The sequence below is a fragment of the Gopherus evgoodei genome, chromosome 2 (genome assembly GCF_007399415.2).
Source record: "Gopherus evgoodei ecotype Sinaloan lineage chromosome 2, rGopEvg1_v1.p, whole genome shotgun sequence".
NCBI lineage: Eukaryota > Metazoa > Chordata > Testudines > Testudinidae > Gopherus > Gopherus evgoodei.
Genome location: NC_044323.1, coordinates 4,392,108 through 4,464,048, shown reverse-complemented (window position 1 = coordinate 4,464,048; position 71,941 = coordinate 4,392,108). Strand labels below are relative to the sequence as shown.

General features: G+C 47.1%; 1 protein-coding gene across 1 annotated transcript; it reads right to left on the bottom strand.

Annotated features, from left to right (window-relative positions):
* Positions 1-22,647: 22,647 nt before the first annotated feature.
* Positions 22,648-67,127, bottom strand: MYL3 (myosin light chain 3). Its single transcript, XM_030549840.1, has 7 exons — positions 66,857-67,127; positions 48,269-48,296; positions 36,240-36,389; positions 33,032-33,205; positions 27,396-27,473; positions 26,940-26,975; positions 22,648-23,483 (listed from the first exon to the last, which is right to left on the bottom strand). Exons 1-6 carry the CDS (start codon positions 66,986-66,988, stop codon positions 26,947-26,949), a joined length of 591 nt encoding a protein of 196 aa, XP_030405700.1. The 5' UTR covers positions 66,989-67,127; the 3' UTR covers positions 22,648-23,483; positions 26,940-26,946.
* Between the last annotated feature and the right edge of the window lie 4,814 nt (positions 67,128-71,941).

Genomic DNA, 71,941 nt, shown 5'->3' with positions numbered 1-71,941 from the left:
TGGATCATGCTTCAAATAAACAGGAGACAGACCCCTGCCCCAAACTGCATGCATTGTAAAGAGAAAAAAAAAAAGAAAGCAATGTTAACAGTCCCATATTATAGATTACAAGCTAAATATGAGTCAACAGTGCAATACTGGTGCAAAAAAAGCAAACATCATTCTGGGATGAATTAGCAGGAATGTTGTAAGCAAGACACAAGAAGTAATTCTGCTCTATTCCGTGCTGATTAGGCTTCAGTTGAGTATTGTGTCCAGTTCTGGGTGCCACATTTCAGGAAAGATGTGGACAAATTGGAGAAAGTCCAGAGAAGAGCAACAAAAATGATTAAAGTTCTAGAAAACATGACCTATGAGGGAAGATAGAAAAAACTGGGTTTGTTTAGTCTGGAAAAGAAAAGACTGAGAGGGGACATAGCAATTTTCAAGTACATAAAAGGTTGTTACAAGGAGGAGGGAGAAAAAATGGGTTTAAATTGCAGCCAGGGAGGTGTAGGTTGGACATTAGGGAAAAGTTCCTAACTGTCAGGGTGTTTAAGCACTGGAATAAATTGCCTAGGGAGGCTGTGGAATCTCCATCGCTCAAGATTTTTAAGAGCAGATTAGACAAACACCTGTCAGGGATGCTCTAGATAATATTTAGCCCTGCCTTGAGTGCAGGGACTGGACTAGACGACCTCTCAAGGTCCCATTCCAGTCCTATAATTCTATATATGGGAAACTGAGGCACAGGGAAATCAAGGCCACACAGAACGTCTGTGCCAGAGCTAATAACTGAACCTGGATCTTCTGAGTCCCAGCCCAATGCCTTAGCTTCAAAATAATCCTCCCTTTCTTGGATGCTAGTAATGACAATGAAGAAACTGACTGAGTGAGGCTGTCACTAAGGGCCCATTCCTGCTACATGCTGAGTGGCTATAGAGAGTTAGTTGAGCATCTTGAGTGATCTGAGGACACTTGGCACTGCTCAGGAGGTTCTCTGTGCTTTGCAGACCCCCATAACGTTTTATTTCTGCAAAGCAACATTCACCCCTGTGCAGAGCCCCATCACAAGGTTCATGCATCACTTAAGCTCTACGTAAGGCCCACATAGTCCTTGTGGTTGGCCTCTGCTTAATTGCACCCGAAACAGTGCAGAGTCTGCTCATTTGAGAAGCTGCTGAGTCGTCACCGGAGACACAAACCCCAAATGAGTTGTGTTTTCTCGCCCTTTTTTGATGTTCCTGGTTTCTGAGGGTTCATGTGAGTGAAGGATATTTGCTGAGTGAGCTGAAGACCAGGCCTGTGGACTGCGCAAAGACCCCCCGAGACAACATTTGTCCACCCTTAGGAAAATATTTAGCTTGTCTGTCCTTTCCCATCCTCTCATCCCTTCATCTCACTGCTTTGTAAGCCCTGGTAAAATGCACAGGCTATGACTTCTCCGGGAAGCTAGGACTGGGTGAGGAAACTGCCGCTCCGGGAAGCAAATCCACCCAGAACGGGCAAACTGATCCATGTTTAGCGTCGGTGTGGGGGCTTGGGTGTAGCCCAAAGCTGTTTTCTTGGATAGAGTCGCTCTGTCACTAGATGCTTTCGGTCTCTCTGAGGTTTCCTTCTTCCGTATGGTAGCTGGCCCTTCCTTGATATTCTAGCTCCTTTCCCACATGGGAAAACAATTCTTTGTGAATCCAGAGACAGAGGGAGAAAAAGAGAAAAATAGCTTTCCATAAAAAATAACCTCTCTCTCCACTAAATCTCCGGAGAACTCTTCCAAAGACAGTGCTCGGAGATAGGCTGGCTTTTATGAATAGCCAGAGGCTTTAAAAAAAGCTTCCAAAGCAAAACTAGCGATCCCAGGTCCCCCCCTTGCATTACGCACATCCTTCATTGAAGAAGAGAGAGACAGCTGGATTCTGCCTGACACTGGAGATGGTATTTCCTTTTCATCGCCCAGTGTCCCAGTCAGAGTGCAACTGGGGACCCAGCCCGTGTTGTGGCTTTGCTGAAACACTGTGGCTCAGCTGGGTTCCTGCCACAGCCTGGAGTGCTACAGATGCCACTTCTTCCACTGACATTGTCGCTTCCTTCACACGCCCCCTGCTTACAGAGTGACACACATTCACAGAAGTACATGGGCATATTTGCCCTTTAAATACACCCAGACGCATGTATTCAGACACACTTGGAGACAGACACCTATGTGCACACCTGGACTCAGACACACACATGTGCATAATCATACATATTGCCCACAGACACCAAAATACACCTGTTATGTATAAGCGCACATCTGCAGAGAGATACATGCACTGCTAGACCCAGCTGCATGCAAAAACATATGTAATTATACATACGCTCACTCAGGTAAACACAGTACCCAAACACAGAGAAACACCTGCACACACCTACTTGAAACACACATACATGTGCATATGGAAGGGAGTAGATTTGTTCATGAGTAGCTGAGGTGTTTCTAAATTGTAGTATCATAGATTCTGACAAGAAAGGGGATTCCCTAGAAAGGAGGAGGGAGATGTCCCCAAGAAGCTGGGAGTTCTTCTGACTCCAGCCTTCAAGTCCACCTTGATTCTAACTTCCCCAAGCTGAACTGGAAGGAGGTCCAGAGCTGAGCAAAATTTTTCAGCTGAAACTTGTCACAGGGAGAGAGAAGGAGTGCTAAAAATGTAGATTCAACAGCACAAAAATGTCTGGCAAATTCACGTCAGTTTCATTGAATTGTTTGTGTCCAAAAAAGACAACACAAACTTCTGAAAAAGTCAAACTGTTTCATTTGGACATTTTTGAAAGGAAATGGTTTTTGTTTCAAAAATTACTTCAGTTTTATTTTTAAAAAATCAAAAACATTAACCAGTGGTTCAAACAAAAACAAAACATATGCTTCCAGGTCCAAGAAATGTCTCATTTCACCTTCAGAGATTTTTTTTTTTTTTGCTTTTTGATTTACTGAAAAATTTGAATATTTTTGTTTTTCACTCAAAATTATTTTCTTTCCCAGTTTTTCAGAATTTCCAGCAAATTGATAAATCTGGTATTTGCACAGCTCTAATCATGAATTGTGCAGCCTGATCAGTTACAGGATAGCAGCCTACTATTGCAGGCAGCTACTGGAGTTACTCTTTTAGCTCACTGTGACATACCAGGGTACGATCCAGATCAGTGAAGGGTTGTATCACCCGTGCCCTGTAAACTGGGGTGCCTTGCAATGTTATAGGATCCAACTTGGACTTCTCAACGTCAGCCACCAGCATGCAGATAACTCTCAGATGTGTTTGTGTAACTGCAGCCTGCCAGTCACACCTTGACTTTCACCAGCCTTTGTTATACTGCAGAGTGACCCCAACATACTCCTAGTCCCAGACTTTCCCCCAGAAATGTGTGTCCTTCACTACCCAGCCCTCTCCTCGACAGTCCAAATATATTAAGTCTTTTATTCCTTTAATGGAATAATATACAGTTTAATCCCTTATATAGAGTTACCCGGAAACTTCAATTTACACACACTGGATTAGATAAAACAAAAAACAAATCTGTTAACAACAAAGAGAGAGATTTGAAGTGAGTACAAATAATGAGGCATAAAAGTCAGAAATGGTTACAAGAAAAATAAACTTGAAATGCTTTCCAGTGCCTAACTTAACAAACTATGCTAGATTCAAGCAAAGTTTCTCATGACATGCTTCCAGCAAGATTACTGACCAAACTCCTGCAGAGTCCAACGGCTGTGTCCTTTGTCTTCTCAGGCGCAGAGAATGCCATGGGCAGGGAGAGAGAGAGAGAGGTGTCCCTTGAGTATTTGCCCCTCCTTTTTATAGTTTCATTCCCAATCTTGAAAAACATTTCCAGCTGAGAACCAAGAGAAAGTCTATGTGGAAGGATGTTCCCTGCTGGGTTTTTTCACCTGTTTGAGCTTTCTTTGTTTTCCCTTCTTGCTTGATGACTCTGTTTAGTGCTTCTATGCAAATTTAGCAGTGCACACATTCCTTTGTTTGGGATAGATCTCTTTGCCAACTTCTGCCTGGGCAGGGCTGTGGGGTTTGGAACATGTGTTAATAATGTCATACAGGGGGGATCTTATAAGTTCGTGTATAATTTTGTCACATATATTTTATCAGGACAATACTGACCAGCAAATTATGAGTTTCCAGATGATACCTTACAAAGCCTACCTTGTATAAAGATTGTTATAATAGTGTTTAGGGTGTATTCCATTACACTCACATGTAAGAGGTCTCTCCTGATCTGCTAGAGTGCCGGGTGTGAACCCAGCTGATGGGCTTTCTGAGGGGCTAAGGAGTTGTTATACCAAAATCTCACAGCTTCTTCTTTGACAGCAAGCAGCCCCTGAATCTTTATCCACTGCTCCATCCATTGCCTTTTCTCTCCACTTCCTTTGGTTATTGAGTTCTCAATGGCTCATTGAAGTCATCCTGGGCACAGAGTTGTGTGTGGCTGCTTCATATAAAACAGTGTCTTAAATTAGATTCGGTGAGTTTCCACAGCAAGCTGCTTCATTTTCCCATTCAAAGAACTTCTATTAAATTTTCAGTTGGTGGCTGTATTTTAATCCCAGCCCTAAGAGCAGCATGGAGTTGTCAACACACCTAAGACACACCCAAAGCCACCCACAATTACATACATTTCACACTCAATATAACCTTCACTGAGAGAGTATTTGTGAATTATTCCAAAAATATAAGTGTGACCCTAAGAGCCCCTGAATGGCAACTGGCAAAGGGTTCTCCATTCTACAACAGCAACTCCTATCAGATCAGACAAACTCACTACACTTAACACACTGCTTTCCTGGTATTTATCCAGAAGGGGTTGTGAGAGACATCTAATAAAAGGTTATGTCACACTGAGCCTCATGATCAAAGTGAGATGTATGTACGGGTGATATGTAAGGAGTAGCACAATATATTTTGCAGGCTGCATCCCAGGCAGAGTTGGCAAGCAGGTTTTGCCAGACAAAATCATAAATCTGCATCCACCTCCCTGCCAAGGTTCATATGTCAATTATTCATCGTAAACCAATGCCAGGGGATCCCGTTTTGCACAGGGAGTCAACACGAGGTTGTGAAGACAATTTGGAGCCAACACATTAGGAAAGGAACCCAGAGGGTTAGCGTGTCTATAGGACAAAAGATTGAATTTGGGGAAAAATAAACAGAAGCAAAAGGACATGTTGTTATCCCTTACTGAGATAGCAAAAAGGACAGCGCTTTTTGTATTCATGGAAGACAGATCCCAGCCAGGTTGGATGGTGATGCTGGGAGATTGCTGTAGAGGAGAAATGACTTTGGACAGGGATTTTAGCCTGCTGAATTTAAGGTTAGACTCTAAGAAGTATGTTATCCTTTTTGTTTTATATGTGTAAGCAGGGTCTGAATGAGCTCTCCCATGACATCTAGTGAGGAGCTGTGGAAGAGGACTTCAGGAGCTTATCTCATTTGCATGGGCACACCCACCCTGCCTAGGTGCTCAGCATGTTGGGCGTGCTTGCCCAAATTATCACTTTTGGCTGGTGTTGGATCCCCTGTCCCCTTGTTATTGGGACAGGAGTAATAAAGGGTTATTATCCTTGTTGTGGATCAAGGGCAGCAGAACTGTGCTTGGCATAGCCTGATTGAGAGACTCACCCTCAACTAAATGGCACTCCCTAGGCAGGGGACATGGGTTCCAATGACCTGGTGGAGGGGGCAGAAAGGGTGGGTCGTGTCGTGTCGTGTCGTGTCATGTCGTGTCGTGTCGTGTCGTGTCGTGTCAGGCCCCTTGTTGCTGTCATCTTATTTAAAAAAGAAACTAGTTAAGACTCAGTTGAGAGTTTTGTCATATACACTTGAACCAAAATCACTGATGCCTACGTCTAGGCATTAGACCTGTATTGGGACAGTGTCTCTGATGCAAGAGATTGCCCAGTGTACACTAGCACTGAGGCTCCCCCACTAACAGCTGAAATCACTGAAAGCTGTGTTAAGTGATGGGACTTGAAGACATCCTAGTGAAAGGATGGCCTGTGGAGAAGAATGGCAAGTGAGCGCCTGGACAGCAGAGTGAGCAAAGTGTCTTCTTACCTCCCATCCACCCAGGGTGGGAGGTGAACTTGGCAGATGCACCTCTAGACCTGCACTGACAATTGTGAGTGAGGTATGGAGAAGGGACAGGCAAATTGAAGGTACTTTTGGTTGCTGGACTTAAGAACCTGAGGAAAAGGACACTGCCCAATCTACTCTGGGGTTGGTCTTTTGCTCATGGTTTATGTTATGGACCCTGGTTGTGGCATTTTTGCAGCTTAGTGCCAGGTGACTTCCCTCCTTTTATTAAAAGTGTCTTTGCTACACTCAGACTGTGCTTGCCAGAGGGGAAGTATTGCCTCTCAGAGGCAGCCAGGGGAAGGTTAGTAAATGTCTCAGGTCACTGGGTGGGGGCTTGAGCTGGCTTTTGTGTCGTCTTGTTGAAAAGGAACCCCTGGATACTGAACCGGGCCCTTGTTGTTGCCGACTGACTGGCATAAGGGTCAAATATGTAACCATTTCTCTTTCCATTATCCTTATTCAGAGATTGTCTCCACTCACCGCACTGCACCGGTGCAGCTTAGTGAATCATAGAATCGTAAAGCCATAGGACTGGAAGGGACCTCAAGAGGTCATCTAGTCCAGTGGTTCTCAATCTTTTTCTTTCTAAGCCCTCCTCCCCCCCATGCTATAAAAACTCCATGGCCCACCTATGCCATGACTACTGTTTTTCTGCATATAAAAGCCAGGGTCGGCGGTAGAGGGGTGGCAAGCAAGGCAATTGCCTGGGGTCCCACACCACAGAGGGCCCCACAAAGCTAAGTTGCTCAGGCTTCAGCTTCCACCCCAGGTGGTGGGGCTTGGGGCAGAGGGGCTTCGGCTTTCTGCCCTGGGCCCTAGTGTGTCTAATGTCTAATGCTTGGCAGACCCCCTAAAACCTGCTCACGGACCCCTAGGGGCCCTTGGACCCCTGTTGGAGAACTGCTGATCTAGTCCAGTCCCCCGCTTTCATGGCAAAACTAAATATTATAGATGCTACTTACACCAATGGCATCTACACTACAGAACCGAGCTCTTCCTGATTAAACTGGTTGGACTGCACTGGTTCAAGTCTGAACAGATTCATCGATCCCAAGGCCAGAAGGGACCATTGTGATTCTCTAGGCTGACCTCTTGCATAACACAGGCCAGAGAACTGCCCCAACACAATTCCTAGAGCAGAGCTTTTAGAGAAACATACAATCTCAATTTAAAAATTGCCAGTGGTGAAGAATCCACCATGATCCTTGGCAATTTGTTAATTACCATCACCTAATTACAGAATGGGATCCTGGTTCTTGACTGAGGGTCCCAGATTTTACTGTAATACATGTAATAGCAATAAAAATATACCACACCTAACACAATGAGGGCTTGGGCCATAACTGAGGCTCCCAGGTGCTACCATAATACACCTAATAGCAATAAAAATGTACAGCACCTATCACAATGGGGGTCTGGGCCACCACTGGGGCTCTTGGTTTCTACCATAACACAAAAATTAAATAATAATAATAATAATAATTAATAATAGTTCATTAATAATGTCTGCTCACTCCTGTTTTCTCTTCACTCCAAACATGGTTCATTGTACTATAAATTCATTCTGCTGGACTGTTTGTTCCTAGTAAACTCAGAGTAAATTTCATCTGTCCTATTAGCATGTCTCTGAAGCAGGGTAACTGGGCCCTCAAATGAAATCAGACCCAGCATGCGTGTCCCAGTCCAGGTACATGCTGATTTTGTATAACAAGGAGGGCGGGGCTGCCCTTGAGCGTTCTGAATGAGAGACAGCCCAACTGCAACTGGAGTCCAGAGTCCTGAAAGGAATGAAAAAGGAAACTGAGGCAGACACAACATTTGTGCCAAGACCTGCTGCAGGGTGGCATCCCAGTAAAACAGGGACATGTTAGCATGGATGGAAGGTGTTCTACAGGCACAGTGTTGCCATTGTTTATTACAGTAGCATCTAGAGGCCTCAACTGAGAGCAGATCAGTTCTTACTGCCATTCCTACAGCAGTTCCTTAGAGACTGGCACCCTGGGTGCTAATGCCCCTCTGCCCCCCACCCAGCTGCCGTGCCCTATCCTGCCCCCAACCCCAAGGGCTGGCACATGTACTTCTGCCCCTCTGCAAGCCACGTGTCTCCGACGGGACCAGTGGCATCTGGAAGATGTGGCCAGGCGTGCCAGGGAGCACTATCCAGTACATGATCTTGGAAAAGTTGTTGCTAGAGTACTAGGCACTAGGTATTTATATAACTATATCCCAGCTAGTGCAGATATATCCCCATCTAGGACAAGATAAGACAGTTTGACAAAACAATGAATATGGATGTTTTGCCCAAGACATCAGGAACAAGGGGAGGTAACAAACAAATGTCACAATATTCGTAAGGCGGGGTGTAAATTGTGTATGTTAGTTTGTTTTAGCCTCTAAATGTTGGGGTTCTTCATTTTTTGTTTGGCCCAGGGGGCAGCAGAAGGTCCCGCCTCCATCTGACCTGTTTCTGGCCACAGGGCACTCATGTGTGAGCATATCTGTAACCATGGAGCCAGGGTGCCGGGACTGATGCCAATAAACCTGGCCGGGTGCCTTTGTCACTGAACCGTGCCTGTGGTCTTTCTTTATAAGTAACATCAAAGCCTGGTGAATGAACGTGCTGCACTATCTACTCATAATGTTGAAGCTTCAAGGACAGAAGGCTGGAGCAGCCTAAACTGTGTTATTGAGGTAATATTCCAACCTTCAGTACTTGACAACACCGGATAGTATTATCGAGACCTGCTAACCCAGCTAGCTGCGTAGGGCAGAACACTGAAGGAACACACAAGCATGCAAGCCCGCTAACAACAGCTCTCACACAAACAAGCTGGAAAGATGTCCAAGGGTACATTGACACTGCATTGTAAACCATAGGTGCTGAGTTTCTAATCTGCTGGGGTGGGAGTGCTCCCCTCTGGCTCCACCTAGGCCCTCCCCTACTCCTCCCCTTCCCCCACTCCCACCCTGCTTCTTCCCACCCCCACCCCACCCCTTCCCTGCCCAGTTCCACCCCCTCCCCCAAGTGCACTGCGTCCTCTCTCCTGCCCCCTCCCCCACAGCGTCTTCTGATACCATGAAACAGCTGATCTGCAGCAGGCAGGAGGCGCTGGGGGGAGGGGGAGGAGCTGCTGCGGGGCTGCTCAGAACCCACCATTTTTTCCCTGTGGGTGCTTCAGCCCAGGAGCATCCACAGAGTTGGTGCCTACATTGTAAACCCAGGTTTGTGGGATGCCGGTTTGCGGATTCAGTGTTTCCAAGCCTGTGACTGAGCATCCTCATTGTATTGTAAACCTGGGTTTACAATTACTTGACCCAGGTCCCACAGCTGGGCTAACATATCCATACTGCACTGCACAGATCTTCCGGCTTGGGTCTGTGGCTTAAGCTGAATTTACATGGCAAAATGACAGAGCTTGGACCCAAGTCACAGGGGGACTTGGGCTCTGACCTTCCCCCTACCCCTCCCCAGCAAGGTCCCAGGACCTGGGTCATGAGTGTTTGCTGTCCCTTGTCACACTAATTTGTGTGTGGACATAAGTGAGGCTTAGGCTCAAACCTGAGTCAAAGCCTGGGCTTAGTGTGTAGTGTAGACATATTGTAGAAGGCCAGCCGTGCATCCCCCTAGGCCAGGACACCTGCTCCATAAGGCAAGTCCAAGCCATTTTAACCACCATCATTTTTGCACTTCTCATGGTTTATACAGGCCTGAGCAGCCCAGAGAGTACTGTGTACCTGCCTCACTTGGCATCATTGTGAGATTTCATTGGAAGCTTGCAGGGGATTGGTGCGGAGAGCAGCAGCACAACTGAAACAAATGGCATGGCCAGGTAGATAGACACTGGGCCTCAGGAGACCCTGGTTCAATTTACGGCTCTGCTACTGAGTGACCTTGGGCACTTGTCTCCCTGTGCATCAGTTTCCCCAGCTGTAAAATGATTTTGATCAGCTTAGTAAAGCGCTTTGAGATCTGTTGATGAAAAGCACTATGTAAGAGTAATTGTAGGCTATTATTATATCTCCAGCCACATGATCTGGCAAGATGTCCCTGTTATTTACCCAGTAGGTCATGTATTAGACAGTAGCGGTGTATGGTGGAAATCCAGTTAGACTTTCCCCAATAGGCCACTGTTTTGAAAGCAGTTGATTGGCCTGATCTTGTCAGGTGAAATGTTCAGGGAAGGGTGGAAATGACAGGAGATAGGAGGCAGAGGGGTGGGTGGACCTACTCTCAGCTTGGTATTTTCTTTCATCCCATCTCTTATTCCACCAACAACCTCTTCATTTCATTGGGCCAAATAAAATGCCATTCCACTCTTCAGTATCCCATTGTCACACCCAGGTCTTTTCAAAGCCTTGCAAGGCCAATTGTGTAGGAACGTCTGTCATGCTTGACTTATGAGCTGTAACATGTTCTGGACGTGTCTATACGAGATGGTTACTGCAGTTAAACTTAAGGTGTGATTGTAAACTGATTTAGTTATAGCAGTGGAAAAAGCTGTGTGAACCTCATATTTTGGTTTAAACCAGAATTATTTCTATTTAGCTTAAATCCATCAGAAACAGCTTTAAGCTAAACCCAAATAAGCCACTCATCAACCAAAATCAGGGCATCCACACTAGTTTAATGAAATCTGTTTTAAACCAGTTTAACTTCTCTGTGTAGACAAGACCTATAAATAATTACATAAGGAAAAAAGTAGGTGAAAATAATATTATTTAGTATGAACATAAGAATGGCAATACGGGTCAGACCAAAGGTGCATCTAGCCCTGTATCCTGGCTTTTGCAAAGTCAAGCTCTCACAATTTAGGAAATGCTCAAATTAAGGTTGCCTGTATATAACCTTAACTTTCTCCCCCTTGTGGATCTACTTTATGATATAGTATTAGACGTGATCACATACTATTTGTTTCATGATGGTTTGCAGGGGTTAGCCCTGAGACCAGAAAGATGCCTTTTGCTGTCCCTGCTCTGATTTAGCTGAGTTCAAAGTTGTCTTCAAACAGTTCCAGGAGGCTGGCGGAAGGGTATTCCTAAATGATGAAGGTAAGATTTCCAAAACTACCATACAAGTCAACGAGTATTGTCAATCACCTCAACAGGGGCAAGATTGGGTCCTTTATGGCAATAAATAGAGCTGTGCTAACCACCAGCAGATGGTGAAATGAGCTGTTAGGAGACAGAGCCTATTCTGTGTCAGAAGTCAATATAACTATATTTAGCTCTTGATAACAGCTGCACATTGAGACCTGGGCGAAAGTACGAGACCCCTCAGAAGAATACTTGGGGGGGAAGGGAAAGTCTTGGGGGGTGAATTTATTGCTGTGGATAGTTGAGGCAGCAGCCAAATGCCCGTATTTCAGTCATTATCAGCTCTACCCACCTGCATCAGACAGCTGGGTAGATTAAGCTCTAGGTTTTGTTCCTGCTGGCAGGGATTGTGCATAGGGTTTTTTTTTTGGTTTTTGTATTTTTTTTTTTGCTGGATGGGCAGGTGTTCTTGTCATAAAACACATGAAGATTGGCAGGAGAAAGGCAGGACAAAGTGTCACATGCCTGAGCCGTGAACAATGTGCTCCAAAAAGCTAAAATTATCAGCGGGAACAACTGATGACGCCGCCCCCACCGCCGCGCAGAGAGACAGACAGTAAGGCTGTGATGGAGGGGCAGGGAAGCTGGGCTCAGCATACATTCATGGCTTCTAAGGCAGCTGGACAGAGTGAGGCAGGTTTTCTAGGTTTGGGGGAGGGGGGCACAGAGCCAGTCCCCATTTACTCAACAGCCGTAAGAGCTGAAGAGGTTGGTGGAAAGCCACCAAAGCTGAAAACTGGGAAGACGGGATAATTAGCTAGTTAGGAGGAGGAGGAGGGAAGCCAGAGTCCAAACTGCAAACTCCCTATTTGTCCTTTAACAAGAAATTGCTAAAATCCCCAGTGAAATCATCTAGGGCAGCAGTTCTCAACCAGGGGTCCTGGGTGGGGGCGGGGGGGGGGCGTAAGCAGGTTTCATGGGGCCCATCAAGCAGGGCTGGCATTAGACTCACTGGGGCCCAGGGCAGAAAGCCAAAGCCCCACTGCATGGGGCTGAGGCCCAGGGCCCCAAGTCCCGTCACCCAGGGCTGAGGCCAAAGACCTGAGCAACTTAGCTTTGTGGGGTGGCATGGGGCCCTGGGGAATTGCCCTGCTTGCTACCCCCTAACGCCTGCCCTTTTCTATGCAGAAAAACGGTTGTGGCACAGGTGGTCCATGGAGTTGTTATAGCATGTTGGGTGGAGGGTGTGGGGGGGGTTCAGAAAGAAAAAGGTTTGAACCATAAGAATGGCGCTACTGGGACAATGCCAGGTACCCCAGAGGGAGTAAACAGAACAGGGAATCATCGAGTGACCATCCCCCTGTTGCCCATTCCCAGCTTCTAATAAATAGGGACTAGTCCTCCAGGAACTTACCTAGTTCTTTTTGAACTCTGTTATAGCCTGGCCTTCACAACATCCTCTGCCAAAGAGTTCCACAAACTGACTGTGCGTTGTGTGAAAAAATACTTCCTTTTTTTTGTTTGTTTTAAATCTGCTGCCTATTAGTTTCATTTGGTGACCCCTAGTTCTTCTGTTATGAGAAGGAGTAGATAACACTTCCTGATTTACTTTCTCCACACCAGTCATGATTTTATAGACCTCTGTCATATCCTTCCTTAGTCATCTCTTTTCCAACCTGAAAAGTCCCAGTCTTATTAATCTCTCCTCATACGGAAGCCGTTCCATACCCCTCATCATTTTTGTTGCCCTTTTCTCAACCTAGATGTGGTTGCTTTGCCTTGTCATAAGCAAAAGCAAACGGTTTGTGTCTTTTGGCTATAAACAGGGTGGGTTCTGTTTTGTGTTGGAGGTTCATTTCTTGGCATGGACCAGTAGCCAGTGCACTGGAGAAGGAGCCAGGATACCTGGACTCTGTTCCTTGGTCTGTCAGTGACTTGCTGCAAAGCCTTGAGCAAGTCCCTTGAGCATCCTCATCCCACCCTGTCTAGTTAAAGTGGCAGCTCTTTGGGGCTGCAACTCTCTCTTGCTGGGGATACGTCTCTGCTTCCAGCTCGGGGTGTAATTCCCAGCTCGAGAAGATATGCCTGAGCTAGCTCTGATTCAGCAAGGGCGTAGCTCAGATGGTGGGAGAGTCAGTTAGCTGCTTGCGCCGTGGCTACGCTTTGTGTTTAGCCCGCTAGCTCAATCCGTGGTATCACTGGTATCTCTTCTAAAGCTGGGACTCACAGCTCCAGGTGTGGATGTACCCTGGGAGTGTGTACAGTGCCCGGCACAAGGGGCCCCTAATCTTAGTAAAGTCATCTAGGATGCTTGCCATAATAATATTGTACCTTTATGACTGTCAGACAAACCCCTGGCCACCAAAGCTGTGGCAGTTGTCGGTATGTGACATGCTGCAGTCTCTCAGAACTTTAGGGAAGCTGGGAGAGGATGCAGCGCTTTCAGCTTCTAACTCAGCGGTTCTCAAAGGCCGTCTGCTGCTTGTGTAAGGAAAGCCCCTCGTGGGCCAGGCTGGTTTGTTTACCTGCAGAACCTGCAGATCGCGGCTCTTACTGGCTGCAGTTCGCTACTCCAGGCCAATGGGGGCTGCAGAAAGTGACGCGGGACAAGGGATGCGCTGGCCGCCCTTCCCGCAGTCCCTATTGACCTGGAGTGGAGAACTGCAGCCAATGGGAGCTGTGATTGGCCGAACCTGCGGATGCGGCAGGTAAACAAACCAGTCCGCCAGGGGCTTTCCCTGAACAAGCGGCGGACGGGCTTTGAGAAGCACTGTTCTAAATGACAGGCCCCTGTCACCTGAACAAAAGGAAACTGCCAGATGCTGTGGGCATAGAGCTCCAATGGAAGCATATAGAGTCCACTATGAATAGGGCCCTATCTAATTCATGGCAGTGAAATTTGGTCACCCCGATGAAATCTGGTCTTTTGTGTGCTTTTACCCTGTACTATACAGATTTCACAGGGAGATCACGCTTCTCAAATTGGGGGTCCTGACCCAAAAGGGAGTTGCTGGGGGGGCACAAGGCTATTTTAAGGGGGTGGCAGTATTGCCACCCTTACTTCTGCACTGCTGCTGGCGGCCGATCTGCCTTCAGAGCTGGGCTCCCGGCCAGCAGCAGCCGCTCTCCTGCTGCTCAGCTCTGAAGGCAGCGCCGCCGTCAGCAGCAGCGGCGCAGAAGTAAGGGTAGCAGTACTGCAATCCCCCCTACAATAACCTTGCCACCCCCTACCCTGCCCCACAACTCCATTATGGGTCAGGCCCCCTGCAATTACAACACCATGAAATTTCAGATTTAAATAGTTGAATTCTATGACCATGACATTGACGAAAATGGACTGTAAATTTGGGAAGGCCCTAACTATGGATGTGTATATACACTCCAGATCTGATCCTTATGTGGTGTAAAATAGCATAACCTCACGGAGCTATGGTGATTTACACCTGCTGGGACTGACCTTATGCGTAGCTGTATATTTTGAGCTTGGCAAAAAAGACAACACAGTACAACCTTGGTTATTTGAATCTTGAATCCCCCACACATGTCCTGTTATCCACCATAGGGTCACATCTTCTCACAATTGCTATTAATACAGAAATGTCTCTGGATAACCGGAAGCCTCCACTCTCCAGGCATAGCCAGGGCCCCAGTGCTAGCTGGACAAGCAGGATGCTGCAGCGTATTGAAAGTGTCACAGAAAAACTAGAATGAATGCTTTCTGTTACAAAACCAAAAAGATTTGTGCTTATGAACTAGCTGTTCCTGGATTCTCGCTCTCTTCACCACAGTAAACACTACCCCTAGAGAGTTATGACTCATTTAACACGTAACAGACAGGAGAAGTAAAGACACAGATTGCATATTTGTGCAACTGCTGCTGAACGGGGCTAAAGGAACTGGGATCCAGTCAGGAGAGCATTTAGTTTGGAACTGAACTTTCTTTTCTCCTCACCAGGAGGCGTAAGCACACACAAAGGAGCTGTTCGAAAACCAGGAAAGCTATTCTGTGAAAAACTTCAGAATTTCGCAGTTGTTTCCATTTGCAGAGTTCAATATGGGCCCATTTCCATCTTTTTTCCTTGCATTTTGTAGATCTCTTTATATACATTGTAACTGAATTTGGATAATAATAACACCTAGCTCTTATCTAGCACTTTTCATCAATAGAGCTGAAAGCACTTTACAAAGGAAGTCAGTATCTTTAGCTCCATTTTACAACTGGGGAAACTGAGGCACAGAGCACGGAAGTGACTTGCGCAAGGTCACCTGGTAGTCCAGGGGGAGATCTGGGAATAGAATCCAGATCTCCTGAGTTCCAATCCCACTGCTCTATCCACTAGGCCACGCTCCAAATCATTACCAAAAGTTTTTGTACGCCATGATTACCGTTATTACACGAAACACAATTGTGTCACTGTTGCTTTGTTCTTCCCATTGTATCCGTCATTTGTTTATTGGCTTCACCTGCTGTTTCTCATCATGTGCTTAGATTGTAAGCTTCTGGGAGTGGGAACTGTCTTTTTTATTAGGTGTGTACAGCACCTAGCACAATTCTGCCCTGATCCCTGATTGGGGCCTCTAGCCACTACTACTAGGCAGATAAATAATAATGTGTGTTGTGTCTTTTGCTCTTTACCCGACACACTTAATATAAAGGAGCCGCACTAGGCACAGCGGGATCCAGATAACTATGGACAACATGCCAGGCCTAGCGCCGTATTTACACTGCTGCTCTGGCGTCTTTCTAAACATTGAACAAAGCGCCACTCAAGAGCCCACAATCTATTTAAAGGGATACTACCCTATGGCTATACACTACAAGGGTCATGTTTCATGAGCAATACTTGACACAGGAGTTGCAGGAAAGAGATTTTTATTAAGCATGGTGAGAAGCCATTGTTGCACACTGAGGCTCTAAAGTGGGTTAACAGCGAGGCTTCTGCTTGCGTTCTTGAGGCCAGAAGGTCTGTCTACATTGCAGTGTTAGCCCAGGGTTAGCGGAACTTGAGTTACCAGACCCCGGGTTTGTTAATCTAGGGCTTGAGCGTCTACACTCGTTTGTAACCCCAGGTTAGGAATTGTTGACCCCTGGGCCCCAACCTGGGTCTCCAGTGTCTACACTGCATTATGCCGGTCTGAGTCCAACTCTCATATCCCAGACTTCCTAACACCCTCCCAAAATGTGGCCACCAGCCCTTTGTTCGTGATGCAACATAGGAAAACTTGACTGTCCATCACACTTGACTGTGCAGAGCACAAAGAAAGTCAGCCCAGGGGATTGTGGGATAGTTCTGGCAGACGCCCAGAGCACGAATCCAGTGGGGCTGTGTCTACACTGCAAAGCAATAGGGCTTGAACTCTGGGTCCTGCTTTGACTCAGGCTTGGACCCTCCACCCTTGTAGGGTTCTGGGTTGAAGCCCTGGGTTAGTATGATTTGTGTGTAGACAAAAGAGGGGGTTAGGCTTAGTCTTGAGCCTGAGTTCAAAACCATGGATTACATTGCAATGTTGACATACACTCAGTGTCACACCAAACTAGGTCCCTCCTGAAACCTGACCCTCTTTCTCCAATTCCACTCATCATAATACAGTAGTAGATAAATATGAGTTATAATGATTCTTTATTAAAGCAGTACTGAAGTTACATCCCAGAAGCCTGCCCTTCCCGCGTGGTTCTTATCATTCCTATTATGGCATTTGGGGCTCCATTGTGTGAAGTGCTGTAAAACACAGAGCAAAGAAGCCAGTTCTGGCAGCAGAGGACTCAGGAACAGACCCTGAAAGGTATTTTGGCCCCTAACTCCTTTTTATTTCAGTGGGAGTTAGGTGTCTAAGTACCTTTGAGGACCTGGCCTTATCATTTCAGCATAAGATGAGAGACAAGAAGTAAATGCACCAAACTGATGAGGATGCACAAGGGAAACAGTTATGAACGAGACCCTGAGAAAATCATGGATTTTTTTCCCCCAAATGCACAGCAGTGTCCTGGCTAATAGTTTGAATGTCACGGGCTAGGCACGGGCCTTGAGTTCTCCCTGTTCCCTGAACGACTGTGATTTTTTTGCAACAGCAGGGAGGTGGAAGCGGGCATCCCAACTTCTGCTGAGGCTGCAGCTGCTCCTGGAGGGTTAGTGGTCCCAAGCAGGAGTGGCGCGGGAGTGTGGAGTGCTGGTTCTATCTCAGGGGGCAGAGGGCGGGTCTCACCGATGGCCAGGGTGACGAATACCACCAGCAAGAACCAGCTGAGTGTGTAGATGTGTCACATGGTGCCAACCACCCCACCCCAGCCCAAGTAGGGGATCTAGGCCGCTCCACACTCAGTTCCAGGCCAGGCTGCCTCTGCTGCTTCCTGTCCGGCCAGTTGGGGGTGGTGCTGACAATGTGGCGAGCGGGAGGACCGGCCCAGCTCGGGGGAGACACTCCAGTGCTGGCTGGTGAGGAGCTGAGACGGGGACCCATCTGGCTACCCCAGTCCCTGTGCTGGGGTAGGCTCCCCCCACCCCCCACCCCCACAGCTGCTTGTGTTCCAAGCTGCAGCAGTGCTGGGTACTGCTGGCTGCAGCGGTGGGATGGATCCTGGTCTCTTAGCTTCTTGCCAGCTGATTCTGTGGTATCTAGGGTGACCAGATGTCCCAATTTTGTAGGGACAGTCCCGATTTTTGGACCTTTCTCTTATATAGACTCCTGTTACCCCCCACCTCCTGTCCCAATTTTTCACATTTCCTGTCTGGTGGTATCAGCAGCTCCCATCTCTTTTCCCTGTCAGCCAGCCTGGAAGCAGCAGTCCAGGCCACAGCTGAGCATGGAGAAAGTTGGGCCCCGATCCCTACCCTGGCCTGGCTGGTGCCACATGGCTCATCTATGCAACGAACTGACTTATGCTGCCTATGCAGAGGGCGATTGTCATTTTAGCCATCAGTGAGACCCACTTCCTGCCCTAAGGATAGGACAAGCAGAGGTGGGATAGCGCCCGCCTCCCCACCCCTCTCCAGGAAGGAATCAGCTTGCTAACTCCCCACGAGCAGCCCCAGAATCACAATATCAGGCTAATTTCACGATTTCCACCTGGTCCATGAAATCGCATTTTCTCAGGCCCATAGTTCGGAGCAAGGGAAGCCGAGTGAGCCCTGAAAACCAGCCGCCTACCCATCAGCAAGTGGTTCATAGGCAGCATGGCAAGGCGAGTTATCAGGCAAGATGCACAGAGTGTGTCCCAGCAGGTTGGTTACATCCTGAAGCAGCATCTGCAGAAAGAGCTGTCATACTGAAAACTGCTGCCAACTGGACACTGTAATTCCAGCAAACATACTGGTGGTCAATGGGCTCAAACTGCCCAAACACCTCATGTCTGGTGCTAGAAAAATCAGCAGCGAAGGCGGCGGCCCAGACAGTCAGTCCATTAGCAGCTTAACCACAGCAGATGTAAAGCCACCAACTCTACTCCCAAATCTCCCAGCAAGCCAGATGCTCCTGCTATAAAAAGATCTGTGAGAAACTTGGCAAGTCTCCTGGCCCCATTTTAAAAAAAAAAGCAACATTCTCCAGATAGGATGTTGTTTTCTTAAGGCGGGGGGGAGGATATTGTTTGTTTACTCTTGTCAACTTATGAGTGAATCTTGTGCTCATAAAAGCCAAACGCTGTAACAGCACGTCCTGAGACAAGCCGAGCACGGACTGAACACTAGGCAAACTTCCAGCCCTCTCCCACACACGGCTCGGCCAAGTCGCCTCAGCACAGCACCTCCTGCTATTCCAGTTCCATTCCCACAAATAGCTCTGCTGATGCACATCACCTGGAACAGCGCCTGCTGTTTCGGTCTCGCCCCTCACCCTGTTCTGCCAATTCACCTCCTTCCTTCCCCACCTCACGCCCTCCGTCAGTCCCGCCCAAGGGCCCTGTGACTGCCCCCCTCCCGAGATCCCTCTCGTGGCCCAGTGCGGCCCTGCAGCATCCTGCCTCAGTTCCCTCCATAGCACCACAAAGGCTTATGGGTGGGACTTTTTGGTGCCTAGAAAATTACAGGGATGTGAGGTGGGGTGGTGCCTAAGCTAGTCAAGGGGAAAAGCCCACCAGTGGAGGAGGGCCAAGCCCCATCCCACTCTCGGAGCTCAGCACCTAAGTCTGGACCGCCAGGAGGTGCCTAGGTCTGCTTGTGATCCACAAACCAGGGGGAAGATGGGCATTCAGGGGCTGAGCCAGTCGGTGTGCCCAGAGGGCTCACCCTGCCAGGTCCTTCAGGAGACTTCACACAAAGCAGCTGGGGTTGGAGGACCATTTCCCTTATAACCTGTAGCCCAATGGTTAGGATACTTGAGTAGGGCGTTTGCCACATCCCCCAGGTCAAGTCCCACTGCTACCTGATGGGGAACTGGGATTTGAACAGGGCCGCGTTATTTCTCGAGTGAGTCCCTAACTGCCAGGTTCTAGAGTCATTCTGACTCCTTCTTGGGCCCAATTAATATTTAATTATTCAGTTACTTAATTAAAATGGACCAGCTTCAGTAGGAGAGACTGGGGGAGTCTCCATGGGAGAATATCACAGGGTTTAGAGCACTTAATGCTGAGGTAGTAGATCCCAGTTCAAATCCCCCCGAGGTGGAGAGGGGACTTGAATGGGGGAGTACCAAACACTGGGCTAAAGGTTATAAGGGACCTCTTCCCCTTCCCCCTGTCCAGCTGTTTTGTGTTGAACCTGCTTGAGGGGCCCGATCCAGTAGGTAGCCTATGAGCACACCTTCTGGGTCGGGCCCCGCATGCAGCGTAGATGGCCAAGCGCCCATCTTCCCAGGGTTGTGAATATCTCCAGGGCTCAGGCGGGAGCGGGGCTCCTCAAGAGAGGCAGCAGTGCACAAAACCAGAGACAGACACATCGGCGCCTAGGTAACATTCGCTGCAAACACTTAGGCGCCAAGTGAGGTGAGATGCCTACAGCATTCGGCAGGAGTTTTGTGGCACCTAAAACTGGGCCTCGGGAATGTAAACTTGAGATTTAAGTGCCTAAGTCTAGGGTGTAGTAGCCTATGTACCTTTGTGGGTCCCACGCTAGGTGCCCAATACCAACAACCCATCTTGGGGTCTGGTTTAGTCACCTAAAATTCAAAATAGACACAGAAGGCCCTCTCCTGAGCAGCCGCTCCCAGGCCTGTCTCCCCAGAGTCTGTCCCTGCACTTTATAGCTGCAGGACTCCCAGATTTTTCCACCTGGAGTCTGCCACAGGCTTACAGCAGCCAAGGGACCCTCCCAAACCCTTCCGCCAGCCAAGGGTCTCCTGAAAGACCCTCCAGAGCAGAGCAACTGTGGCCACAGCTTCTTTTCTCTCTCTATTTTCTGGCCCCTTCTGGCTCTGAAGAGATACCAGCTGTTCCCTAGCACAGCAGTTTTCAACCTTTTTCCTCATGACCCAGCTGAAGAAAATTGTTGGTGCCCATGACCCAACATAATTGTATCTTTTGACTAGAGTTTTCATAAAATCATAATATTGAAAACATTCCAGCTTACCCCGCTTTACATAACACTAGACACTAGCCCTAGTAAGCCAATGGTAAGGAGTGTGGGAGGTGGTCCAGGGTAGGGTGCTGGAGTGAGGGCTCTGTCTGGGGCTGAGGGCTCTAGGGTGGGGCCAGGGATGAGGGGTTCAGGATGCAGGAAGGGGCTCAGGGCTGGGGCAGAGGGTTGGGATGCGGGCGGGGAGGAGGGATCTGGCTGGGGGTGTGGGCTCTGGGATGGAACCAGGGATGAGGAGTTTGGGGTGCAGGCGGGCTGCCCCAGGGCTAGGGCCAGAGGACTCCCCCCAGCCTTCTCTGCAAGTGAACACGGCTCCTAACAAGCGATGCTTCATGGTTGTCCAGTCCTGGGCTCTCACCCAGTTCTGCCAATGACCCTCGGTCCTTTCCTGCAGTGTTACCCATCCTCATGGTTTTATTGAGAGACTCCTGATGTTTGCAGTTTTCTTAAATTCCCAACTCCTGGAGTCAGATGAGTGTGTCTGGGCACTAGGGTAGGAGACCAAAGTTTGGAATTCAGTATAGTTTTGTAATCTGCACCTTGAACTTAGCACCCTGTGGTGAGGAGAAATCCTGGGGCCAGAGGCAGCCTGATTCCTGCATGAAAAGGACGCCTGCCAGCAGCGATCATTAGCCCCTCTGCAGTAACTGAGAAGTCCAGAGTCCCCTCTGAACCTGAGGCTCATTCACAGAATTATGAGTCACCATCTTTTAGTTAGCTAGTGAACTGTGAACTGCGTCCTCAAGCCAGGGGGTCAGGGCTTGGGAATTTTATTACCTGTTGCCCATTAAACCTGCAGAGGGTCTTACCACTGTATCCCACTTGTGAGTCTTTGGGGTTGTACTGAGCCCAGTCAGCCACATCGCTAACTGCTGCACAGAAGATATCGTGGTCACAAGTCATCGAGGGCCCCTACAAAATGTGTGTACCAATGGGATACTAATTTTCATTACCAGGTCACATGACTTTGTCAGATCACATGACATTATCGGGTCACATTATCAGGTTATATCAGGTCACATGACTGGGAAACTTCACGGGTATTATCAACGTGGGCATCAGTGACCCTGAGAATAAAGTTCTACCCTGTTAGATTATAGTTCTCTCCTGTTTAATACAATGACTTTGTCTGTATTTGCATTAATTCTTGGAAGTCTCCAACTCTCTGGAAAGTAAGTCAGGGTCACCCTGTGGCGAGAATTTTCCTCCCAAGCTGCCCTGCTGACCCTGCCAGGAAGGAGCAAGGAGAGGAGGGAAGCACTGCCAAATAAATTCCTGTGGAAAGAGAATAAAGAAGTTACACACTGAGGAGTGGGTGGCAGGATCCAGAAGAACCCAGGCCTGGCCATCACAACCTGTAAGCAGATTGGCATTTAAGAAGGTAACTGGGTGGATAGAGGGTACTACACACGCAGCTTCGTCAGTGCCGCCAAGGTTCTATCGCTTGCATGGGTAGCAAGTATTTGCAAAATGTTTTATATAGAACAGTGCATAGCAAATTTCATTGTTACCTAAATCATTTTGGGGGCTTGTCTAGAAGGCATTGAAGTGACGTTTTGTCTCACCTTGAAGAAAATGGCTGAGTTTTATCTATTCAGTTGGACCTAACCAGAATCTCAGCTCCGGATTCAGATCCAAGTTTGCAGCTTGAAACTGTACAGACAGTCTCAATGGATCCATAGGTTTTAAGGCCAGAAGGAAGCACTTGTGATCATGGACTCTGCATTCCTGCATAATACTGGCCACAGAAATTCACCCAGGGATTTCTGCAGCAGAGGGAAGTAAGCTCTGAAATGTACGAACACAGAATCCAAACGTCCTGCCATCAGATTTGGAATGCACCTCAAACCACCACAGTACAGAAGGGTTGGAGCCATGATTTTGTTGTGCCCCTCACAGAAATGAGAAATTCAGACCCCAATCTGCAGTTCAGACTTTTGGCTTTAGCTATGGCCCCTCTCTAATACACATGCACACAATGCAGCAAACAAGGAACAAAGACCCCCACACATGAGAAAAGATGCTTTAATGAGAAAAGCTACAGTAACAAGAGGCACCTGTATCAGAACATTCTCCAATCTGAACTGGGTTAGATGTTTCACTTACTCCATCATTCAGGCGGTTGAACTGGAAGAGCCCTTTATGGACAAGGTGGATTTTGTGACACCTTTTAACTGACACAAAATCAAGTTAAAATGCCCACACTTCATGCCAAAAAAGGTGCTTTATTCATGTTGAAAATAAACTTGTGCCTTCTACATCCCAGAAGGTGATGCATTATGTTGCATTTGATGGTGCATTGGTGGGTATTACGCATCCCTCACCCACATTTCCTCAAGGACCAATATACCCCCAGAAAATATTTCCTGCACACCAGAGAGATCTTTACACTAATCAGTATTAATTCCACCTATTCCACCCCACTTGTGAGCTACCTTTGAAGCCTCAAATTCCTCTGGATGCAACAAATGCAAAGAGATGGATCCAGTTGTGTTAGAGGGGAAAAAAAACTCTGCTAAATTTCAGATCTTCCAGTTCTTTTTGGTATGAAATAAGTGAAATATCCTTTTCCCAAGCCTATATGTATCAAGTCACTGTTTTCTCTCTTGTATCAGAGAGCAATGAGACTGCCAAGGTACTCATAATTCAGACCCCACTTTCTTCTGATCACCACATTTTTGTAAAGGCCACCCATCCTCCCATGGGAAAAAAAAATTATCCAAATAACCTCAGGGCTGGGACATTTTGTAGCTTTGTAACAGGAATCTGGGCTGGAAAATGAAGAGACATTCCTGTTATGTCGAAATCCAATCAGCATCGGGGGTTCGTCGGAATCTGTCTTGTCCTAAAAACAAAGTTATTTTTAAGCACGAGGGGAAAAAAAAACTCAGCAAAAGGCAAAGCCCCAACCAGCTCTATATTCTCTTGGCTCTGCACTCGGATTCTCAATAATGAAACATCAAATTGATTCTCACTCTAGTGTTATTATTTAAATTGCAGGAAGGGCCAGAGACTGGGTCCCACTGTTGTAGGTGCTGTACAAAGTGAAAGACAATCCCTGCCCTGAAGAGCTTAGGGTCTTAAATAAAAACACAGAAAAGGGAATAGAAGAACAAAGAGGCAAAGTGACTTTCCCAAGGACATGTGGCAATTCAGTGGCAGAGCCAGGAACAGTGAGTTATAGCCCAGTGTCCTATCCTCTATACCATACTACCTCCCTATGTCTTTTCATGTATTGCACTCATTACTCTTATCTGACTATAGTTTCCGTCCCACAGAGAGGAAACAGCATCACCTTTGCCTTGTACCTTTTCTGAGTTATTAGCGTAAGAAGTGAAAAGATCAGCAAATCTGAGAATGCTTCCCTACGGCCAGGCTGAATGTGAAGCAACAAGAGCTGGCTGAAAGCCAGAAAAGCACTTGGCTCAGAGATCTAACAAAATAAACCGAGGATTCACTAGCAGAGGATGTAACAAATTATACTGTATTATCAAGAGTTTGCAGAAGCCAGTTGGAGAGTAAGTGGAGGGACCAGTCTGTGGTTGAGAATAAAGATGCCAACAGGCAAACTAATTGTGATAACTAATGACCATAAACAAGAAGAACCACAGATCACTTAAGCTGCTACATTTGGCTTCAGATGCATGCTTCCCTCGGTGTTTGGGATGTTCAAGCCTGATGCTTTGGTTTGACCCATTAATCAGAGCCATGCTCCTAATTCAGATTCAGATCTAAATCGCCACAAAATTCAGATGGATTCATATCCAGGGGTTGGAGTTGGCTTGTTATACGGTTAGAGGTCTGTTATCAGTTTGGGCTCCAGATCTGAGTTTTCCCAAAGCTGCGATGGGGGGGCACACATTCGATTTGGGACTATCTCTAAATAATAATCATGAATTATGTTAGCTGTGGACATGGTCCATTCTGGATGTGGGCTGGAGGGGATTTAAACGTGCTAGGCATTAGATAAAACGGTGTGTACATAGGGATGAGAGAGAAAAGCCTGAAAGAAAGAGAACTGGACCGTGACAAGAAAACAGCAGCTGTTTAAAGCCAATTCACATTTTGGTGGCAAATTATATTTTGGAACCAAAGTACTGGAGACCTGAACTTGACTCTGACTCAAATGAACTCACTCCTTTGGGCCTCAGAGAAACACAAAACCAAAAAGCTACATTTTGCTGTCCTATCACCGTGGGCTGTGACAGTGTCAGATCTCACAAGCTAAGCAAAGCTGGGCCTAGTCAGTGCATGGGTAGAAAAATAAACCAAAGCTGAAGAGAAAGGAACTGGTCCAAATGAAGCCAATCTCTTTCCTGGCCTATCAGATCCTTTGCAAAATAAATGGGGTGGTTGGTTCTTAGGTCAAACTTTTCCCATGGGCTATCAAGATATAAATACGGGGATAAGACACACAGAAATGTTTTCCAGGAAGGGATAAGAAAACCATGGGTAGCAAATACTGGAAATGAAGTTCAGCCAGTTTGGAATGACGAGACTTGGGTTTGAGATACTTAAGCTGTATTGTGGTTTGGAGAACGCATTACTGAAAGGGAGGCCAAAGGTACTGCCTGGAACAACCCAGGGCTTCATCTGGAAAACTGAGAGAGCTGCCCATAAAGGAGGAGAATCAGTATTATGAGTGGCCAGTAATAGAAAATCTGGGTTTAGAACCATAAGCTTGAGTTACTTCTTTCTATTTAGACAACCATTTTTGTTTACCCGTGACTTCCTCCCAAATCAGTTTCTTCTCGTCTTCCCTACAGTGAAAGACTATGACAGCAAAGCAGGGGTGAAAGTAAAATTGAGCTGTCACTGGTACGGGGCCAGCTCTGAACCCCTACCCTGGAAAAGGTGTGGGGCCTCGGGCAGAAGGGGTGGAGCTGGGTCAGCATCCCATCTGTGCTGTCTGGTCCATGCTGACCGGGACTTCAGCAGCGATTTAAAGGGCCCGGGGCTCCAGCCGCCACTGCTGCTACTGCAGGGTCCTTTGCCAGAGCAGAGCTTTAACATCACTGCCCCTTTTATGCCCCTCATCGCTGCCTCTTTTGTTCCCCCCCATTGACAATGCTGCTGGTAGGGACCCAGCAGGGCCGCCCATTGGGGACGCCAAAAAGGCAGTGATGTTAAAGTGCTGTCATAGCAGTGCTTTAAAGTCAGTGGTACGGGCCAGTACTGGTGGCTACTTTTTCCTGGTACGCCGTACTGACCCATACCGGCTTACTTTCACCCCTGCAGCAAATCCTTTAAATTACACAGCTTTATTTTCAAAAGTGATCAGTGATTTTTAGGGTCTTCAGTTTTCAGGCATCCAGCTTGGGACACCTCTAAGGGGCCTGATTTTCAGAAAGTGCTGAGCGCCTATCTTCTGAAAGTGAGGCCCTTTTAGGGTATCTTACATTGGACTACCAAAAATGTAAGCACCCTAAATCACTAGAGTTTTCAGAAGGTAGGTCACAGGTTCATTGTACTTTAGATCCAGTGCAGTGTGAAAAATTATGTGTAACTCCCTTGAATGGCAGTTCTCGTCTGAGTTCCTCCTACAGCCCACTGAAAATGTTCATCCCCAGTGACTGATCATTTGCATTTCACACAATGATGGGTTTTCCAAGCCCAGCTCAGAGACATAGATTGATTCCATGGTTCCTGCATCCACCCTTCACCCTCTTCTCAAAGGCCTACATTATGGCAGCTAGCAAGAGATAAGCCAAAAGTAAGGGTGAGTTTCATTTTACTCTCCCTAAAATTGGTGGGGTGGGTGATCAGACGATAGGTTCTGAATTGGGCCTCTTGTTATCAGGGTACTGGGGATGTATTATTTCCAGCCTCTTGTGCAATAAACTATCGATTTAAGAGTTGAAAATCTAGCCCTGAAAGATTTTGTCTCTGAAATGCCCTCACATCCAAAAGTGCTGTTTTCCAGAACAGAGATGGAAGAGCAAATTGGAAATACAACCCTGAACAAAACTGAAATGAAAACATAGCTTCAGATTTCATAATGACCATTCACAAGGGTATTTGCCTTGTGGTCTCCTGAAAATGATCTGAAGGGGATAAATATCCCCTGTATATAATCTGAACAGTAGATACCAACTCACAGTGGAGGGCTAGCTGGTCAGGCAATTCTCCTCAGCATCCAGGGCATCTTAGACTGTGGCTTTGGAAACAAGGTCTTTGGAGAAAAAGGCTGAGTTCCAGCTACATGTGACCTCACACCCCCTAGATGAGGAGGAGGCTGAAAAGCCAACAGGGAAAACTGAACAAAGGATGGGATTGAGGGATGAAGAAGGAAGAGGCTCACCGAGTATTCAGTTGGTCATGATGTGCTTCACAAAAGCTGGAATGAATAGAAAGAGATAATTTAGCATCTATTTCCTTCACATCAGGAGCATTCTGCATCTGTTCAGCACTGTTATTTAATTCCATTCCCCTCTCATCGTTTTGCATAATGAATGCAATGTAGCTTTGTAAATAAGCCCCCAGGTGCCATGGTGACAGATCCTTAAAATAATATCTACAGTATGTTCTACTGGTCTCTCTAGCCCATATCTGAGTGGCCAGCCCCAGCTGCTTCTGTGGAAGGGACAAGGAATCTCATTGTGAACGATGGACTTGAACTGGATCATAGCACCCAAACTTTGGGGAAGGTCAGATCCAAATCATAGCTTTGCGGTTGAGGCCCATCATTGAGCCAAACTTTCGCAGGCTTATTGACACCAAGCCTTGTGAGATGAATCCAACCCTAACCACTTCATACCTTCATAGTTGATACAACCATTGGCATCTTCCTGGCCAGCCATTAGCTTATCGACCTCCTCTTCGCTCAACCTCTCACCTGGATAGAAAAAAACAAATTCCTGCTAAACGTTTAGGAGTGTTGGCCCTGCTTTGAGCAGGGGGTTGGACTAGATGACCTCCTGAGGTCCCTTCCAACCCTGATATTCTATGATTCTATGGTTTTATGTGTCCGAACCATCGCTTGGATTGGGTAGTGGTCACCATCCAAAAACTGCCTACACACTAATAGCACCTTCTTACTCATCTTAGCAGCTATCTGTCTGTTTGTCTGTCTTCAAGTCATAGCTGCTGACTTGGTGTGGAGAAATCAAACTTTTCAATTCTCCCATACAGGTGTGTGTCAATAACCTAGTCCCAGATTTGGACCTTAGCGTCCAAAATATGGGGGTTAGCATGAAAACCTCCAAGCTTAGTTACCAGCTTGGACCTGGTACTGCTGCCACCACCCAAAAAATTAGAGTGTTTTGGGGCACTCTGGTCCCCACAAAAACCTTCCCTGGGGACCCCAAGACCCAAATCCCTTGAGTCTCACAACAAAGGGAAATAAACCTTTTCCCTCCCCCCCCCCAGGTGTTCCTGGAGAGATACACAGAAGCAAACTCCGTGAATCTAAACAGAGGGATTCCACCGTCCCCGTTCCCAGCCTGGAGAACAGAATTACCGAGAGTCAATCTCTCTTCCCCCCTCACCCAGAGGGAATGCAAAGTCAGGCTAGTACATCTAACACACACAGGTCTCCCCTGACTTCTTCCTCCCACCAATTCCCTGGTGAGCTGCAGACTCAATTCCCTGGAGTTCCTCACTAAAGAAAAAACTCCAACAGGTCTTAAAAAAAAGCTTTATATAACAAAGAAAGAAAAATACATAAAACTGGTCTCTCTGTATTAAGGTGACAAATACAGGGTCAATTACTTAAAAGAATATTGAATAAACAGCCTTATTCAAAAAGAATTCAAAGCACTCCAGCAACTATAGACATGTAAATACAAAAGAAAAACAATAACCCTTATTGTTTTTATGATCTCTGTACTCACAACTTGGAAACAGAAAATTAGAAAGCAGGAAATAGAAATCACTTCTCAAAGCTGAGAGAGATTCAGGCAGAACACAAAGAACTCAGACACAAACTTCCCTCCACCCAGAGTTGAAAAAAGTCTGATTTCCTGATTGGTCCTCTGGTCAGGTGTTTCAGGATACTTTTTTTTTCAGGTGAAAGAGACATTAACCCTTAGCTATCTGTTTATGACAGTGTGGGAGAAAGAACAGGAGTACTTGTGGCACTTTAGAGACTAACAAATTTATTTGTGGGAGAATCAGATTCTGTGCTACCTCGCATACCTTCTTCATTTCACACTGAAGATGGAAGGAGCAAAAAGAACCCAGATGAAATAAAGTGTTGTTAACGTGCATTTTTAATACTTGAGACGTGCTCAGGTGCTATGGTGATAGATGCCACATAAGGAAAGAGAAAAGGAGAGAGAGATAGACAGATCCCAATGTTGAATGTTAAAAATCCACTTTAGGGCTTGCAAACGGAGGAAATTTGATCTAAAAGCCAGTGACTCTGAACAAATGTGGAAATCCTCACCATATCATTTTCACATTATCGCTTTTCTAAGTATAAGTATACTTTAGGGGCAAAATCTTAAAGTCCTGAGGTCCAGATTTTTAGATGTGTTTAGGCACCTCACCTCCACTAAAATTAATGAAATCAATTAAAATCAATGGAATTTTGGCATCAATGGGACCTTTTCCCTCAGTTATCACTCAAGGAAAACTCATAGTAACGTCACTTCAGTTTAGCTTTGACTTTTAGATCCAGAAGGGATCCAAGATGTAACCCAGGACCTCTGGTCTTTCAGGGTCTGCTACCACTCCCACTGAAATCAATGGCACTACACTTATTGATTGAAATGGTGCTCTTGGGAGCAAAGGATGGAGCCATCTGGAGTGTTAACAGAGACTAATTGACAGAAATAATGTATTTTAGATAGTACTAAATATGATTATGATTTACAATGTTGCTCCCTCTGGCAATTTAATTGTGAGTATAGTTTTCTTAAAGCTCCAACTCCAGGAGTTCTGTGATTAAGTGAGAATCTCAGCTCTCATTTTTTTCTAAAAAAGTGAGTTTCTAGTTGTAGAGAAAACCCTAAGAACATGATCCTGTTTAACCCAATTGTTCTGAGACCAGAAGACAAATAAAAAGAACCTAGTTTCTTTTTTAAAAAATCTCACTTTTTTAAACTGATCTCATGATTTTTGAATACTTCAGGTTAGCAACACTGTGATTAATATTTTTATAGTAGTACCTAGGAATTGCTTAAGGATGTAGCCGCATTGTGCGAGATGTTGTACAAAGAGTAAGAGAGAGTCCTGGCCCCAATAGTCTAAATAGGCAAGACACATTCAGGATAGGGGACAAGGAGCATAACACACAAGCAGGGGTGATCATTTGTGATGGTTGGCAAATGTCATGTTAGTGCCACAGTTTTTCTTTTGAGTTCTGCTCTGTTAGGAGGGGATCAGAGAATGGAAAGGCAAGGGGAGGGAGAAGACTTAAAGAAGGAGGGCGGGGCAGGGCAGAAGAGGGAGGAGAGAGAGAGGAGGGGAGAACAGAGGGCAGTTGGAGTGAGGCTGAAGTGAAGATATTGTGGGAGAAGGGTTGGGGAGAACAGTCAGTCAGCACAGGACAGAATCTGTCCAGAGCCCAACCTGTAGGAAGCATCCAGATGACATCAGCAGTGCCTGGCCAATCCCTGCTACAGTTTCTGCAGGGGCTGCGACTCTGCCTGGCCCTGTCCACAGACCAGGAGGCCAGAGCATGGGTCCTATTGCCTCCATCAGTGGCTGGGAGTTCTCCCCTGCACTGTGCTGGTTCTGTGGGTGGTCCCCGCTGGGCCCCATCTCCCCTGACCTCCCCCAGTGCTGCAGAGCCTGCACAATCTCTCCTGCACCTTGGTTTGGATTGAACTTTCCTGCCTAAGTGACCACAACATGAACTGAGCATTTAGCCCGTTCCCCACCTCCCTGCCCCCAGCCTGCCATAGTCTCTGCCCCTGAGCCCATTCCTGGCTTGTCTGCTTGTCTCCCCCTCGGCTTCCCTGCACCTTAGCACATCCCATTTGAAACTGAAGACTGGTGCAGTGTCTGCTTTAAAATCTGAATTTTTCATGACGGCCCCATCACAACTGCACTGGACCAATCTGGATTTCAGTGCTGGTGTAAATGAGAGCAGAGTCAGGCCCAAGGACTAGTTACATGAAGAAGGGAGTTTCTTCCTCTCTCTGGGCCCCTGTTTCTTCTCCTAGCATATGTCTGTCTAGTCTCTTTAGAGTGTAAGCTCTTTGGGGGCAGGGATTGTCTCTCTTTATATGAATGGGGCCTCAGTCTTTATTGGGACCTTTAAAGCAACCTCATAGTAGCAGTATATAATAACCACAGGCCCACAATGAGCTAACAATTTTATCCTGCTTCGCATACCTGTTGCAATGAAACTTCAAAGTCGGACGCTGACAGAGCGGCTACATGTCTCCTACTGCTGTGCAGAACAGGCCAAGTTTTCAGCTGGTATAAACTGCTGGAGCTCCATCGAAGCCAAGGAAGTGACACCAGTTTTCACTGGCTGAAGATTTGACCCTGCTCAAAAGTCCTTTGAAGTCAATGCAAATCTTTCCAGTGATTTTCATGGGGTTTGCTTAAGTGTCTTATTCAGCACCGTATGTGACTGCCAGGAAAGTATGTTGCAATTAAAGTGTCCTATTAACTGCTTAATGGCGAATTAAAAAGCTTTCCCCTTGACATATAGAGCCAAATACATGCAAAAAGCCACTTCAGATCTGCTAATCAGTAACAAGATACGTGTGCAGATTTTAAAACTTTGGTGTCAACCTATTTTTCAGCTGGAAAGTGAAATTGTCAGGTAGCTTTAGCCAAAAATATAGATGGCATTTAAAATAAAATATACTGGGCTGGCTTCCCCACTGTGTTAATCCAATTTTACACCATTGATTTTGAGTGCATTGGGCCAGCTGGTAGAAATCTATGTCATTCCACTGAACCCAGATTTACACCAGCTGGGGCTCTTAGAAGTCCTAATCTAAATTAAAATGTACTGACTTTTTTTGCTAACTCAATGATTTTCCTTTGGATTGAAATATTCCCCACTGGGGCTTGAAAGCCAGGCAAGACAGTGTTGTGCTGGGGCAGGAGAACCAGAAAGGGGAAATGTCTAGCTAAATTGACAAAACTGAGCAAACTAGTTTCTTTGTCCAAGAAGCTTTGAATGGACGCAGCTCCCCTGACCTCACTGGCATTGGGACCACTTGCTTTGGCACTGAATTTGGTCTAGGGTGACCAGATATCAAGTGTGAAAAATCAGGACGGTGTGTGTGTGTGGGGGGGGTGGTGCTGGTGGTGGTAATAGGTGCCTATATAAGACAAAGCACTGGATATTGGGACTGTCCCTATACAATCGGGACTCTAGTCACACTAATTTGGACCCCAAAGTAAACAAACAGCATAAATGGTGAAAAGGGAACTTGACATTTAAAATTCTGTTTTAATCTTGTCTCACAGAGTCATAGACTCATAGACTTTAGGGTCAGAAGGAACCAATATGATCATCTAGTCTGACCTCCTGCACCAAGCAGGCCACAGAACCCTACCCATCCACTTCTATAACAAACCCCTAACCTATGTCCGAGTTATTGAAGTCTTCAAATTGTGGTTTGAAGACCTCAAGCTGCAGAGAATCCACCAGCAAGTGACCCATTTCCCACGCTGCAGAGGAAGGCAAAAAACCTCTAGGGCCTCTGCCAATCTGGCCTGAAGGAAAATTCCTTCCTGACCCCAAATATGGCGATCAGCTAAACCCTGAGCATGTGGGCAAGACTCATCAGCCAGCACTCAGGAAAGAATTCTCTGCAGTAACTCAGATCCCATCCCATCCAACATCCCATCACAGACCACTGGGCATACCTTTCTGCTGATAATCAAAGATCAATTGCCAAAATTAAGCTATCCCATCATACCATCCCTTCCATAAACTTATCAAGCTTAGTCTTAAAGCCAGATATGTCTTTTGCCCCCTCTACTCCCCTTGGAAGGCTGTTCCAGAACTTCACTCCTCTAATGGTTAGGAACCTTGTCAAGTGTCATTAGCAGAGATAGACCTAAAATGGAATGCCTTCATCATAAGTCTATGCAACTAAAGAAAGACAGCAAAGACACAGATGAGTTTTTCACAGTTTACAAAGAAAGTGTCTGCCAGAGCTGGGCAATTCTTTGGCCATATAAATTAACAGTTATCAGGGGGAACAGAATGATAGAACTAGAAAGAGAGAACTCAGAACTCAGAGAGAGAGAAAACCTGTGAACATTTGAGCTGAAAGACAATGACCTTGAGTTGGAATCATTTTAGGACTTCTTATAACCCCTGACACTAGACGGTGACATAATCATCCCAGATGCTTAAGTGCACCTGCCTTTCTGTCCAGCAGAGAGCAATGATGCAGATTCACACCAGTCTGTATGTTACCAGCTGGGTTGAAAAGACCTCAAAGTTGAAATTATATGAAGAAAGTTTCTTCTTACCCAGAGTGGCCAAAACATGGCGGAGCTCAGCACCCATGACTGTTCCGTTCCCCTCCTTGTCGAACACCCGCAGGCCTTCCACAAAGTCCTCATAGGTGCCAGTGTCTTTGGTCTTGGAGATATGCTGGAGCATGGGCAGGAAGGTCTCGAAGTCAATCATTTTGCTGTTCATTTCTGTAAGAGCACAAGTTCAAAAGAAAGATGCAAGGGATTCTGGGGAGACAGTGGGGCTCAGGGACATTCAGAAGGTGAGCAACACCTTGCAGGACATGTGTGCCAGGGAGCTTGGCAAACTGTCAGCTAAATGGAAGGGCAGGAACATGGGACCACGATAATAGAGAGAGAGAGAGAGAAAGAGATGTATGGAGAATGCTAGGTAGATGGATATTTGCAGTGATGTTGTAGCTGTATTGGTCCCGTGATATTAGAGAGACAAGATGGGTGAGGTAATGTCTTTTTACCTCAACAGAAGTTGGTCCAATAAAAGATATTAGCTCACCCAGTCTGTCAGATAGATAGATAGATAGATAGATAGATAGATAGATAGATAGATAGATAGATAGATAGATAGATTAGATAGATGTGTCAGTGTGGCTGGATGGATGAAAGGGTATGAATGAGTATAGATGGTCAGATGGGCATGAATGAGGATGGATGGATGGATAGAAGGGTATGAATGAGTATAGATGGACAGATGAGTATGAATGGGGATAGATGGATGGAAAGGTATGAATTAGACTAGATAGATAGATAGGTATGAATGGGAATGGATGGATATATGTGTATGTATAAGGATAGATGGATGGATATGGATGGGGAGATGGATGGGGATGATTGGATGGATAGATGGGATGAATAGATAGGTGGAGAAGAATCAGGATGGATGGATGAGTATGTATGGGGATGGATGGATGGTAGATGGATGGGTGCATAGATGAATATGTATGGGGATGGATGGATACATGAGCATGGTTGGGGATGGATACATGGGTATGTATGGGGATGGACAGACAGCATCTGCAAGTATTTGAAATATGTAAATGTCAAGGAGTGGGAAACAATTGTTTAGGGTTAATTAATGATAATTAATTAAGACTAAGTAGATGAAATTGAGCAAATGAAAATGAATATCTGGAAAACAGCCCTGGCAGTGGAATCAGTTTTGCGGTGTGGTTTTCTCCCAAGAGCATCAGGGTAGTGGTGGCAGCCCTGTAGCATAGGCATGTTTAAAACTGCGGAGCAGGCAGGAGAGGGGCTGGTTGTCAAATGGGCCTTTTCCATCTCTATTTTCTATGATCCTGTGCCTCCCTCCCCCCACTGAGCTAAGGAACAAGGTCCTCGTAAGGTACAGTTCTTTCTTGGATAGCCCTGAAGTCCACCCTTGTGTCATCAGCCGAACTTGCTGTATCTTGATTTATCACAATTATTCAACAAGAACCTGATTCTCCAAGGTGCTGAGAGGCATCCATTCCAATTAGCTTAAATGGAGGTGGCAGACAGTGTGGGCAGGTCTGCAGGGCTAGATCATAGTTGTGGGTCTGGGAGTCTCAGCCCTGCATTCCTGTGGGCAGATATATTGTGTGTGGGGAGCTTTCAGAGGAGACCTTAAAACCCAAAACTAAAGTTCACGTGACACTTTCTTTTAAAGAGCAGGGAATGCCCTACAACCCAGTCTACCTGTCTGCCCATTTGACCCTCAGAATATCTGAGCACCTCCTAAACATAAATGAATTTTATCCTCAAGGCAATCCTGTGAGGCAGGAAAGTATCATTATCCCCATTACAGAGATGGGGAATAGAGGCAGAGAGAGATTAAGTGTTGAGGACTGAATGCACAAAAGAAGATAGGTGCCCATGTCCCTGTTTTAGGTACCTCAGTACCGGTTTTGGGACCACTCGATGCTGAACCCTGTAGGCACCTAAACACGCTTGGCGCCTATGTTTCTGCAGTGTGAATTCCCTTGTCACCTATGTTTCTGCCTTTGGACATGCACACTGCTGCCTCCTTGTGGGAGCCCACGGGCCTGAGCCCCGGAGCCATCCACAAACTGGTGGAAGATGGGCATGCTGATGCCTTGCTCACCAGAGAGGCCTGATCCAGCAGGAGTGACCAGAGGCTGCCTGCGAGTCCTCAGAGGGGAGCTTACTCAAAACAGATGGGGGGTGAGGAAGAGGAGAAGATGTGGACTAGGCTTTCCCTCATAACTTACAGCCCAATGGTTAGGGTACACATCTGGAAGAAGGGATCTGAACAGGGATCTTCCACCTCTCGGGTGAGTGCTCTAACCTTTGGGCAATAGGCTTTTCTCATGTGGGGCTCCCTCAGTCTCTCCTGCTGCAGACTCTTTAAGACACACGGAGAGAGGGAGAGCACATCCATATGAGCATGACCCCATAACCTGCTGGTTAGAGCACACTCAGGATGGGGGAGACCCAGGATCCAGATTTCCTGCTCCAATGGGTCCTTAATAATATATCTGCAGTGCAACAGCTTCTCCACTTCAGGCAGAAGGAGACATGAACCCGGGATCTCCTACATCCCAGGTGAGCACCCTCACCACCGGGGGAAAAAATTATGAGGAAAGGCCTGTTCTTCCCCTGGCTTCTTGCTCAAATGGCATGAGGCGCCTAATTCCAAGGAGGGTTCTCAGCTTCAGAATCGCAAGCAGAGTTAGGTGTCTCCCTGCAGCCAGAACTTAAGTGCCTATCTCTGTGAGAGGGGACACACCCCTCTGACCAGCATCTCCCAATGGCTAGCTTAGGTAGCTGTCTGCCTAGTGTGGTGGCTTTGGTGAATGACAGTGCAAGGTGCCTATGTCTTCCCATTCATTGTGTAGGAGCTTAGATGCCTAACTCGGGCATTGAGAATCACCATGAATTTCCAGGTACCTAGAAGTTAGTTGCTGTGACGCTCAGCATCACGCCTAATTCCTTTTGAGCATTCAGCCCTAAGCGACTTGCCCAGGAAGTGCACGGTCGAGGTAGGAATTGAGCTCAGAGACCCCAGATTCTGCTCAAGTGCCTTGACCACATGACCATCGCTTCTCATTGCCCCTGACTGACTTGGAGCCACGGAGGAGGCTGTTCCAGGTTGTTATGTTAATTTAAATCAATCTTTCCAGCAAAGGAGAGAGACACGATCCGATTGGCCTGACAATTTACTCCTGGAGATCTCTCACTGAAAACAAACAGAAAGAGGGTCACTGACCTTCTGGTTTGGGTCTGCCAAGGACTTTGAGGACCTCAGCTTGGGTTGGATTCTGCCCCAAAGCCCTCAGAACATCTCCACACTGTGCATATGTGATCTTCATCTCAGATTTAGGAGTTCTGTCGAAGAGCGAGAAGGCTTCCTTAAATTCTGGGAGACACAAAGAGAAAAACACAGAGAGAGAGAGATAAAGTAATAGCCAACCCGAGCCTTCCCACCAAACTCTCACTCAACCTGACCCTGAACCTTTAGTTTTGCAATTTGGAAGAGTTGATTAGCATTGTTGTTGTCTAATATATTTGCATTCCTCCTTCACCACACTTCCTGCTTCCAAAAGGGGATGGAATTAAACAAGTCAAACAGTTCTTCTTGTGGTATTTCCAACTCAGGGGAAATACAGGAAAGCTCACAGGAAAGCCAGACCTTGAGAGCTATGCAGACCAATGAGAATGCTCTCCATGGCCCAGACCTCTCATTGACTTCAATAGCAGCTGTACATGTTAGTTGCTTGGGTAACCAACCTCTACATGAGTCATCAGGAGGGTTTTACAATACAGGAGCTTTCTATTCCATCTGAGTTAAAGGAGCATCTCTACTAGCTGGTAGCATTTGTAGGCTGTTATCTTGTAGTGGTTGCTCACTTGACACATACTGCCAGTTTGGGGATCAACCCCCAAACCTTTGTAGTGCTTATCCAGGGTGAACCCTACCTCTGACACTTGAGGAGACTAATGATAATACAGTCCCTTCAAGAGGTATTGTCAGTAAAGACAGGCTAATGTAATGGCCTCACTTACAGTCCCTGCTCAGATAAAAGCCCATTGACCATAATGACTGAACGATGATTGAAAGAATTCAACTACATAGTGAGAATTGACTGCTACAGATGACCAATGTAATAGTAGTTAGCAACCAACTAGGAAGCTTCCCTCTTGGCAATCTGATGAAGCAACGGTACAACGGGGAGCATTGGTGTTGCTATTTGAAAGCTCTGGGAATCAGAAAGTAGTGTAGGCCTTAAAAGTTAAGGACTAGATTCTGAGCAGCACAAAGGAGTAGCTGAGTAGCACAATGGAGCCAGAGTTTGGCTGTAGTTGGAAGGGAATTCTCATCTAGCGTAAAGCTGGTAGGAGTCGGTTCCTGTACCAACAGGTCACCTTTACAGCATAGGGTGTGTGTCGGGGACAGGCAGAGGCAGGCAGTGGGCATGCAGGGCATAGCAGGACAGAGATCCCCTCTCCGCTACTTCAATGCAAGTTGGCATATGGTCTCTTAGGGACCATAAGCTGTTGTCATAATCAAAAGCAGCCCCTAGGCTACTCTAGCTGCTTGAAAATCAGCGAATAACTTCATGGGTGAAAATATCTGTTCAATTAACCTCCACAAAACATTTTCAAGAGTGATAGCTGTTACTGGCTGGTGGATTTGAAATGTTCTGCTCTATGATGGGGAAACTACTTTGCAACACTAGAACTGTCAAACTTCCTGTTTCGCTGTTCCTGCATGAACCTTGCTTCGCTGTTAATGTGAAGACCTTGTAGTGCAGTGATAAATACATAACCTCACGGTCAGTGCCATGTTACCATCCAGATCTGTTATTTCAAATTGGAAAGAAAAGCCCAGGCAGTCAGTGATGTGTAATACACCCATTTTCACAAGTTCTCCTGGCTGGACTGGGAATGGACTGAACTGGCATTGGCAATGGGTATGTATTGGATGCTGTATTTCTGGCCTCTTTGGGACCTGTTTCCTTAATGGTTGGACGGGGGAGAAGAATGCAGGCTATTCATGCTGAGAATGTAGGTAGCAATTAGTCATAATAATATATCCACTGAGTCTGACAGTGGTTTAATTGCTAACTTAAACACAAAGGAGGAAAGAGCAGCCCCGGTTTCACTGCTTTGAGGGCAACTGGGTGTGCCATTGAGCTCAGAAAGAGGGATGCTTTCATATACGGACACAAACGATCCCCCAAAGTCCTAGACCTTGTGCTGTGGTAAGAGTGGATTCTCATTAGGATAAAGAAATCACCAGAGCTGCAGGTGACTCTGGTGTATCATGTCCTATTACAAAATGTTGCAAGAGGCCCAGTTGCAAATCAAGTTCAGGCCTGGCCTTAAGCTTTCTCAGGGCTTCCACGGCATGGTGAGAGGTCCCAAGAGAACTGCTGGAAATGGACCAATCCTATTCAACTTATTCATAAATGATCTGGAGAAAGGGGTAAAAAGTGAGGTGGCAAAGTTTGCAGATGATCCTAAACTGCTCAAGATAGTTAAGACCAAAGCAGACTGTGAAGAACTTCAAACAGAACTCACAAAACTAAGTGATTGGACAACAAAATGGCAAAAAAAATTTAATGTGGATAAATGTAAAGTAACGCACATTGGAAAAAATAACCCCAACTGTACATACAATATGATGGGGGTTAATTTAGCTACAATGAGTCAGGAAAAAGATCTTGGAGTCATCGTGGATGGTTCTCTGAAGACGTCCACACAGTGCGCAGAGGCAGTCAAAAAAGCAAACAGGATGTTAGGAATCATTAAAAAGGGGATAGAGAATAAGATGGAGAATATCTTATTGTCCTTATATAAATCCATGGTATGCCCACATCTTGAATACTGCGTACAAATGTGGTCTCTTCATCTCAAAAAAGATAGACTGGCATTAGAAAAGGTTCAGAGAAGGGTAATTAAAATGAGTAGGGGTTTGGAACAGGTCCCATATGAGGAGAGATTAAAGAGGCTCGGATTTTTCAGCTTGGAAAAGAGGAAACTAAGGGGGGATATGATAGAGGTATATAAAAACATTAGTGATATGGAGAAAGTGAATAAGGAAAAGTTATTTACTTATTCTCATAATACAAGAACTAGGGACCACCAAATGAAATTAATGGGCAGCAGGTTTAAAACAAATAAAAGGAATTTCTTCTTCACACAGTGAACAGTCAACCTGTGGAACTCCTTGCCTGAGGAGGTTGTGAAGGCTAGGACTATAACAGGGTTTAAAAGAGAACTGGATAAATTCATGAAGGTTAAGTCCATTAATGGCTATTAGCCAGGATAGGTAAGGAATGGTGTCTCTAGCCTCTGTTTGTCAGAGCGTGGAGTTGGATGGATGGCAGGAGAGAGATCACTTGATCATTACCTGTTAGGTTCACTCCCTCTGGGGCACCCGGCATTGGCCACTGTCAGAAGACAGGGCTGGATGGACCTTTGGTCTGACCCAGTACAGCCATTCTTATGTCCTTATGTTCATTTGAATACCACTCACTATGACTTTCTCTATCCAGCCATCAGCAAGTGTACCATAAGATGGGCCCCAGGCTGTATTAAATCATTCCCAGGGGATCTGGTGTCTGCCCTGTCGATGGGGACAATGCCCAGGAGAGGGAAAGAGAGAGAGGAAGAAGAAAAACAAAGAGAAACACAGGGAGAGAAAGAAAGACTGTGCATATCTAGGAAGGGAGAGAGGGGATGCAGAATGAAGCAGTGGAAGGAAAGAGAAGGGTGTAGAAACAAGCAGAGTGATGCAGGAGAAAAAAGGAAAGTGGAGGAGGAAGGGACTGAGAGGAAGAGAAAGAGAAAGCTGCTGGGAGACACCAGTGGAAAGAATGAAAAAATGGAATTAAAGGAGAAAGGTGATAAAAAATGAGAGAAGAGAAGTGAGCAAAATTCTGAATGCAAAACTAATGAATAAGGGAATGAAACAGGATCCAGGGAGGGGTAAGGAAATCTAGTCTAGCCAGACTCCCAGGAGATGCAGACTGGGGAGAGAAAGGCAGACAGGAGAGGAATAACAGCTCTACTAAGGGCCAGATTCAGAAATGTGTAGCTGTTAAGGCTAGAGTAACAATTGTGATCATCCAGCCTGGGGACCTGCATCACACAGGCCAGAGAACCTCATTCTTGCATTGAGCCCCACCAATGGTGATGGAACTGGAGCCTAAAGGTTGGTGAGCATGGACGCCATGAGACCGCCCGTGTGAATAACTGCTCACCAGCATCAGGGGCTCATCCTCCGACCCGTAGCCCACAAAGCGCTAGGAGGTGGAGGAGAGATGGAATTAGGAGCAGGCTGTGATGGGAAGTACCTGTTTGATCATGCACCCAAGCACAATGGGTGCAAGGTGGGTATAAAACCAATTCTTTGGCAACATTTACTTCTCCTGACATGAGACACATTTCTGGTGACTGTTTTTGTTGGCATACAAAGGTGGAAAAGTCTCCACAAGCGATCAGAGCTGGAACCAGGGTCTGGGGCATGGATTGAAGGATTAGAGGATCTTTCTCATAGACTTTACAGGTAGAAGGGACCATCATGATTATCTAGTCTGATCTCCTGCACATTGCAGGCCGCAGAACCTCACCCTTTCGCTCCTATAATTGACCCCTAACCTCTGGCTGGGTTACTGCAGTCCTCAAAGCATGGTTTAAAGACCTCCAGTTACAGATAATTCACCATTTACACTAGTTTAAACCTGCAAGTCACTCATGAGTCATGTGCAGATGAAGACGAACCCCTCGCTCCCTGCCAGGGTCTCAGCAAATTTGACATGATGGGAAATTCCTTCCTGACCCAAATATGGGGAGCAGTTAGACCCTGAGCATGTGGGCAAGACCCACCAGCCAGATACTTGGGAAAGAATTTCTCTGCAGTTACTCAGAGCCCTCCCTCTCTAGTGTCCCATCTCCAGCAGTTGGGGATTTTCTAGATTTGCCTGTCCTTGTTATTAACTGACTGCTAGCTTATTGGGCCTGATTCACCCAAAGGCCCCTTTACATTCTTTGGCAGGGTAAAGGGACCTTGATGTGAATCTAAATTACCCTTTCCACAGGAGCCTTTGAGTCAATGAGAATCTGGCCCATTAACTTGGCACTAAATCAGTTTCCCAAGAAGCAGCCCTTTCACCAGAGAACTGTCCTTTCTTGGCCTCGCCTCTCCTTTACCATCCCAACCCGCGTGTGCTTGACTTTCAAAACCGTTTAGTTTGTGACTCTCCAGCGGCTCGTCTGTAGCAACCCAGGGTGACAATGTACAGGCACAATATGCGGTCAGGGCGGATTGAACCTGGCATTTTCAGAGCCCATCTCACAGGCTAATGATAAACTCCCTTAGGTGTAAGGAGCAGGCCACACATTAGAGGGCGTTATGATCCTGGGATAAGCTTATAAAGTGCGGGTTCTGTCCCCCATCCAGTGGCTGCACCATGCTGAGGATAACAGCCTTCTACTGCTGCCAGCTAAAAGAGTTACTCCTTCAGTTCCTGCAGGGGTCCTTACTAAAGGCGCTAGATTCAAACCCTGCTGACTGCTGGAGGTTACAATCTCATCTCTTCACGTGCAGTGACACACCCAGACCACAGTCTGAGAATCACAGAACCAGATCAGGGACTGCTCAGGGCGCTGAAGGCTGGTTGTCTAGAAACAAGAACCATAGATTGGTCTTGGCTAAGCTCCTGTTTGCCAGGGACAGAAAGAGGCTCCTTCTGTGCTCTGACCAATCAGACATCTCAGCCTCTTAACAATGCACAGCCTTTGAGATAGAAAGCAAAATGCCCTTTTATCATCCTGCCTGGAGTGAAACAAATTGATGCCTCTGGAAAGCAGACATGGAAAGAGAAAAACTTGGGGATAGACACCTGTTCAGATTCCACACCAGACACGGCACAATCTGTCTGTTTCCTCCACTCTTTGCTGCCAAGAATGAGGTTCTCCCCAGCCTGGCTGGTTATCACCACTTCATTTGCTGCTGTCCGAGGATCAGGGACTTTACGTCACCATGAGCTGAAGGTGAAAGCGGCTGCTCTGGCCTGCCGCTGTGGCAGCCCTTACCTGCCTGCAGCTGAACAAACACATGGGGTTTTGCTTGTAGCGTTTCTCTCTCGTTTGCTTTGGCCTGTCCTTAACTATTCGAAAGCCCTTGTCAGCAGGAGCTCTGACCTCCGTCTGGCTCATTCAGGAGCACTCACAAACCTGTGGCTTTGAGTTCCACCGCAGACCTTGGGCCGATGTTGCCGTGCATTGCTCGGGGTGCAGGCGGAAGGGCTGTTGCATTGTGGGAAAGCAGCTCTGCTCTGATTCCATTAGTTCCCTCGGCATTGCTATGAGTTGGAAACTTCCACAAAAACACCCCCTAGAAGACATTGTTGAGGTTCCCATGATCTATCCAGCATCTTAGACTGACTGGACCAAACAGCAACGGGACAGGCCTCTCTCCATTTCCCCATCTCCGTATTTCTCCTCTGTCCTGGGCACTCTTCATTTCGGGGTTCTTCCCCACCTCATCCCTCTGGTCTCTCGTCACCCTGCAGTAGCAGGATGAGCGGCAGTAACCGCACTTCACTCCACAGGGGGGTAACTCACCAGAACGCCTCCACTTGCTCTCCCTCTGCCTCCTGCAAAATCAAACCGACTAGGTTGCTCCCATCAGTTTCTTGCTGCAGATGACTCCTTATACAAGGGAAAAGGGACCAGGCATCGCCTTTGATGAAGCTCGTAGGCTGAGCCCAGAAGGGAGCAGGGAAAGATCAGATCTTGATCTAAAACTCATTGAAATCAATGGAAAGACACCCACTGCCAATAACTTCAGGGCTCTAGTCCACAATGAGGGTCAGGAAGGAATTGCACCAAGGACTGGACTGACGGGCAGTATTTTCAGCTCATTCAGTATGTGATGTCTTTACTGCCCGGTGCTTTTGCTGACAGTACCCTCGCAGCACCCACACCGTGTTATGCAGAAGCATCACGAGTGGAGTTGGCGTGGGCTGAGATTTGCTGTCCTGTAGTGTTCTTCCTCCCCTTAGTAACGCACACTGATGCAGTGCCAGAGGGGTGTGTGTCGCTTCATGGCCACATGAGCTGACACGTTCTCTGCCTGTGGGTCCCACTTTGAAACTGTCTCTAGATCAGTGGTCCCCAACGTGGTGCCCGCGGGCGCCATGGCGCCCGCTGGGGCATTTATGTGTGCCCACCTAGTGCCCAGCAGGGGAGAGAAGCCGTGGCCCCACACCTGACGGGGACAGAGAACTTAGGCTGCGGGCACGGTGTTTTCTGTTCCTGGTAGGTGCGGGACCCACCTAGTGCCTAGCAGGGGAGACAAGCTGCGGCCCCATATCTGCCAGGGACAGAGAACTCTGGGGCTGCAGTCTGCAGGCGTCGGTGTTCTCTGTCCTCGCAGCTTCTCTCTTCTCTCTGGATTCATATATTATATAATATTAAATATGATGATTTTGGTATTATTTAATGTACGAATACAAAATAAGCCTTGAAAAATTGTTGGCGCCCGCCACACTCTTCTGAAAACATGGATGTGCTACTGGCCACAAAAAGGTTGGGGACCACTGCTCTAGATAATATGGCAAACATGGATGCTCAGCTCTGCCTGGTAGCCTGTGGGTGCAACTGCTGGGGGAGGAGTGGCTGCGAAGGAGTTGGGAATGGTTCCCTGATTCCAGGGATGGTCTATACCAGCCCTGGACCTGCTGCACTTTACAGCAGCCTCAGGGCTACTCCAAAATACACCATCTATCTCTGGTCTCCAGAGGTTCTCTCCTGGCTGAATGTCAGCAGAGTACAGCCATGCTCCAGCCATGCCCTCTTCTCTACCCTCCCTTACATATCCCCTATACCAAGGGCCATTGGGGCAGTGGAAGGGGACAGAACATAGGAGTCAACAAGGGACTCTCCCACCTTAGGAGAATCTCCTTTTAGGGGTGATTCAGCTGTTTTCCAATTCCTTTGTGCCACTGAAATGGTGCAAGGGGGCCAGCTTGCAGCTCAGAATGTGGCCCCGTGAACTCAGCATTTGCTCACACACAACCCTGGATGTCAGCAGCTGTGTTCAGTGAGACGGGAACTATTGCCCAAGACCTGGGGCATTTCTCTTATCTTTGTGGAAAGCTCTCTGGGATGGGCTTTGGTGCAGCATCTCACTGGGAGCAGAGTGGCTCTGTGTGTCAAGCCACACAGTTTGAACCCCAGAAACAGATGCACCTGGAATCTCTACTCATTTTTTTTTAAAAGATCTATTATTGTCAGAAGGGAAACTGAGGCACAGAGTGGTTAAATTACTTTCCCAAGGCGGTGCAGTACATCAGCGGCAGAACCTCTGGCTCAAGACAAAAGGCATGAATCCAGTACATCCTGGATCAGAAAAACCCTCCAAAGAAACCTATCCTCCTTCCCTTCAACCAGCCTGTGGTCCCCTAGCCACAGGGGAGGTTTCCCTGTGCCGAGAAGCAGTTAGTCAGCTCTACCTTTCAAGCATTTGAGAACCTGTTAAAAACCCCATCAGATGTTCAACCACAAAACATCAATTATGTCTATACAAACGACACGTCGGGTGCGGAGCTACTGGCAGCCAACTACAGTATGTGGTATTTGCAGCACCGCATGAGATCAGCTTCCGTGTCGGTTTCTGGGATCGGGGTGGCCAGCTAGGAAATTGAACTTGACATTTTCCTTCGAATGAAATAAATTAAAATAAAATAAATGCCCTGAGTTCCATTATGTAGCTGCAACAGATTAAATCCAAATTGAACTCAGGGAAAAGTTTTCAAAGGCAAAGAAGGGCTGGTTGTGTTGTTTTGTTTTGTTTTGTTTTTTAAGAAAGAACATATTGTTAGATTAGGTGATTTTTATTCTTTCTCATTGGGGCGCTTGTGTTGTTCTTAATGTAATAAATCTGCTTTGCATGTCTGTAATCCAAACGATGTGTGATTTTCAACCCTCTGCCGAGCACCGTAGAGCCATTTGGGAATGTGTCTTAATTTCATCAAGGAGGACATTAAAGGGCCGTTCCCTTCAGTGGATTGTGCAGCATGTCTCTATGGCAGGCATGGTAAGAACAGGGTGGACATGGCTCAGAGATCAAGTGCTGTGAGACCGAGGAGATGTGCATAGCTTATGAGAAAGAAAGGGCTGGTCATTGTGGGATAAACAAGCTGACCTCAATCAAAGGGACAAGCAATGGCACTAAAAAACCCACTTACTGTTCTGAAGGAACAGCCATGTGGAAATTCTCTGTTCCCCTCTGCAGCATCTCCGTGCAACCAAGCGTCACCAGGCCAACCATGTGGCCAAGTACCATCAATGATCACTTCTCCAGATTCCACCAGGGGGCTCGCCTCACCCCCGCTTTACATGCTAGATGGTGACTTGTCCAAGGAAGTCAGTCTCTCTTGCAGCCCTGCAGGGTCTGCCCAGCTCTTGAGTCCAGCAGCACGGGGGCCAGAAGGTGCTATGCACCTGCTCACTCCCTGCCCAGAACAAGGGGGTGGGGGGCACTGATAGAGCCTTGGTTCCCTCTCTCCTCTTCACAGGTGGTAGCCACTGAGATGGCCTGGGGTGGAGGGATGTTGTAAATTCCTTCTGACATAGACCACTACTCTCCCGACCACGTAGCAAGGCACCAATGTGCTAGACGCTGTACATACACACAGCCAGGGGACTGCTGTGGAAGGATCTGGACCCAAACAAAATTAGCCATCAAAGAGAGGAAGAGAAAAAGGAGAGAGGGACATTTCAACAATTGTTTGCTACACAGGTCTAGTCTACACTCCAAAGTTATGCCAGCACAGCTATGTCAGCAGACATAGACTTATCTAGCTTTAAGACTAAGCTTGATAAGTATATGGAGGGGATGTTATGATAGGATAGTTTAATTTGGGCAATTGATCTTGGATTATCACCAGATAAGTCTGCTCAGTGGTCTGCGGGGAGATGTTGGATGGGATGGGAACTGAGTTACTGCAGAGAATTCCTTCTTGGGTGCTGGCTGGTGACTCTTGCCCACATGCTCAGGGTTTAGCTGATCGCCATATTTGGGGTCGGGAAGGAATTTTCCTCCAGGGCGGATTGGCAGGGGCCCTGGAGGTTTTTCACCTTCCTCTGCACCGTGGGGCATGGGTCACTTGCTGGTGGATTCTCTGCAGCTTGAGGTCTTTAAACCAATTTTGAGGATTTCAATAACTCGGTCCTGGGTTAGGGGTTGTTATAAAAGTGGACGGGTAGGGTTCTGTGGCCTGCCTTGTGCAGGAGGTCAGACTAGATGATCATATTGGTCCCTTCTGACCTATGAGTCTATGAGTCTATAAGGAGTGTGAAAAAAATCACACACAGCCCAGCTGATATAGCTATGCTGGCAGAAAAACCTGTGTAGACTCAACTAGGCCATACCTACAGGATGGCGGGGGGAGGGGGGCTCTGTCCTGGGAAGCAGTGACTCTGACAAAGGTTTGGAGGACATGATGAATAATCAGCTGAACATGAGTGTTAAGTGTGACTGAGGGTGTGTCTATGTTGCTTTTAGACACCCACCGCTGGCCTGTGCCAGCTGATTTGGTCTAAGGGGCTCGGCTAAGGGGCTCTTTAACTGCAGTGGGAGGGGCCAACCATGGGTTTTTAATTGCAGCAGAGACATACCCACTCAGACCAAAAGAGTTAATTCAATTCTGAGATGCATAAGCAGGAGAATCTCCAGGAGGAGTGGAGAGGTGATTTTACCTCTGTATTTGGCCCTGGTGCAACAACTGCTGGAGCGGTGTGTCCAGTTCTGGGTGCCCACAATTCAAGAAGGATGTTGAGAAATTGGAGAGAATTCAGAGAGGAGCCACAAGAATGATTAAAGGATGAAACATATGCCTTATAGTGATAGACTCAAGGAACTCAATTTACTTTACCAAACAGAAGGGTAAAGGGTGACTTGATTACTGTCTATAAATGCCTAGATGCGGAACAAATATTTAGTCTACCAGAGAAAGGTCTAACACAATCCAATGACTGGAAGTGGAAGCTAGACAAATTCAAACTGGAAGTAAGGCATACATTTTTATTAGTGAGAGTAATTAACCATTGGAGCAATTTACCAAGAGTCAAGGGTCCTTCCATGGATGCAGGGGACTTGACTAGATGACCTCTCGAGATCTCTTCCAGTTCTATGATTCTATGGTGGATTCTCCATCACTGACTATTTTAAAATCAAGATTGGATGTTTTATAGACTCATAGACTCATTGACTAATAGGTCAGAAGGGACCAATCTGATCATCTAGTCTGACCTCCTGCACAAGGCAGGCCACAGAACCCCCCCATCCAATTTTATAACACCCCCTATCCTAGGATAGAGTTATTGAAATCTTCAAAACTGGTTTGAAGACCTCAAGCTGCAGAGAAACCACCAGCAATTTAGGGAAATTCTATGGCCTGTGTTGCACAGGAGATCAGACTAAGATGATCACAATGCTCTCCTCTGTCCTTGGAATCTATGACTCTATGGCGAGAAAGTGCTAAAGTTGTATAGGGAGGTGGTGTAGCCATGCCAGCACGTCTGTTGGCTTACACTGCATCTCCACTAAGGGCCTCTGCAGGCACAGCTATACTGGCAAAGGCTCCATAGTGTAGACAGGCCCTAAGAAACATGACCAGTGATATAACTTGCTGTAGCTGAAATCAGTGAAACTACCTCAGTTTACACCAGCCGAGGATCTGGTCCAAGAAGTGAAATTAGGGACAACTCTATTTTGCTTAAGCACAGAGAAAACCACAGTTGTGATGCGTCTTTTACTCCACTGGAGTATGCACCCACTATTAGGTTCTGTACCCCGGCTTTTAGAGAGAACTTGCCATGACCAGAGCATTTATCTGTTGTCATGGAATTCACCCAGCTGGACTGCAGGCATTATAGGGTAGAAAGCATGTTAGAAAGCTGGAGTGATATGACAGTTTGTTCAGTGACTAAGGCACTGGCTGGGAGCTTCAGATAGTGAGGTTCTATTCCCCACTCTGTCTGTTCCCTCCCTCCCAGCCCCATTGTCTGTCTTGTCTATTTATCCAGTAAGGGGCAAGGATTGTCACTTTCTATGTGTTTGTACAGGACCTAGCACTCAGCTGAGGCCACCAGGTGCTACCATACCACAAACAGCAAAGCCATTAATTAAGTATCCTCTTAGTCAAGTGAATTATGAGCTCCAGAAGCTGTGTTCATTCCGCCCACCGCCACCTCCAGGAAAGAGATTCAAATCCTCCTCACCTTCAATCTGATCATGTGTGAATTCAAGCTGAAAGAGAGCAACAAAAAAGCCACAGATTAGCTCCTGTGCTGATGTACCTCAGGGGTTGTGATCTCGGACGTATGGTGCTGGCCACTGCTGGAGAAAGGCTACTTGGCTAGGTTAACCCTCTAGTCTGATCCAGTCTGGCATTTCCAATGGGCCTATGGAAACCCTCTATGTAGAGAGGGTCAAGGTGAAATAGGATGAGGGAAATAGGGCCCCACCACTATCGACCCAGCACCTTTCTCTGCTCTGTTTCTGATCAAGGATTGCTTTTTTTAAAAATTGAAAATAAGTCTCATTTTCACCCGGATGGATAGAAATCAAAATTTGAAAATCTGGCCACTTATTTGGGTGACTCAATTAGCGCTGAAAAAATGGCCCATAATGCCCAAAGCTAGACACTGACTAAATGATTTCACTAGTCACTGCTCTTTGCCTCAGTTTCCCCATCTGTAAAATGCGGATAATGACACTGACCTCTTTTGTAAAGTACTCTGAGATCTACAGATGAAAAGCACTAGAAAGATCTAGGGATTATTCTCAAGGTAACTTTTCTTTCCCAAGGATAATATTTTACACCCACTATTACTTGTGAGTGAACCACGGTGATTGTTTTAGCATTATGCTGTTATTTGGAAAGAGTTCAGCTTTCACTGGTGTTTTATCTGCCAATCATTGTGGTTTTTAGCCATTTGGGGCAAGGACAGTTACTGATTATATGTTTGTACAGCACCTAGCACAATTACCTCCATGTGGTTGTAGCCTTTGTGTGTGTGTGTGTGTGTGCGTGCGTGTGCATGCGTGCGTGTGTGTGTGTGTGTGTGTGTGTGTAGGGAGTTCTGGGCTCTCATCCTAGCTTGGCTGCTGATTCATTGCATGGACTTCTGCAAATCTTTCACACTTCTTGTTGCCTCGTCCTCTCGCCCGCTGTAAAACAGGGATGATGACTAGAGCACTATTTTTTTAATCCCATTCCTGTCCCCCCCCCGCAGTACCCACTCCCACTTGCACTGGCATTGTTTCTTGCATTCTTATCCAGTCCCACATACAAAAACCTTAGATCCTGCAAAGCCTACACGAGAGACAGATCTGCTATGCTACTTAAAAAAAAAATCAAACAAAAAACGGTACATATATAAACGGAATTCAGACACAATTTTTACCACTCAAAGAATTAGCCAAATCTTGTTTAAACTATTTATTGATATAGCGTTTTCCTGCAACTTATCACAGTCTTGTTTTTTATACCCACTCAGTGCCACCCACAACAAAGAACATTTTACATTTTAGCCGCTCCTGCTATTGTGGCAGCGGGTCCTGCAGGACCCGGGGGATCCCAGTCCCACTGCAGGTCTCTGATGGTGCTGGATGACCTCTCGAGATCCCTTCCTGGTCTATGATTCTATTCTATGATTCTATGAGGACTTTTGTTGCACAGTGTTGTGAATCTTCATTCATTTATTTCCACAATGATTGGAAGATTGTGCACTGGATCCTTAAACCATCACCGCTCTATTGACTTCAGTGGAACATCTCTGGGTTACACCTGGTGGGGATCTGGCCCTTGTGTTAAACATGATGATTAGTGCCCCCCCTTATGTGTGAGATATTGTCCAATTTTCTGAGCAATGGCACAGAAGTATTTTATCACTGAATCAGAGTGGGTTAGAGATGAATGGAAGCCAATCAGATCATCCAGGCTGTCCCCAGACCAGTGCAGGATTGTTTCCTAGAGTGCATTTTATCCAATATCCAGTTTTGCCCAGTTCCAATATCCCAAGTGATGGGGATCCAGCACTCCCCAGGGGAGATTATTCCACAGCCTAAAATAGCTCAGTGTTTTTTACACCTCTATCTCCATCAAGCAGAAGATTACTAGGAAATAAGTCCTATTAATAAAACTGTGCCAGTGCTAAACTGGCATTTATTAGGGTATCACAGGGAAAGCATTTAAACAGTGCAAACAAGGAATCCCCAAAATGGAACCAATGCATTTCTCTTCTATGGCAGGCTAAGGAATTCTAATGTTAATAACGAGGTTCTTAACTAACCGGAGCAGGGACTGGGTTGGAAAGAGGAAGATACTTTTTCACAGGAGCCCAGTTTAGGGATTAGAAATGCCGAGGATGGGAAGAGGTCTGGAAACCCATCAAGGTCTGTATCATGGTGATGAGGTGGCATTTGTGCCCTGCAAGGTTTTTTCCATTATTTAAAGCTATTAACACAGATTGTGCTGGGCAGCAAAACCCACAAACCCATCGGTTTGTGCACAGAGCTAGTCCATTGCATGCAAAAGCCTGCAGTGCCAGGCCCGTGCCTTTATTAGTGTCGGGTCATGCTCCCTGGTTCATGAGCTCGGGTTCCATCTGCTTCTTGAAATTCTTTCTGATCTGTGAATACCTGAGGTTCTCCATCACATAATCCATACAAAAGAGGATAGAGAGAGAGAAATGTGTGTAGGCAGGGGAAGGAGATAGATAGATAAGGTGTGTGTATGGGGTAGAGATAAAGGTGTGTATGGGGATGGATGGATGGATAGATAAATTAGATAGATACTCAGGCTGCTCTTAATACTAAGGATGAGTATTATTGTCTGTGCAGTGACCTCTTTAACCTTCTTACCAACCCCCATCTGCCTCAATGCTCCTTTCCACCTGCTGAACCTACTCCAAACCCTCTCACAAATGTTCTGCTCTGAATTCCCCCCTTTCTGGTCAACCCCCCCACTAACCCCTTCTCTTCCAAGTCCCCACACCCTCCTCCCTCTTTCCCAGTCATTGAATCCTTCTGATCCCCTCTTCCCCTGGAAGGCAAATAGGAACCCGCTCTGGGTCCCAGGAGTTCCTGGGCTTGCTAAAAGAATAGGATGTGGCTGGAGCAAGATATCATGGGAGTTGCTTGACTGAGGTGGCCCAGGAATGACTTGTTGTTTGGATTAAGTACCCTTCCTGACTATCGCTAGTCACATCTTCTGTAGTTATTGTGGAGCACAGAAACTCCACGGGGATCCCCACGCAGCTTCTATGACTCATAGCAGCCCATGTGGAGTGACTTGCCTCAGGCCCTGACAGAGCTAGGAACAAAACCCTGGTCTCCTAGTCCTGCACTGTAATCTTAGCCTATTCTTCCTCTCCTCAAGCGTCAGCTGGTCACCTGAGATCTGTCCTCATTAACTGGGTTTCCTGAGTCTCTCTGTCCACATTACATGGTAGGTGATGAATCACCGTTGTCTGGCTTGTTATTCCACCACTTAAACTCATGGTCCTGGTACAGATTAAGGCCCAGATCTGCAAAAGCCTTTGGCAGTTAGGAGCCTAAATACCTTTGAGGATCTCAGCAAACTTCCTGTGTTTGGGGCAACCATTGGGGCACTGTGCTGGGAAGAAGGGAGGTAGGGCCAGGTCATGGCTTTAGCCTGCAAAGATCCGGACAGGATCTGCCATGCCAGGAACCTCTCCCTTCCAAACTGCACTCTCAGATCCTTCTCCTCCCTCAGCCTGTTGAGAAGCAAGATGAGAGAGGCTGTCAGCATGGTGAGCAGTGGCTCACTGAAGTTCTGGCAGGTGTCTCATTGTTGCTCCATGCAGAGACCAGTGTTCTCAGGTGAAGAGGAAGCATAAGGCTGTCTAATTTCTGTGTGAGAAGCTGCCGGAGGTTGTGGTGAAGGCTAGGGAGATGGAAGAGAACAGTGCTGCTGCTGGGACTAGGGTCTGACTGGTTGGCTGGTCTTGCTTAGAGAAGGGCCCAAGCTACAAGACGTAGCTACAGGTCTGCTCAGGGGCAGGGTTTCGTTGCGGGCCCATTTCTTGTAGGGGAAACAAGAATTCTGTCTTCTGAAAAATGTCAACATGGTCACATTTGTTTTTGTTTCCACATCGGAACGAGCCTAGCCCTAGCGAAAATGTTCATGAAACCACAATGAGAGCCCCACCCTGTGAGAGCCACTAGCCCAGTGGGGAGCACACTCTCCCTGATTCAGAGCAAGCTCTTGAACATGGGTTAGGTTAGGTCCTTCAGCTGAGCTGTGGGAACCGGGGTTCTGGGCTATTGGCTATAATGGGGCAGGCCAGAGATTCTACCCTGGACCTGAGGAGCCTTCCTGACATTTCTGTTGACACTGATACATTTTCACAAAAAGTAGCGGTTTTGACAAATTGACACTCTCTGATGGAATAAGCGTTTCTGTGAAAAATGTCCAACCAGCTCTAATCTCTAGCTTGCAGCCACTAGAAGAGAAATCCACATACCCTCAGAGTGTTAAGGGCTAAACCTAGCAGCCCATGGGGAACATGAGTCTCCAGCACTCAATCACCACTTCTCCAGTGCCTCCAACCAAAGAGGAACATGGACCACATGTTCACACTTTAGTCTCTCCTTTAATATTGGTGATTTGGTTCCAGCCTGCGGCCAATCCATCCAGAGGTCTTTGGATGACTGACGAACAGCAACCCGCCTTGACAGGGGATGGCCATCCCCAGCCTCCTTCTTGCAAGCGTACATTTTCAAAAGAGAGTTTTCGAGGGCCTGGGGTCACTCTTTGTTCTTTTAAACAGTAAGCCAAGTTGGCAGGGAGGGTTCAGTCTGTAAAGTGATAGCCTCTTTCTTTGATTGAGAACATGTTCCTTTTCCATAGCATGGGGAATTCTGAGGCATCAGCAGGAGAATTAGAGCCGCTTTGGAGAAACTGAGACAGTTTCTGGCAACGTTCGGCACCAGAAATGTAAAACGTTTTAGCCTGATTCTTCCCCTTCAGCAACATGAGCTTGGATTCTCTGACCACTTATTGAAGGCTGGCTCACCTCCTTTCCCCGCCACCCCTCACACCACAAGCCTTGCAGCAGATGTTTGTTCAGATGTTCTTAACGAGCAAAGTAATATGAAAAATTAAAAACACCCTTGGATAAATGGCAGGAGAAGTCAAATGTTGTGTGCACTGGCTGCTTAAAGGAGAAGACCATAAAGGGCTGGGCTGGGTAGTTGGTGTGTTGCAGGGATTACCCTGTAGCTGGGGCCCCAAAGATATGTCTGCACAACAGCCAGACATCCGTGGCTGGCCTGTGCCGGCCAACTCAGGATCACGGGGCTATTTCATTGCTGTGTAGACGTGTGGGCTCAGGGCTGAAGATCCCACTCTAGGACTCTACCAAATGGGTGGGTCCCAGAGCCCAGATGTCTACACAGCAATGAAACAGCCCAAGCTGGAGTCATCTGGTGCAGTTCAGCCAGAGTTTTTCCTTTGCTGTGTAGACATACCCCAAGAGTGAATTCTGGCTGACTCAGAATTTCCATACAGTCACATAGCAGAGGTCCAGGACTGACTGGGCTATAGAGTCCAAAATATCTTCTTACCCCTAAAGACAGTCCTCTCAGACACAGCCATGTTGTTTTTCCACAGCTCCAGTCCCAATATAAAACAATAAAAAGGTTTAAATGCTCACTAAATGTACCAGGAAAATTGCTCATCTTTTGCAGTAGGCCAGTGTCCCTTCCCTCAACCTTTTATACCCAAAGCGCTCTCTTTGTCTCCTGGTCTCTGGAAAAGAGATTAAACCAGTCCCTTGCCCTGCCCTGAGAGTCAAGCTGTATAGATAGGCATGGGATTTTGCAATTAATCGCCCCCTAGTGATTCCAGGAACCCACAAATGCACATCATCTGTATTGATACAAAAAGTCCATGACTGTTATACAACTCATCACAGAATCACAGACTTTAAGGTCAGAAGGGACCACTATGATCATCTAGCCTGACCTCCTGCACAATGCAGGCCACAGAATCTCACCCATCCACTCCTGTATAAAAACCCCTAACCTATGTCTGAGTTATTGAAGTCCTCAAATCGTGGTTTAAAGACTTCAAGGTGCAGAGAATCCTCCAGCAAGTGACCCGAGCCCCACACTGCAGAGGAAGGTGAAAACCCCCCAGGGCCTTTGCCAATTTGCCCTGGAGGAAAATTCCTTCCTGACCCAAATATGGTGATTAGCTAAACCCTGAGCATGTGGACGAGACCCACCAGCCAGCACCCAGGAAAGAATTCTCTGTAGTAACTCAGATCCCACCATATCTAACATCCCATCACAGGCCATTGGGCATATTTACTGCTAATAGTCAAAGACTTATGCTGCCTGGTCCATCTCACTATAATGGCTTCTTGAGATTTTCATGCTTTCAAATACAGCATGGTCCCCAAAGATACTGACGGTGCTTGCAATATATGTCACAATCATAGAATCGAAGAACTGGAAGGGATCTTGATAAGTCATCTAGTCCAGTCCCTTGCACTCAGGGCAGGACTAAATATTATCTAGACCGTCCCTGACAGATATTTGTCTAACCTACTCGTCACCCCATGACACTGTGGTGAAAATCCCACAGTGCTGTCATTATGATTATAACTGGCAGGCCGTAACAGTTTTAGTAAGGCATGTAACGACTCACTCATATGCCATAGGTGGTCCAAAATGGAGTCTTCCATGTGGCATGGACAGAGATCCTTCGTCCGGTTATAAACTAGACACCTCTTTGGGGGTGTTTTGTCCCCTGTCTGGTATTAAGACAAAACCAGATGTGGGTTTGTCCAGTATGGGACAGGGGACGCCATAATGGAGAGTGAGCCACTCTGCCCCTGCCTGCGTGATCTCAGGCACACTGTACATGCAAGGTCATGCCGGTGGGGGCGGCGCAGTGGGCCCTTCAAAGTGACATCCCCCAAGAGGCATGACCTCACATGCACCATGTGTATGAGGCCACGCTGAGGGAGGCGAGGTCACACTAGCCAGGGCGGGTTCATACCATTCCTGAAAGTACCAGAATGTCTGGTATTCCAGGAATGTGTGAGTGGCCAACCTAGCCACCTGACCGTGCGCTTATGGTGTGTGAGGTCGTGCTGTGCCGAGGTTCGTTCTACAAAATGGTATCCTCCATGGAGGCCAAACGGATTTGTGCCGTGGGCTAGATCTGGTCGGCAGGCCACCAGTTGGACAACAGCCATCCAGTCGGCCATGCAGGACATACAGTGCTTGCCTGGCATACACAGATGCCTCCCCACTGCCATCATGGCCCCACCAGTCTGACTTCCTGATGCTGCAGTGAAGGCCTCCTGATACTGTGACACAAATGTCCCAACAGTGCAACCTACACTGGAATGGTGCAACATGCCCCTGAGTATCCAGGCTCCTTGTAGGTTGAATCCGTGCCTTTGTACCTGACGGTATTAGAATTCCAGCCACGTGAACCATATCTAGCCAGCTAGAAAAGTCACACTGCCTGCTGTGCTCCGTAACAGGGTCCATGAATAATTAGGGTTACTCTGGCTCTTCCAAAGAAGCGCTGCAATAAAGAATTAGCACTAGAGAGAGCTCTGGTTTTGTTTCAGAGCTGGCAGTCAACCTACATGCCTCTCCCGAAATAATTACCCTGGAATTCAGCCATGGTCTTAATAGGCCAAATTGATCCCCTGAGCAAATCATCACATCGATGGATCTGCCCCCGGGGCACAATTGGACCCATTACTGTAATTTATTATTGTCCTACAGCGGACACTCTTCATTGCAAGCTGACAAACATTGTGTTCTGAGCTTTCCTTGCAATCCCAACTGTTCCAGACACTTGGCCTGGATCGAAGCGTTTGCTAAAAAAATGGGAAGCTCAGATGAATTTTTCTGCTTAGCGTTTTTGGGAATGTCAAAATTTCAATGGATTTTTTTTTCAACAAAATTTCAAATTATCAAAAGGAGAGAGGATCAGAAATTCTCCTCTCACACACTTGACCCATGGCCCAGCTGCTTTGTTGCTGAACTAGACGGGGGTCGCAGCTGCAGTGCTGAACCCAGATCCAAACCTTTCCACAGCTCAAGAGTGCTTGGATCCAAGTATTTGGTTCAGCCCATTAGAGCATGCAAGCTTGAAGCTTGGAGCCAGATGGGTGTGTTCAAACTTTAGCAGTGTTAATGAGGCATGGACCATGACTGGTCCAGGCTGTTTAGTGAATCTGGGAGTTAGAAGCCAGAGAAAACTACACAGTTTGTCTGGGTCCAGCAGTCTCATAAAGAATGCCCATTGCATTCATACAGCTGGGTCTGTCCTTTTTCTACCTCAAAGGATGCAAATCATTCAGATGAATGGATTGTGGGTCAAAATCTTGGGAAATCCACTCCCTTGCCAGGTTTCAACCCTAAGCCAAGTGAATATTCTGCAATTTTTGCCTGTATTTTTCTTTCAGTTTGGACTCAAACCTGTCATTCAAAATGAAACTCAGGATGAGGAAGTGTCCAAATCCAGACAGATCCAAGCCCCAAAATATGTGCTGATGGGAAACCTGAGACTTTCAACCCTAGTCATAAATCCTGAGGGGGTTTGCAACTCAAGTATGTTTCTTTACCAATGTTTTGTCCCCACGTCCATTGTACACCCACTAGTTTGCTATTGTAAGGTCGCTTCTAAGCACAGTTGTGTCCCTCTAGGGAGGCCATGGATCAGAGTTCATGTTGCACTTCCCATCAGTACCCGGCATGGGAAAGCTAATGATCCAACTAGACAACGAAATTTGGTGATGAATCCTGGTCACGTGCCACCTGAGGCACGTTGCGCAGAGGCTAAGAAGGAAGGTTCTCTCTAGACATTGTTTTGTTATGGTAGGTTGCACACAGGCACTGTTTTGTTCCCAAAGGGTCAGTAATAAGCACTGTTTTGGTGTCCCAGGGCTGGTCGTAGGCATGGCTTTGTTATGATAGCATTGTCTGTGAGTGTCTTTGTAGTGGGGTGGTCACCAGCTCCTGGCCTGGAAGGGGCTAAAAGCCAACCCTTGGAGAGTACTGGCTGGGCTGGGCTGGGAGGCAGCCTCAGCTGTGGCCACGCCCCAAACAGACTCAGCTGGCCCTATAAAAGCCAGGGAAGCCAGGGGCAGACACAGAGTCTCTCCTAGCTGTAGAGGGAGACAGGCCTGGCTGCAAGGAGCTGGAGAAGGTACCTGGAGTGGAGCAAGGCTGGGGGAAGACTAAGGGAGCTGGGGAGCTCTGGCCTGGAAACCCGCCAGGCTGTGGCCTAGTAGAAGACCAAACAGGTAGTGGGGTTGCCGGGGACAGCCCAAGGCTAGACAGAGGCAGCAGATCCAAACCCAACTTTGCCTGTGATGAGTGGCTGACACTGCAGTCTGCCCGCAGGGGCTAGTTGCTGACTGGCAGGAGCCTGACACTGAGGTGAGGTGGAGATAGGAGGGAGTGTTCCCTGGGGAGGGGAGATCCTGAGAGTCAGAGGTTACTGCCAGGGGGCAGCACCCCAGATAACAAGGCACTAGAGTCCAGGAAGGGACGCGGGGGCTAGTGGCAGTGGGACACCGGCCTGCAGAAGGAGCTCCGGAGACTGGAAGAGCTAATTCCCAAGACATCAGCAGGAGGTGCTGCAGGGGTGAGTCCCGCACCGTTGCAGTCTGATTGATGGTGGCATTATTATAGGACTATCCAGACATGCTCACGCCCATCAGTGCTTGCAGACTCGGCTGGCTGTCTCAGGGGAGAGATCAGGGACTGAACGCCATCATCACGTCTCAGCGCGATCCCTCCCTGCACATGAGCGGGGTGAGGTGCGGGAAGCTTGCCCCTATTTTAGGGCTGGAGAGAGGCCTTCTCTCTCCAAGGCAATCATGCCATCACCTCCCCCCCCAGCTCTATTTATGTGCCATTAACACCCCGCCCAACTACAACCATAAAGGGCCATATCCTCAGCTGGTGTAAAAATCAGCACAGCTCCATTGACATCATGGGCCATATCCTCCATGGGTGTAAATCAGTACAGCACCATTGAAATCAATGGGCCAGAGCCTCAGCTGGTGTAAATCAGCACATCTGCATTGAGATCAATGGACTGTATCCTCCACTGGTGTAAATCAGTGTAGCTTCATTAGACTCAACAGGCTAGGTTCTCAGCTGGTGCAAATCAGCACAACTCCACTAAAGCTAATGGGCCAAATCTGCAGATGGTGAAAGTGGGCGTAGCTCCCTTGAAGTCAGTAGTTCCTGGATATGGACAGATTTTGTGAATTCAAGAACTCTGTGCCGATTTTCACCAGCCAAGGATCTGGTCCTGAGTGCAGAGAGACGCCATAAGTGAATGCATCTGAATCTTCCTCAGGCACTATTATTAGCAATGATAACACACGGCTCCCTGTACGTGACCATTTGGTATATGATTCTAGGAAGCAGCCATGTCATCCAGGAGAACTTGGCTCCTGGATGACCGCATACCCTTGGCATAACTTAACGCTTTCAGTTTAAATTTAGTTCCTCTGACGCCCGCTTCTTGTGATTCAGAGTACAGGCCGGACAGAGAGAGCAGGGAACAATGCCTTATAAGATGTCTGCCTCCAGCGTGAGATGAAATTACACTCGGGAAGGGATTTTGCTCAGGAACAATTCTATCGCGGGCTTGTGGTTGCATTGTCCCTCTGGCCATATCACTTCGCTTTCCTTTTCCAGGTTTCTTTCCAAGCCTCTAAACTTGCCAGCATAAAAAAAAGAGAGAGGATTGCTGAGTGTGCTTCCTGGCTCTAGCCCAGATTTGTAGCATGACCTTGGGCATGTCTCTTGACTTTTCTGAGCCTCCAGTCCCTGCTTGTCAGATAGGATTAATACCTCTCTAGCACTCCTTCGAGTGTTCATTTCCTGCCATTGCAAGGGTCCCATGCACTGGCGCAGCTCAGCCCCTCCTGTTCTCTGCCTGTGGCACATAATAATCTAGTCTTCTGTGGGTCTCATTTCCACTGCTGGGTTTTGTGTGGAGAAGCCAGGTGGTGGGCGTCAGACTAGATGGTCTGTTGGGCCCGTCTGGACTTGAATTCGATGACTATGACATAGTGCTAACCATAGGAGGAGGCAATGTGGCTCTGTGACTACACCACTGACCTGGGATACCAGAGATCTGGGTTCTGCTGCTGGATGATTTTAGGCAAGTCCTGTCCTGTCCCCCTGTGACTCAGTTTCCCCATCCATAAAACAGGGTAATGCTACTGGGAGCTTTGAGATCTACAGATGAAAAGTCAGCATTGGTATTATCCCCATTTTACACACGAGGAACTGAAGCAGAGAGAGGCTAAGTGACTCGTCCGAGGTCAAACAGAAACTCTTTGGCAGAGTCAGGACTTGAACTCACATCTTGCTCTACTAGTTCCAACCGACAGGCCAGCCTTTTTCCACATACAAAAACCTCCTTGGCTGGCTGGTCTACTTAGATTGTAAACTCTTGGGCTCTGGGTTTGTCTCTTACTGAGGGCTCAGTTGTTAATCCAAGTGATCTCTCTCCTGCCATCCATCACCACCCTCTGACAAACAGAGGCTAGGGACATCATTCCCTACCCATCCTGGCTAATAGCCATTAATGAACTTAACTTCCATGAATTTATCTAGTTCTCTTTTAAACACTGTTATAGTCCTGGCCTCCACAACCTTCTCAGGCAAGGGGTTCCACAGGTTGACTGTGCGCTGTGTGAAGAAGAAATTCCTTTTATTTGTTTTAAACCTGCTGCCCATTAATTTCATTTGGCCCCTAGTTCTTATATTATGAGAACAAGTAAACAATTTTTCATTATTCACTTTCTCCACACCACTCATGATTTCATAGACCTCTATCACATTCCCCCTTAGTCTCCTTTTTTCCAAGCCGAAAAGTCCTAGGCTCTTCAATCTCTCCTCACATGGGACTAGGGTCACCAGACATCAAATGTGAAAAATTGGGACAGGGTGTGTGTGGGGGGTAATAGGACCCTATATAAGAAAAAGACCACAAAATCGGGACTGTCCCTATAAAATCGGGACATCTGGTCACCTTACATGGGACCCACCGAGAAATCAAAGGGCATAAGAAAGGAGACCCTTTAAGCCCATGTATATCTACCTGCATTGCCACAGCTTGGAGGGAGATAATGGCCAATGGTAGGCAGGGAGTGGATGGACCCTAGACTCTGACCCCCTAATGCGGGGTCAATAAGCTATGCCAAGAAAGGGATTGGTATATGGTACTCTGAGTCACATTTCAGTCCCTCTAGGTTTTACTGGTTTATGGGTGAAATAAATACTCCATGCCTACAGGATGGCTTTTGAGTCACTTGGGGAAAGTTTAGCACTTTGGCTCCAGCCTCCTGCATGCACTTAGTTGTGCGTTTAACTTAAATTTAATAGAACAGTTATTGTACATTAAACAAATAGCGATTACAACCACATTTATTGAGCTTTAGCAGCTATGTGAGAAATGCAGATCTTATTACAGAGTTGCTCGGTCTCCAGAGTGTGCTTTTAATAACTCTCCACTCATCAAGACACACCGTGGTTGGGTGTTTAAAAGAATCGACAGGGGAGGGCCAAGGTTCAGGAGGGCTAGTGGATAGGGCACCAGACTGGGAATCAGGAGACCTTGGTAAAATTCACAAGTCAGGTAAAAATTGCCCACATGACCTGAGGTAAGATACTTAAGCTCCTCTGTTCCTCCATTCCTTATCTGCAAACAGGGAGTAAAACTTCCCCACACTTGTAATGACCATGAGGTGCTCAGATACTACAGTGATGAGGTTAGCTAAACATGCAACTAGAGAGCAAATAAGATGCTTTGTTGGTGTGAATCCAGGTCGCTCCAATCTCAAGGTGTACTAGCTGAACCACAGTGCTACTCCCCAATCTTCTGACGGGTATCGATAATGTTTGTACCTCTGCAGACTACAGTAGCAAAGATAATACTAAAAAACCCTCATTCTTCAAAGCACCATCAACTAGCCTGCGAGGGTTAGGAAGGCATTCTACTCTATCCCCCAAGTACATTGATGACTGGAGCTAACAAGCTGCATTCTTAGCTAGTGTAAATCAGGGTAGCTCCACTGAAAATAAAGGGCATATCCTCAGCTAGTGTCAACCAATGTAGCACCACTGAAATCAGGAGGCTGGATTTTCAGATATTATAGCTTCTCTGAAGCTAACCATTGACTTCAATAAGAGCTGGATGGGGCCATGGATGCACACCAGGTCCTTTGCAGGAGCAGATTCTGAGCATTATTAGACATGGGTTGAGTTAGATTAATGACACCAGTGTCCTGACCCTGACACAGCTCTATCTCTGCGTTCCTGCTTTACTGAACATTCCTGTTATGACTAGAACCTTAAAAGCCACAGGCCTCACCTGGCTGACGCCACCTTGGCAATTCAGTGGGAGCAATCTCAGCACATCCTGACTGAGCTCAGACAACAACTTTCAAGCAACCCCCCCAAAAAAAAAGATTTACAAACAGGGGGCATCTATAATGCTAATACTTTGAGCTGTGCAAAACTTTTGTGCCAAACTGAGATGCCAGGTGAGACTCTGAAAGCAGGTTATATTCACCCACCTCTGAGTTTCATTACACAGCTAAAATTCAAGCTAGAAACTATGATGATGAGAATCATGAGAGAGAGAGAAATGGGTACCTATGGAAATGATAGATAATTAGGTGTATAGATGGACATGTATGTATGGGGATATATGGATGGACAGGTATGATTAGGGATAGATAGATAGATAGATAAGGTGCATAGGGACAGATCAGGGGGTGTATGGGGATTAGATATGTAGATGTGTTTGGCTGGTTTTGTGGCAGTTTGGGCCAGGAGTTGCACAGTGCCAAGTCCAGTTTTAAGCAACCCAGGATCTGCTTTCAAAGAGCCCTCAGCTTGAGTTTTGAATGTGCTCAGGCCTGAGTTTCCTGTGGTTCCATAACCTGGACTGAATTAAGGTAAACGGTGAAAAACATGTGACACTTGGACGGGTCCCAGAGTGGCTCTAATCTCCTGGGTCCCAAAATAGTTCCTTAACCACAAACCCTTTCTTCCTCTTGACTTTCTGATCCTTTGATCTGCCCTTCTGTATCTAACCTGGCAGCTCTCCTGTCCCTATTTCCCCATCACTAGATTTCAAAACCAGTTCCTTCTGGGAATACCCCTAAACATTGGGCCTGTTTGTGCTCCGAGAGCTGGAGCAAGTTCTGGTGACTCAAGCCCCAGCTCTACTTACAAGGCATGTGCTCGATCTTCCCCCCTTTCATACTCGAGTAACCTCCAAGGGACTGTCAGGTCCAGGCCAATGCTACTGCATACACTTGTTTCCTAGAGTCCAAATACCACCCACCACCTCAGACAGTGACCAACTCCTGCAGTTAGTTGCCAGACTCAAGTCAACCCAAGCCAGCTGCTCAGAAGGGAGAGAGGGGGAAAAAGGTGCTTTCTCTGAAGATTAAAAGTCCATCAGTGCCCAGCCTGATGGAGGACAGTCTGTACCTCTGACATTACAGGCGCTGTGATAAATAAAGGTGTGAACAAAAGAGCAAAGCTGCCTTTAGAACTGTCCTGTGACTGTCTGGTGTTTCAGTTATCTTTGCTGCTGGGATCCATCTGTAAGCGCCAGAGTAAATTACTAATAGGGTATTCAAAGCATGGCATGGGCATACATAAAACAGACCCATTCTTGGCTGCAGGCTCCTGAATGCTGAGGGAGAACCGGCCAGAGGTAAGTGAAGACAACAGCCCTTCGCTGCAGAGGAGGCTTGTGAGAGGAAACAGAGATTGTGTTGACAGGCCAGATCTGGATTCCTCTTGCTGAGATGCCCCCTCCCTGGGTGTGTACGCTGTGTGCAACATCACACTTTCCTGCCTCCTGTTACAGAAAGGGGACACAGCGTGGGGTGGAGGGAGAAAGACCCTTCCATTTATAGAAGACGAGCTGAGGGGAGCAGGCCTCAGCTGTGGTGTATGCCAAGGGTGGCTGCTGGATCCTGATAGAACACAGTCTGCCTCTCCTCTGCTACCCTGCCAGAGCACAGCACGGGCTCTCTGAATGCTCTCTATGCCTGTGACCTGAACCCATTCCTTTGAGAATTGGTAGGGAACTCATCTTCCCTGACACCTGCTGCAATATCTGCTTCACTCTCTCATGGCTGCAGTAGTCCCAGAGCCTTAAAATCCTTCCTTTCCTGCCAAAAGAGGAGGGGAACTTTTTAACCAGAAACTCAAGGTTATACCAAGGTGTTCAATTTGCAAGGCAAGAAATCCCTGCAGGAGAGGTGGGCTTTCAAGGTTCTAAGATGGTAGGTGCCCAGTGAAAATAAACCATGCCCATCCCATCTCCAAGACATGTACGTTCATGAATATTGTTACGATGGGTGTGTGGAATAGAGACATCTGACCAAGCTTCTGGAATGGTGACTCTTAGCTCAGCCCTTCTAGCTCCCTGCATAGACCTAGTTGGTGTTCGTCCTGCTTTGAGCAGGGAATTGGACTAGATTACCTCCTGAGGTCTCTTCCAACTCTAATCTTCTATGACCTACTGCACTTGGTCTTTGGACTCCAAACCCCCTGGACTCTTCACAGGCACCAGTCTGGGGCCAAATCCTGCCTCAATTTATGCCCTGTGCAATCCATGGGAGCAGAATGCAGGACAAAATTTGCCGCCCCCCCCCCTCCCCCCCCGCTACATTAGGAGCATGCTACTGGGAATGAAGGCAGTTTGCACCATGTGTATAAAGAACCCAATGTTCTGGATCCAGGACGTCTAAAGGACAATTCATCCCTCAGGGGCGGGAGGCTCAGGCACAGATTTATCAATGCCAAGAGACTGTGCAGAAAGTTCACGGTATTGGTCACAATGAGACAAAATCCAGGGAAGGGCTTATGTTCTTCATGGGTCCAGTCCAATGCCCACCGAAGTAGACAGAAACCTTTCCACTGACTTCAATGTGCTTTTGATCTTGCTAATGTCCTTTACAGTACCAAAGTGTCAGACCAAATCCTGCGCTCCCATCCACCACTACAGCTCCTGAATCACTCCATTGACTTAAATGGAATTACTCCAAATTTACACTAATGTAACAGAGACAAGAATATAGGGCCTGATCCTGAACTCATTGAAGTCAACTGCAAAAGTGCCATTCATTTCTGGAGTGCAAGATCAGGCTTTTAGTCCATTATTTATTAAGATAGAATCTAGAGGTAGAGAAGTTCATTTATCTCAGGCTCTGAGAATCAGAGCAGCTACGCTCCTGCTGTGCATTTACTAATGTTTAGCCAGTCTAGTTCTAAACGTGCCAAGTAACAGTTTTCAGTTGGTTCCCGTGAAGCCCATTCCGCAGACCGATAGATCTCATCACTGCGAAGTTTTTACATTTCCCCACCAAAAAATGGCCTTTTTCCCTTTTATAAAAAAATGTTGGATTTGAAAATTCTGGTCTGGGAGGATGAAAGATCATTCTGATGGAGAAAAGGTGCAGCGTATTTGTTTTAAAATGAAAAATCTGCCCCTTTGGAAAGCTAGTAGCATGAAACTGTGTTCAGACGTTATGAGAAGTTGGTAAATTTTAAAACTATATATATTTTTGAATGTAGTGATGCCCATTTTTCTAGCCTACTAATATGGCTCTCAGTACTGTAGAATCTGAGCGCCTTGCAACCTTTAATGTATTGAGGATCAGAACGCACCATGAGGTAGGCCGGTGCGGTTATCTCCATTGTAGAGATGGGGAACTGAGGTACAGAGAGGCTAAGTGACTTGTCCAAGGTCCCAGAGGAAATCTGTGGCAGAGCATGGACTGGAACCTACCCCTCCCAAGTCCTAGGCTAGACCCATAACCACCATCATTAGAGTCCTTTTATGCCTGTTTGTCCTCTCTCTTACTAGGAGGCTATAGATCTCCTCTTCCTTGTCCGCCATTTGCAGAGTGTTATGTCTGGGGCCCTTGCTATGTGAAAGAAACCAGAGGAGGTCCCAGCTCAGCTCTTCCTTTCTCGGAAACCCTCAGCTGGAATGTGGGGGTGACAATCTCTCTGGGGGGCAAAGCTCCCACCATGTTCTGCTACTCTGCCTGTGGGCCAAGTTGCTCTGAGCTGAACGAGCACTCCACGTAGGCAGCAGAGTGACCCATTCATGTCCTTTGGCGTTCCCTGGTTCTTTTATTTGCCTTGACTTTTTAACTAGCAGGAAAGGCTGCTGGGGGTATTACCATCCCCCCACCACACAATGTCTCTTTAGAGAAGCTGGGCTGGATCCTCAGGTGGTGTAAATCAGCATGGCTCCATTGACCTCAGTCAAACTATGCCAATGTGCAACAGCTAAGGGTCTGGCCCCATGAACTTTGTACCCCAGCTGAGGATCTGACTCCATTCAATGGAGTGACACCAGTTTACACCAGCTGAGAGGCTGCTCTGCTGCAGGTTTCTTTGCCCCCTCTCTCCCTGGACTTACCCATTTTATCACTGTTGCCTTAAAATCTTCTGCTTGTCCTAACTGCAGACAGTCCTCGGGACACTTCCTGAGCAACAAGTTGGATCATTATGAAAGCAATGGGCCAGATCCTCAGCAGTTGCACCTTGGCATCATTTTAAATCAGTCCGTGGAAATATTCTGATTTACACCACCTGAGGATCGGGCTCATGTTCCCATCAGAGTTCACTGTATGAACGGCCACGATGGGGACCTTCAATTCCTAGCTCAAAAGCAAACCCTTTGCGAAAGGCAAACGGATCTGCCACTGCCTGATGGCGTCTGTCTGTTGTGTAGCCTTTAACGTGCAAAGGGTATGAGAAAGTAATTACTAAAGACATCCAGGGGGTGTCTGGATTTCAATCCAGCCTAGAAAAAGCGAAGTGTAAATGTAGCTGCCCCGCCTTCAAATATTTCTTTCCTTAATTTTGTATGAATCGATGGGGCAAACCCTCTGGTAATTCACCTCTGACACTGACATTTGGATGCATTCTTGCTCTCTTTCTCAGTCTGGGCCAGATCCTCAGCTGATGTAAACAGCCACAGCTAAAGTCAATGCAGCGATGCTGATTTACACGAGCTGAACATCTGGCCCTCTCTGTGCTATATAGGAAAGGAAACACACACCAACACAGGCATATGAACACGACTTAACCAAATACTCAAGGGATCAAGAGTATCAGCTGTGTAACAGACATGATCTGAGAAAGGTAGAATGGAATTAGGCTCATTGCACTTGGTTATCCTTCGGGGCAATACCTTAAGGCAGCAGGATGCTCAGTATGCATGGACTTTCGCCCAGGTTTCTCTCTGCATACCTAGCATACAGGCACACTCAGGTTTCATATGCCACTGTGTTATGCTGCTCTTAGAACCTGTGGGTGGCTTTACTCACTTGCTTTCAGGCAAACAAGTATTTTTTTATTGGCACTGCAAAGCCTGCTGCGTTAGATTTCCCATCCCCATGTGGAAAGGCGGAAGGGGATGGATTTGCCTCTAACCGTGCCTGCTGGGGGAAGAGGATCAAACGGAACCCTTGTCAAGTGGAGTTCTGCCCTCAACTTTTCTCATGGGAAAAGAGAAGCCCGGGGAGTTTGATTTCGTTGCTCAACTGCAGATTTGACTCCAAGAGCTGGCCCAAAGGCACAGCCCCTTTTCTGCCACCTCCCGCAGTGGGACCCAGCCAAGTGACAAAGGGTAATTCCAGAGAGGCTCGGCCCTAACCTCATAATGCTCAGAAGGCAACAACCCTGCTCCAAATAGCTCTGATCGCTCCTCCTGATCAGCCGGAAAAGATACCTACTTTGATGTTAGCTGGGTCAAACGGGACTTCCTTGGGCGGCTCCGGCTCTGGTGGTGGCGCTGGCTTAGGTGCTGCCTTCGGTTCCTCTTTCTTTGGTTCAGGCTTCTTTGGTTCAGGCTTCTTGGGGGGCATGTTGCTTTTTCGCTTGTTTTAAAAAGAGGGGGAAAAAGAGACGGAGAGGGAGCGAGAGAGACAGAGTAGAGGTGGCTGCTCAAGGATAAAGCAGAGCATAAGTCACTCCTCCAGCAGAGGTCTTTATCCCTGCCGGTCCCTTAATGTCACACATTGAGTCATTCATCCAGCCCATCACATGCCAGGGCCCACAATAGGGGCACTGCTATAAAAGGACAAGACAGTTACCCTGCTATTTTAGAGTGGTCGGTTATGGCATTGTTATGAATTAGCACTTAAATGGAAAGAGAGTTTAGGGATTTTAGGCATGAGGTTGGAGCTTGGTCAAATTTTTCCAGGGAAGGGGTGTGTGTAGGGGAGGGGGGAGCGGATTGCACTGCAGGTTCCAATCTCTTTGTTCCATGTCCACTGGACTGTGCCAGGTACCTTTAAAGCTCACCTACTGCTGAGTGACCAGCTCTTCCAGCCATGAGGGAGTTCTGTGCCTTTGCTGTACCGTACTTAGCTGACTGTCAGTCTTAGTTCCCATCTGAGACAAGAACGATCTCAATTTTAGACGTCAGCTCTCTGATTCCTAAGAGAGGATAAGGCAAAATGGGTCTGCCACACTGCAGTTAGACACCCATGGGCCAGCTGACTCAGGCTTGGGCTGCTTAACAGCGGTACAGACCTTGGGCTTGGGCTGCAGCCTGAACTCTGGGACCCTCCCACCCTGCAGGGTCCTAGAGGCAGGACTCCAGCCCAAGCCCGAACGTCTACACAGCAGTTAAACAGTCCCATGGCCTGAGCCTGAGTCAGACGGCACAGGCCAGCTGCAGGTGTCTAACTGCAGTGTGGACAGACCCTAAAACCCCTGGCACCATACACACAGGCCTCTCCCAAGGGAGATTAAAGGAGCCAAGGTGGCCGGATATGTAGCCCGCATCCTTTATACAGCAGAACACAGTTATCTGCATGTGCACAAGCATTCACACTCTAGTGTGATACTAAAAGTCTCTATAGAAAGAAAGGTTTGACCACAGTGGCTGCGATTTCTGAAACTGCCTTAGGGACTCGACTGATGAGTTCCCATTAAAATCAATAGGACCTGTGTGCCCAGTTTCCCAGGGAAGCTTTGATAATGTCAGCTTTTGTTCTGATTAAAAAAACCTTACCACCATCAACGTAGGGACTAGGGCAGCCTGACTTTTTTCAAAATATCACCATTTTTCAAGCATCCCTAGAAATGATGCAATTTCCCAAGTTCAAAATCTACAATGCACTGGGAATGTCCCAGTATTTCAGAAGAATAGCAGTTCCAGCAATATTCTCTCCCGCTCTGTCATTCTTTCTGGGTTAATGCAACATTAAAGGGTCCCATCAGGCAAGCCCCTGTGGGACCTATATTGATTTATGTTTGACGTCTTTGGTAGCTTACAGGCTCTGTCCATCTGTCTGTCTCCACCTGTTGTCTCGCTTGTACTTAGATTTTAAGCTGTTTGGGCCACAGACCGTATTTTTGTCCTGTTTGGACAGTGCCTAGGACAAAGGAGACCTGGTCCATGACTAGAGCTTGTAGGTGCCCTGGTAGTACAAATGATAAACAATAATACTATGTTTATTTGTGTGTCTTGAAACACCATGATTGTCCATTATGTGTTGTCCAGCCAGAATTTCCCTCCTGTAAACCAAGATGGCTGTGAAAATAATCCAGACACCTGGTTTGCTTTTCTAGCCTGATGTTCAGTTTCATTCTGTGTTCTGCTGGCTAGTCACTGATTTCCAGAGACCACTAGTGAGGATTATTAGAGATGAAGATCATTTTTTTGAGAAGTAGCTTTAAGTTACTATGCTGGCTCTTACGCAGGACATTACCTCATCCTAAGTATATGGAGGTATACCTAGCTCAGAGAGCTGAAATGGACTTTAGAAGGTCATCAAGTCCAGTCTCCTGCTTTCATGAGCAGGCCAAAGTACCATCCCTGTCAGATTTTTGCCCCTAGATTGCCCCCTTAAGGATTGAACGCACAACCCTGGGTTTAGCAAGTCAAAGCTCAAACCACTCAGCTATCCCTCTCCTACTTGTAAGGAAGACAGAAAGGATTAAAGCTCCTATTTGGCATTTTGGAGAAGGCCAATCCATAGGCCTCAGAATCTACCGGCCGGTGAGCACACTGAAATGATACGTACCAACAGCCCCTGCCAAACAGAAGGTCGTCTGTTCTTCAGCAATCTTAGACTCAATGCCAACAAGAGCTGCACGCCCGGCGGGCATCTCACATTTCTTTCTGCTCTATTTGGTCCTGCCAGGGCTCCCGTCTGCAGTTGTCTCTGCTCAGGCACGAGCCAGGTGAAACACGAAATGCGAGAAGCGCTGAGGGTCCAGCTGAAATGACACTCAAGAGCCCCCCCCCCTTCCCCGCGATGGGACGAGCACAGCAGCTACCTTGCTGGGGCAAAGGTCGGACAAGCCTCCCGGCATCTAAAAGGAGAACGTTGACTCAAAGCTTCCCACGTTTCTTTGCGTCTCCAGTTAACAGGGCAGATGCTATGCCAAAGCCATGTCACCTGGAGTGTGAGAGATGAGAGCAATCAGCAAGGGCGGCGCTTTGTCTGCTCGCTCTAAAAGGACGTTGCATTGCTGGCTTGATGGCCCTAGAGCCTGACACCTTCTCGCAGGGGCAGGACTAGGGATTGCCAACTTTCTAGCTGCTGAAAACTGTGGATACCCTGCCCCGTCCCTTTCCCTCCAAGGCCCCAGTCCCAGCCCCGCGTCTTCCTCCAGGTTCTGCCCCCTGCTCACTCCTCTCCCCCCTTCCTGCATTGTCACTCCCTCCCCCGTCATCTCTTGCTCCCACCAGTCCCAGGACTCACCTGACACCCACAGAGATAGGCTGGAAGGAGCTGATGCGGAGCTTGCCTGCCTACTCAATCAGGACATGGCAGGGCAGAAGGAGGGGGGTCAGTGCGTGGAGCGAGGGAGTGGGGGGCAATTGAGGAACAGCAGAGCAGAGAGAGCAGACAGGATCCCCTCCCCATACCTACTTCTCTGCTGGAGAGGCTGGAGCCACTCAGAATCCAGCTGGCCACTTCTGTCCATGAGCAACGTGAGATGCCGCAGCTACTGCTCTTCCCGCTCCACGGTGGTAGAGGTCAGTAACTGCAGGTAACCAGACTATTAGTGTCCTGTCAGCAGTGCTGACTGGACACTGCCAGGTTCCCTTTTCAACCGAATTGGACATGGCCATGAGGAGAGGGAAATATCAGGCATGCCAGAGACAGCTTAGCAGCAGCTCAGCATCTCGTCCCTTGGAAGTTACAAGGGAATCATAACAACTAGGCATTTTCGCCATCCAGGAGTTCACAGATTGCAACTAATTTCTCAGCCCTATTCATAAAAAGACAGTGGAGACCTGATAGTGCAGGTGGAAGACCTTGTCAGGTCAACCTGCATAGGCTTGAAAGCCCATCACAGTCTGCTTGTTTGCCCAAGCGCTGACAATGGAACCTGCACCAGCAGGAACAAAGAGCTCTGGAAATGCTGAATTCTAAAGTCAATGGGAGTCTTTCCATTCATTTGAAATGGCTTTGACTCAGGCTCTTCTTGGAGAGATGCTTTTTGCCCTGGGCCACCAAAGACACAAGGCAATTTGTCATCAATTAAACAGCTTTCTCAGCCAGGCACGGCTCTGGGATGGGGTCTCGTCAGAGCTCCAACTAGCCAGCTCTTTGGTGTTTTGAGGGTGGACGTTGTGAATTAAGAGGAAAATGGGCAGTTCTCAGACACCAGATGGGACCCACCCGATAAAGAAAGGCTGCTTCAGTCAGGAAGAGAGCGGTGCACAATGTAGGGACAACAGTGTTTCACGTATCCAGCACCTCCACCTGGCCTCCAAGTGCTAATGATGTAAACCTAATAACATCCCTCTGGAGTGACTATGCATTATTATTCCCATTTGACAAGCTGGAAAAGCAAGCCACAAAGAAGTTCAGTAAGTTGCTTGACATCAATTACAGAGCTGGACGTAGAAACCAGGAGTCCTGATTTCCTCATTCAGTGCTCTAATCCTACGGTTTGCAACATTTTTTTCATTTGTGGACCCCTAAACATTTTGAATGGAGGTGCCAGACCCCTTTGGAAGTCTTAGAGATAATCTTTGGAACCCCAGGGGTCTGTGGACCACAGGTTGAAAACCACAGTTCTATGTTAATGGCACCCGTTCGCGGATGTCTTACACATGGTCTGCGGACCCCCAGGGGTCCACGGATCGCAGGTTGAGAATCACTCTCTAATTCCTAGCTGCCATGCCATAGCTATTCTGTTGGCATCCCGGGAGCAGCAACAGATGCAGTAGGCATTAGCAACAATTTTGCTTCCTATTAATAGTCTTTCAGGTGCAGAGAAACATGTTTTTCTGTTTTCAGTCATGCTCACACAAGAGATGTTGGTGGCAGCTTTCTGTGCCAGAAAGCTGTTCTGGAGTCACCTGAGCATCTTATACAATATAAGAACATAAGAATGGCCATACTGAGTCACACCAGTGCTCATCTAGCCCAATATCCTGTCTTCCGACAGTGGCCAATGCCAGGTGCCCCAGAGGGAATGAACAGAACAGGGAATTATCAAGTGATCAAGCCCATGTTGCCTATTCCCAGCTTGTGACATAGGCTTGTTGTGGAGTTATTGAAATAACCTTCTTTATTACATTTTGAGAAGTTCCAGCTCGGAGCAGGGTTGGGATAATCACCAAAGACAGTAGAGCTTATTGGAAAATGGGCATTTTTCACAGATAATTTCACCCTTTATACCAAAAAAAAAACCCATCAAAAGCCAAAATATTTCAGGCCCAAACCAGAATATTTCAATTGAGAAATGCTGCCGTGGTGCCTCATGGGAGTTGTAGTTCAGGAGTCTCATGCTCCCATTCTCCTCCAGCAGTCCAGCTCCCTACTCAGACTACATCTCCTGTGCTC

Coding starts and splice junctions, on each gene's coding strand:
- MYL3 (XM_030549840.1), bottom strand. CDS start 66,988: ATGCCCCCCAAGAAGCCTGAACCAAAGAAGCCTGAACCAAAGAAAGAG. Junction 36,390..48,268: donor CACACATGATCAGATTGAAG/GTGAGGAGGATT, acceptor TGTGTCTCCCAG/AATTTAAGGAAGCCTTCTCG. Junction 26,976..27,395: donor TGGTTGTATCAACTATGAAG/GTATGAAGTGGT, acceptor TATTCATTCCAG/CTTTTGTGAAGCACATCATG.